General features: G+C 32.1%; 2 protein-coding genes across 5 annotated transcripts; both read left to right on the forward strand.

Annotated features, from left to right (window-relative positions):
* The first annotated feature begins 1,044 nt into the window (after positions 1-1,044).
* LOC140670070 (sodium-coupled monocarboxylate transporter 1) lies at positions 1,045-36,214 on the forward strand. Of its 2 annotated transcripts, none has more exons than XM_072900656.1 (6): positions 1,045-1,542; positions 25,313-25,716; positions 26,327-26,501; positions 27,174-27,328; positions 27,855-27,995; positions 32,199-36,214. In XM_072900656.1, the coding sequence occupies exons 2-6, from the start codon at positions 25,361-25,363 to the stop codon at positions 33,349-33,351; spliced, it is 1,980 nt and encodes a 659-aa protein (XP_072756757.1). In that variant the 5' UTR covers positions 1,045-1,542; positions 25,313-25,360; the 3' UTR covers positions 33,352-36,214. The 2 variants fall into 2 exon arrangements, with proteins under 2 accessions (XP_072756757.1, XP_072756669.1); XM_072900568.1 differs by lacking the exon at positions 1,045-1,542 and adding an exon at positions 24,350-24,976.
* A 1,316-nt stretch (positions 36,215-37,530) lies between these two features.
* Dip-b (Dipeptidase B) lies at positions 37,531-60,315 on the forward strand. Of its 3 annotated transcripts, none has more exons than XM_072910979.1 (9): positions 37,531-37,734; positions 37,948-38,221; positions 44,889-45,170; positions 49,209-49,317; positions 55,348-55,495; positions 56,988-57,334; positions 57,692-57,970; positions 58,448-58,687; positions 58,773-60,315. In XM_072910979.1, exons 2-9 carry the CDS (start codon positions 38,205-38,207, stop codon positions 58,929-58,931), a joined length of 1,581 nt encoding a protein of 526 aa, XP_072767080.1. In that variant the 5' UTR covers positions 37,531-37,734; positions 37,948-38,204; the 3' UTR covers positions 58,932-60,315. The 3 variants fall into 3 exon arrangements, with proteins under 3 accessions (XP_072767080.1, XP_072767088.1, XP_072767096.1); XM_072910987.1 differs by having other exon boundaries at positions 37,677-37,764; XM_072910995.1 differs by having other exon boundaries at positions 37,702-37,752.
* Positions 60,316-72,089: the final 11,774 nt, after the last annotated feature.

Here is a 72,089-nt window from a genome sequence, read left to right on the forward strand (position 1 = left end):
CTCTTTCTTGTGAAATTCCATCAATTATGAGATTTATCTTCCCAAATACAGGCCTGTTCAATAATTGTCCTCAAACAGAATTAAATCTTTCTTAGGGGAGTGGTTGATTGGATATTATGAATTTTATATTAATTGTTAATAGTACTGAAAGCAAATAAAATTACATAGACTTGCATGAGTTATGAATTTCTCAAATAAGAAAAGTAATATAACTATAATCAAAGAATAAAATAAGTTATTTAAATTATTTTCAAGAAATTCTTAATCAACACACACAAAAAAACTTTGATTAAACATTGTGTAAAAAATAAAAATTTTAAATCTTATTTTTAAAATTGACCGATCAAACAAAATTGACTAAAGGTACCGCAATTTTTTAAGCCCGGAGTCTTGGATAAAATATACATGTATGAATGTACAATCTGTCTAAAGATGCATTGGTCAATCTAACAGCGTGAAAAATAAAATTCTGTTAATTTATAAACAAGTGAAATAAAAAGATATTGAGAAGCAGTTATACGTGGCTGCGAGAAATTATTATTGACAAAAGCTATTTTAAAATCCCACCCTATATTTATAGTCTCTAATTCTGTTCCCGTACAAACGCAGGGTATAATTTACTGAAGAAAAATTGTTTGTCGAACATTTCTGCATTTTTCTGTGTGATTGTCGTTGTTTGGTAAATTGTAAAAATATATGTGTGATAATTAATTCATGTGTCACAATTAAATAAATTTCATAATTCAAATTTAAAAAAAAGTAAAGGTAAATGAGGAAGTAAGGTACTAGGATATAGTTAAAAGTAGATTATCGATCTCTTTAAAACCGATTATTACAGATGAATCATTATAGATACGTGGTCTATACAAGTAACGACACATGACCGATAAGTATCAATGACGCGATACAGTTTCTGAAAGCAAAGATATCTGTTATACATTCTCCGATACTCGCGATTATTGATAATCTGTCAATCCGTTTTGCATCGTCACGAATGACGACGAACGAGCGCTAGGCTGCTGTTACTTTTTAAATGTAGCAGCTGTAGTGTGTGGACTTGCCAGTATTACGTTGGCGGCTGACCACGTCGCATGGTCTGTAATTCACTCGGAATCGGATTTAACTGTGCTGCGAAACGGAACGAATCGAGCTCCTCGAGTGCTGTGAATGAAATCGTGAACGTCGTATGGTGATTGACTGACGACCATAGATTTTCCTCGACATCTTATCCTCCATCTCGATCGGGAAATTGATCGGATTCACTTATTCGAAACGTCGAAACCCTACGTAATTTTAGACAATCTATCGTGAAGCTGACATCTGCATATATCCATAAGTGTTGCTGAATCACCCGAAATTTATCATCGTCGTGACAAAATAATAAAACGCTGTACGAAATAATGCTTACGTAATATAGTAGTATTATTATCAGACGGCGTGAAAGGAGCGCGTACCGACCTTGACGGACTTGGCATACATCGTTCAGAATGTGGATAACGCGGATGTGCCGTTCGATATTATTGAACATGTGACACATTACAGGTAATGAAGTATTCAATAAAAATGAATTTCTTATAACAAATGCAAAAAAAAAATCTGGAATATCTCCCACGTTATTTTGTAAAAATTTTAAAGAAATTCATTGCGTATTAAAGCGAGGTTTTAACGATTTAATCCAAATGGGTAACTACTTATGAAATAACATCTAAGTTTAAACACTTTTTGACGAGAAGTTTTCGTGTAAAAGGTGAAAGATAAAACTTATAATTTTACACTTGTGGAAAAGTTTCACTATTTCATTACAATATTAGGCGCGCATTTCGCGCTAGAGAACGTATATAATCTTTTATATCTTTTTATATATCTTTTATATATATATATATATATATATAATAACAAAAATTGAATTTATATATTCCTTCTTCAAACTATTTCTACCACACTTTTCCAGTTGATTCATCGAACAAGTCTCACGGCAAGTTTCAATAGTGGTACTCAGCAATGTAATAACTTTAGTAGTAGAATTTATACTTTACAATATCCTTCATCTTTTCATGATAGAATAAGCGAGAAGAATATTCATTCATTTCTTCCTTTTGATTTATGAATAAATGTTAGACAATGTTGAAAATCAACTTCTCTGTTAGCAAATTTTAAATATTGGAGACAATTTACTAATTCTCAAAATATTCTCTCTGATAATTCTCTCGAATAACTAAAAATCCTATATTGTTATTTATCTATACAATAATATATTGTATATAGATTATCACATTTTTCAAAACGTATTTCAAAACGTATTCGACCTTATCTAATAAGGTTAATAGATTAGTTCCTTATGCAACTGCTATAAGTGTACATACGTAATGTACTGCAATTATTTTACAATTTTTTACGCAAATTCGAAATCGTAACATTTAAAATTTAAAGCGACGATATTGCTAATTTACTTTAAAAAATTCATATTTAACAAAAATTGGCAATATACATCCTTATGTATCTTTAGTAATAATTTCAACATTAATAAATAAAAATTAATTTCATTGATAAAAAAATATTTTTTTAACATAATGTAAAATTTTTGCGAATAGTACATAAGCATTTAATCGAGATATCTTTTACATATTGCCAATATGTATATTTAAAAATAATTATATTATATATTTTTATTATATTATTTTTCATCACTGATGGACTTGCATAAGAGTTTTGCAGTATAGTTATATATTCTGATTATTATTATATCAATGCATTATATTTTATGCAATAAGCTGCACTAGCTGAACCAAAATGTACGAGTTGCATTATAATTGCAAATTCGTTCGATCGCTGGATATGAATTCATTCAAGGAAACGCTCGGATATTACCCATTAGCATCAGAAACGCGATCGGACTACGGCTGTATTTGAAGACGCTGTGATTATTCATATCACGATCCTGCACTTTTCTCCGGGATATATCCGCGAGCAACATCAAGACACTCCGTGCAACGTGTCCATTGATTTAACTGTGCTTTATAATATACATATAAGAACTAATTAAATGAGAATTATATAAATCGCTGTAATATAAAACATCATCAGAATATCGAGTAATCTTCTTCATAAAACTCTTTTTGTAAATTAAATTGTACTTACATTATAGCTTTTGATATTTTATTTTAAATATCGCACGTATGCAACCAAGTTATATGTACGACAGCTTGAAGGACTAAACCAAATACAAAAATATTAACTAAAAATTATTTGTTGATGGAATGGTTTTATTTTTTGCTGACATAAATTTACGTATAAATGTGTAATAATCATTAGGCAAATAGATACAACAGATCCGTTAAAAAAATAACGAACACGAGATAAAGTTAAACTTTGATAAACATCGACTTTGCCTCTAATAAGCAATGATTCAGCCGTGTTTACGTCATGTAAGGTAGATATGTTACTTGTTTTTGCGCTGCGAGATTGGTTCGCTAGATGATAAATATAGTCTCCCAGCCGCCAGAGCGAGGTCCAAATTCGAATAAAGACTTAAGTGTGCTCTCGCACACTAGCATACTAGCTTTTAATAACCGGGTCTGCCTTCTGTTTTTTTTTTCCGAGCGCGACTGTACATGTTTGAACTAACAATAAGGATACACAATAAGAGAAGAAGAAAAAAAGAAAGCAAACTAGTCTCTTCGCGAAACTTTCCGCAATAATCCGGCGCAAAAAAAAAAAAAAAAAAAAAAAAAAGAAGCGAGACAGCATCTGACGCTGTCAAAAAGTCCCTAATAGGAATCCGGACGGAGAGAAGGGGAAGGGAGGCGGGCTGTAATATGACAGACGCGACCCATGCCAGTCAGGTTTTTTGCTACAGCAACGGTTCCACCGCCGTCATCAGCAACTACCGCCACGAGCGACACGGAGAACAGTCCAGGTCGTGGTAGCTGGATTTGCATTGTAAAGTTTCCCGTCTCTCGCGTCCTACGTGCGCAATTTCGCTCAATTGCGCCGTCGCTGCTACCAGGTCTTCGGAACGGGTAAAGCTAGTTACAAAAGCTCCTTCGCATCTTCCCACCCTCGTCTTCCATCGTCTTCCGCGATCTGATAAAGGTTCATGCATTCCACTCCCAGAGGGCCTTTGTCCCGATTCAGAGGAACGCGCACAAGAATTTTGGTAGCGTTACAGCGGAGAAACGTAATGTCGACTTTAGTTACGGAAAAGACACTTCGGACACTTTATTTTCACTATAAATTCTCTGGTAAATTTCGAGTCCCAATTTCTTATTGGAGGAGATTTCATAAAATGTCTTGCGTCACGATTTCTTGATTTTTAACATTAACTATTTATTTCCTTATCCCTTTTATCAAGTTTTAAACTTAATTTTGTTAAAATTGTATATTTAAAATAAAATTTAATTTAAAATTGGATAAAAGAATAATATATTTGTGAAAAAAGTTGATTATATGTCGATAACAAAATCCATGAATGAATCAAGATGCAACAACTTTGAAATACATGATACCGTGATCAATCACGATAAATTTTACTTTATCTTGTATTAGAACGAATGTTATCACTGAACTCGATTTACGCGACGAGATTTAAGAAGAATACAACGAGATAAATCTAGATTAAAATCTTGTGTTAGGAACAACTTCCACGTTAATTAAATATTTCCATTTAAGTTACTAATCGATATCAAGTAGAAGCGACGGTTACACTGTCATTGTTCATTTCATTCCTCAATATAACAAGAGTAAGATAGATAGTCCAAAAGGTTTTTTTTATCAAAGAGAATAAGAGTTTTGCTCTTATTATGTCATCTACAAGAACGCATAGATGACATTAATTTGTTGTAACAGTTACGTATAACATGTGTTAACTTTTCCCATCTTTCTAGAATTACATCAACTAAAAAATTCAATGCTCAATTTTGTCGCATTCTTATTCTTTTAAAATAATACGATAAAATATACTCTTTTACGAACATTATATAATGTTTATATTTTATATACAAAATTTAATATATATAATTTTGTTTAATTATATTTCCATTATATACATATATTACTCATTTTAAAATCTAATTAATAAATAGCTGTTTGCACTTTTGTAGCGCACTTGATTGTAAAATATGACTAACCAATTCTTGTCTTTTTACATAACATTCTTTACATAATGTTGCATGTATTTTACACAAAACTTTAATTATTAATGAGAAATTATTTTTAATTTAAATAAGAGAATTCATTTAAATATATAAAACATTATTAATCATTATCTCTCATTTGTTTAGATAATAAAGTTATTATAAGTTAATATCACTTTATTATATTTAATTAAATAATATAAAAAAAATAAAAATTATATATATTATGTCATTCTGGAACAGAAGTTTGTTAAATGTAGTACAAATGTCTATTATAAGGATTCATTAATTATCCGTTAATTATCTATTGTATAACTGCCGCACATGCAATAAAAAGTGTAATATATAATCAAGTAATAATAATAAACTTATATACTCAAATAATGATAAACTTCGTGGTAAACATTTTTATCTTACCAATTATTTTGTATGATCATCCAATTATTATGGACTTGTTGACGGATACACGAACAGGAAGAAGCGCCACGATTAGGTCAATTATCTCATGTCTGACGAAACATACATTGCACAATGCGACACAATGCGATATGTCAAATATACACGAATGCGCGCATATATTTATGGCTAATTTGTGCAAATCGGTAATTAAAGGAAATTGTATTTATGTCGAACGCACAGAAAGGAACACCGCAACTACATTTGCATTGTGGAATTGCATCTCTGGTACCAGGCAGCAGTAAATTGTACTATTATGTTGTCCACAGTAATTCGGATTATTAAAATTGTTGTTGAGAGAGAGAAAGAGAGAGAGAGAGAGAGAGAGTCCTGTTCTTCTCTATCTCTCTCTATCTCTCTCTTTCTCTCTCTCTCTCTCTCTTTCTCTCTCTCTCTCTCTCTCTCTCTCTCACTCTCTCTCTGTTTTTCTCGTATAATATCATATTATACATTTCTTATATACATTTAATTAAAACACGACTGTAATAATAAAAACTATAAAATTTTTGTCAAAAAATAATTTGTACACATTTAATTTAAATTACACATAAAAATCGGTACAATATAATAAATAATAGAGATTTTATAAATTGCACAAATAGTTGTTTTTACTAGTTTGATATTGATGAAATCATATAATTTATATGTAAACTACCAGATTTAAAAAAAATCTACAAAATATATATTAATAAACAGTAAAATTTGAAATTTATTCAATCTTATACAATTTTTCCTTTTTAATAATATTAAAGATGACTTTATTCAAAATATCTGAAAGTCAATAAAGTAACAAATCTAATTTAGAACAGATATAAATGTAAAATAAAATAATATCGAAATATTTGCTAATCAACAAGATAATAAAAAAAAGTTATCGAAGTTTATTTACTTTTTTATTAATGTTGTCATCTTATCCCTCGTATCGATTACAAAGAGTAAAAGTAAAGCTTTTTTTGTATGAGCTGAAAAAGGGCGTGGAGGTTCCGGCAAGTTGGTTCGCGAGTTAGTTCATTGATCGAAACGTGATGTTAGAAACTTTGTTAATTCCGAAACTTTACAATTAAACCGCTGACAGACTGTCTTTGCGCAGTATTAGTATGAAAAATATGCTAAAATGTGGTACAAGACATCTTCATGATATAAGTTGACAATAAAAAAACAAAGCCATATATATAGATAGATTATAATAATTTAGATAAAATAATTAAAGATAAAATTACAGAAATGGTGGTTTACATATAAAAACAACCTATTAATTCGTCAAATATTCACAATTTCAAATATATCGCAATTATCTGATGTAAGTCTGATTCGATATCATGACATGTATAAAGTTACATCTATTTATACATCTGCATATATATGCTATCTCTCATACGTATACACACAATAAGATATTTGTAGCTGCTTGACAAATATCTGTCGAGTATATTTGGAACTGCCGTAATGGTCAGTTAACACGAACCCGGAGGCAAGTCAAGTGGACAAATTACTTGCTGGAAACTACCTGTCGTGTGCAAAACATCTGCCCGCCTAAAATTAACGACGGGACAAGTAGAGTTGCATGTCAAACCAAATAGATAGGTCTTCATTTGCAAAGTATAAACGCAGAAAGATCTATTCTGTTTTCATACAGACGAAACATATAATATAAAAATTCTTCCGCTACGCTATATTTAAAATATAAATAGAATTTTGTTTTACATCGTTTCTATCTGTTTGTTAATGAAAGAAGAAAAATTATTTTATCCATCGTAGTTTTATATATTGAATATAAGCCGAAATAATCATAATTAAATTATAATTATATTTAAATAAAAATTTAATTTTAATCTTTTTCCCAGATATAAAATATTTTTATTTCTTCAAAATTTCTTTTAGCATTAAAATAAATTTTTCTATAACTCTTGAATCTAAATTTATTTCAAAGAGGAATAAATAAAACTTGTAATGGAGATAATATTGTATTGCTACGAAAGACATGCATAAATGTTTTCATTCTAGTATAAATTGCAAAATATTTCAATATCTATGGAAAAAGCCACGTGAATATATGAGATATTTCAAGGGGCATGGTCACACGTAGAATTCATCAACGAGTTTGAACGTTCTCTAACAGCTAGTATTTTTTTTTTTGGACACGAAATCAATCTACTATGTGGACCGATGAAGCGTACACGTCAGCGGACCAAAATGGCAATCGATTCTCAGAACGAAATGTAAATCGTCAGATAGTGCCGTCGAACAGAGAACACTCTTCGTGTCGGTTGAAAGTCTAGCACAATACTTCTCTCGTGTTCCGTTATTCAGCGATATACAATGTGTTCGCCATACGCTGCGCGAATACTATATTCAACCGATTGACTTTCATGAACACGTCAATCAATGGTGTGTGACTCATGTAACATCGCGGCGCGGAAACTCGCGCGGGATCACTGCAATAAAAATCAGCAGAAAATTGTGGTTATTGTATTTAATCGTATATTTTTCTGAGAAACTTCCAGTGTCGGTCGTGCTAATTAATAAGATGGCATATATTATTGACGACAAGAACAAGGAAATATTTATGTAACTCAGGCTATAAACACTTTGCGACAATTTATCCTCTTATCCTCGAACGATCTTTTCAAAGATGTAATTTGGAAAAACCAGCGTTAGCGCGTGATTCTTCGTGGAAATGCACATATAAAGTGTTATAAAAACATCCGGTTTTTTATTTTAATTAATTATTATGCTAGGAATAAAAAAACTAACTTATTTCTTGCTATTAAATTTTACGCTAATTTGATAGTTACGTCAGATTTGTTTTAATACGTACAATTTAAAATAATAAATAATTATGTAAACTTATGTATCAGTATTATGTTGTAAAGACAAAGAGAGAGAGAGAGAGAGAAGTATACTATTATATTTAAAATAAAATATATATATATATTTAGATTTTTTTATTTTATATATCCTGATACATATGCCATATATCATAACATTAAAGTAGATAATATAATAAAACTACGGCATCTTTTCCCGACGTAATTTTTCATTCTTAAATTAATTTCATAATTATAATAAATTATTTAATTAATATTATTTGATAATATTTTATTATTATTTAATAATTATAATTGTACATATATATATATATATATATATGTGTGTGTGTGTGTGTGTGTACACAATATATATCTAACGATTAAATATACATTGTACACTTGTGCACATACACTTTTTATCATTATATAAATATATTGATCGGTATTTGTTATTACGTTTAATTTGTTATTTAAACTTTTTTCTTTTCAAAAAATTACATTCGTATCTTATATATAAATTTATATACTCATAAAATTATTATATTGTAATTAAAATATCTACATGGCGTCACTTTTTCTCTTTCATAATATACATATATGCATAAAATTTAGTAGAAAGTACGACGGCAGCCGGTAATCATTTCGTGAATGAATAGAAATTAGAATGTATTGAAGTTTTAGAGATTAGGTTGAGAACACTTATCTGTTCCGCCACAAAGTTGTTTATTTACGTTACAATGTCACACGTGAGACGCGCATTCAAAACTACTCACTGTAAGCCTTCGAAACAATCGCGATGCTTTAATAGAAGCGTATATATATGTATATAATACTAAACATTAAAACTTCAGATTTTTATCTTTTCTAGTTTATATTTCATCTTCTTCAATTTATATTTTTTCTTCTGCAATTAAAAAACTACTGAACTTTTTTAATCATACAAAAATATGATTTTACAAAAAATATGAGTTTTAACTCTATAAAACTCCAGATTAGAACATAAAATAAACATTATCAAATAAATGATTATTTTCGAAAAAATGTAAAAGTATCAAAAAAAAAAGAAGCAAAGTAAAAATTTCCATTAGATGTGTTTTAAAATTTAAAAATGTTAGAGAAGCTCAAGTTACGCCATCGCTAATATTATATTTAAAAAAATGAATAATGTATTACATAGGAACACGTAATCATATTTATGTAAGTATCGTGACAATCTCTGACTATTTAAATTTCTTTATAGGAAAAGGAAAAGGAAGTAAATAAAAATATAAAGATTATAATATAAGACGATATAAGATTTATAGTCTCCATTACCAATAAGTATTCAAATCTCGATCTCAAAAGGATTTATTTATGTATGCAAATTCACTTTAAATTATATAAATTTGCATAGATAAATACGTTTCATCATTGAATAAAATGAGCATAACTACTGAGAATCTTAAAGGCCGGAACTATATTGGCAGCAATTTATTTGACATCGCATTCGCGTATTACAAATACTGTGAAAACCTAGGAAGGAAAATGACAGTTGAAAAATTACAGTGTAAAATACGAGAATATGCGATCACACCGCGATGATGCATCGCACTAAAAGATTTATTATCTAAACGTGTCTAAAAAAAATTAATTTACACACAGTGTAAATTTTTTTTTTTTATTTTAGGAATCGAAACAGTCAGTTCAATATCTATCCTCTTAAAGACATTTCTTAAGTCGCTTAAATAACTCACCGGGGATCAAATTAACATACTAATCGAAAGAGTAAAGCTGAAGGACGAATCGTGCAGATTTTGAATAATCTCAGATCGCGAGAGAAAGGTCAAATGGACGGCTATTCGGTCAGGTTTCATAACGCGCCTCCTCTACTACATTAGAAGGTAAATTATCTCAATTTAAGAAAAGTGGTATATGAGAGAAGAACGAGCTATATCATGATTACATCGCGACTTGCTAGGCCGTTGAAATCCCGATATGAGCTTCACGAAAGAGTAAAATGACACATTGCACCGCGGTATCTCATACGTCCTCTCATATCGACGTAATCATTGTTAGTGGTAGAAACATATATCACATCCGCAATTTCATTCTACTTTCTTGTATATACGCTGTATATTCCCTTTTACATTCGCAGATAGTGTGCGAGGAAAGAGAGCTATTACATACGCTCCATTTTTATCAATCCAAGCGATTTACCACTGAAAGAACTATAATGTGGAAAAATGCCCGGAGCGAAATTTTCAACGATTCCAACGAGACAAGCTATACTAAAACTGCAAGGACTGAAAACGATTGCCTCTTCTTCTTTATCTTTTTTTTTTTTTTTTTTTTTTAAGATTAAAGAACATTGTCGGGATTTTCTTCATGGGCGAGATCTCAGTCGGAATTGTTACAATCCTTGGTTTAACATCGATATCTACATCGAACCGGTGATTCGATCATGGATTACCAAGTTTAGTGGTCTAGTCTAGTCAACTCTAGTCAAGTTCAGTTTATATTCGATGAAGTGCGGGGAAACTTGCTTCGCAAACCGGTTACTAATGCTAAATTTACTTTAGCAACTGTGCAAACTCGCTGCTGGAACATCAGCACAGTCCACCAATCTCATTCATTCAATAATTTTAGGAGGTCCGTAGTTAAACTAATATCTGTGTAAGTAGTCAAATATTCTAATTATATGTATTAGATGAATAACGATTATTATCAATAAAAATATGTTATAGGTTTATATATTCAATATCCTAATAAATTGATTATTAGTATTCTTCATACATTAAAGTATTTTATTACGGCTTGTAACTTTAATTGGTTAAAATTAAAATTAAAATTTAACTTTTTTTGGTTTATTTTTAAAAATGTGCACATATACGATGTACATAGATAAATGTCACGCATTGTTTGTTGAAAAAAAATATAGATATTATATTATATTAAAATATAGATATATATTAATTTCATTTATCTTCTTGCATTTCCTTATTTAGTCTCACAAGTATATATCAATTTATTGACTCAAATATTATCAGTACCAACAAGTATTATTCATTGACAGACATTTTCATTATCCACCTTGTTACCTAATTGTAAATTAGTCAAACATTCACAATCGTTATCCTATGCAATCCATCAAATATATGCATTAGGATTTAGTAGTGAGGATTTCTAAAGAGAACTGTAATTTTCCACATTTCTATTTACATTTCTAGTAAAACGCAATCATGAAATTAAAAAGCAAAGCATTACATCTATTATTACAAATGAAACCTTTACGAATCGCTATAATACAATAACGTATACACACGCATATTATAAGACACATAATAATAACTGTATACATTAAATAGTAATCTACATATTATAAATATTAATTCATGATTACATTTTTTTTTTAGATCAGTCGATCAAGTGTATTTATATTCCTATTTTTCTGAAAAAAAAGGACGCATCGAGCTGACTCATTGATACTCTATCGTTAACGTTTTATCTTATAATTAACTATCTTACAATAGTTTAAAATACTTTATTAATTTAAATTCCATTTAATAAAAGTTATACATTTTGAGATATAACAAATATGACATAATTGATCAAAAAATCATTTTTGTTATAATATATCAAATGTAAACACCAATATTATAAATTATGATGAAATTTTTTGTTGGATATATATACTTGTCATCATAGTTTTCAGAGTCATTTAAAGTGAAAGCATCGAAAAATTACTACCAAATTATGCTAATTTATGTATACATATGTAGCAATTCATAAAAGTATAATATAACATGTAAAAACAACATTAAATATTCAAGAGCGGAATTTTACTGACTCGATTTTTAAAGATTGAAGATGCTGTGATAATTACGATTAACGGTATATTAATACAGGGACATGCGTGTTGAGACTAATCATTATTGGTATTATGGACGCGATATGATACGCACGAGAGAATGCATCAAAATCGCAACCATGACCAGTGGCTAGCCTTCCGGCATTGCGTTCTGTAATCCGTGTAATGAGAAAGCCGCCAATGTTCTCGGTGAAGTGCAATGCACCGAATACGTGAAGTAGTTACGTCATTTCAATAACTATTACGGTGCCTTGCCGTCCTTCGTGAATTGTAAAATATACACAGCGGTGCAGCCTTCGATGTTTGCAGTCAGTCAGGACTGGACAATGAGAAGGATGTGACGCATCGAGTGAATATTGTTGACCTTTAAACAGGATCTGAGATTTAACAGTAATATAGTCTTCCAATCAAAGCGTTTAGTGAAACGAGCGTGAAATAAATATTTTGTATAATTCGAAAAAATCAATTTTATAAAATTTAATTAAAACCTTTAATTTAAAAATATTTAATTATTTTAATTTGTACTTAAATTTATAATTAAGTTAAATAAATTTAATTAATTTATAATAAATTTATTTATAATTTAATTTGACAAACGTATTTTTCTTAAAAGAAAGAATTGTGTGGTACAATTTTGTGTGCATATGTATGTATGCGTGCCTTAAAATTTTTCAATTATACGATAAATTAATTTTTGTAGATTATATAACTATTACGTCACAAATTTCAAAGAGTAAAAGCATACAGAAAAGATTTCAGAGAGACAGTTTCAGTAAACACTTTCTGATTGTTTACGAATTAGATATCGTTGAACTTCTTCCAAAGACGGCGCCGCGATTCGTTATCAATCACGTGATTATCAAGAGAAACGCAACATAAAAGCAGATTCATAAAACCACACCTGTTATACCGCTATTACACGATAGCGTGATATTCGTCACGCATAATGTTTCAAGTCGCTTCGTGATTTTGCACAATGAAGCATTCGCCGTGGAAATTTGCATACACTATATGATAAACGCAGTCGAGAATCATTTGTTAATGAACGATTATCACTGGAGCGCATGACGTTCATTACTCAGCATTTATTTTCAGTTTTTACATCATTATTATTGTCCATAATCTTTAGTAAATTAACATGCAATATTTTTTCAATATAATGAGTTATACGCTTCCGGGTCTCCCATCTTTACGCAAATCACGTCTGCAATCTGGCGTCGATTAGACCGCAAAGAAGTACGTAACATAATTAACTAAATTGCGTGTCATTCTGTCAACCGCAATTTTACCGTAAAGAAGTCTTTAATAAGTTCCATTATGAATAAATTGTACAATAGTGTGTGGAAAAAATATCAATTAAAAAAAGTATATTGCGATTCTCATCTTCAGTGCCACGAATTTTTACATTAATTTTTTCCTTAGCAATATTGTATCAGGCAGAAAGAGAATATAAGTATTTCATACTTTTATAAATAAAATGTGTGTTAACAATATGTGCTTCAATGTGCAATCTTTTGATAAAATATGATAATCTTAAATAGAATCATATAGATTATACGTAATCTTTCACACGAGATTGCACGTAAGTACATAGTATTTATCAACGATCACGTTTTGCTAATAATGATTATCACGTGAGAATACTTTATCTAAATGAAAGAGAGAATTAGACGTATATTCTTACTATCGTTGCAAGTACGTATAAATAAAGTATTGATGCACATCATTGCGTCTCTATTCTTCGATTAATTTTTCTTAAAGAGACAAAAAAATTTTTTGATTGATAAAAGAATTAATTAAATTAATATTCCACATAATAATATTGAAAAAAAATAGAATCTTTTTGTCGTACCTTCTATATAACAAGATATATTTTTTTCATTACACTTAAAGCAAAACTGAGAAAAACGATGATTCATGAGATAAATTTTATCTTTTTTCTAGCATGCAGCAACAATCAATTAGATACTAAAATAAAGTGTTCTATGATGATTATATGAATATACGTAACAACAATTACCAGCATATATTTCCATGAATTTAATGATCAAAGATTCTATCGCAAAATGGATAATGCACATATTGTAATATTTATGGTTATAATATTTTTAGAAATGTTACTCTTTTCTGAGAAGAAAAAAATCATCTTTATGTGATGCAATAATGAATCTGAGTATACTTTATTCTTCCGAGTAAAACAACCAAATTATAAAAAAATTAATTGTAGCGACATAATCAATTTCATTACATGTCAATAAACAATAATCGATATCGTTATCGATTCCATGAACTTAAAAGAAAAAAAAAAAAAAGAGAAAAAGCAGAAATGTGAGAAGTTGTATATCTCTTCTTGTGTGACACAGGGATCGACACAATGATAAAAGCGACAATTCGTTTATCACCAGCGAGTTTAAGTAGTTGAAACGAGATGGCACAATCCACGTGACAAGACACCGTAATCTCGAGCACGTAGACGACTTTTTAACGTCTTCGCTTTTTCAAGTACCATTGTCTCGTAAATAACAAGAAGTCATTTCGTTAGTTTTATTTTATTGACGCGTGACATTGATTCATCGCATTATCTCAATTAGATCAAAACATGAAAATAAATTAAAAATTACGTAAAAATAACGTAAACTTAAAAATTCGTCAGAACATCAGCTTATTTTCACCTGCTACATCTTTTGTAATGTATTAGAACGAAAAAATGCACATACTGTCTCTCTTTCGTCATGTGAGATATGGAAAAATAAGAAAAAAAGAAAAAAACAAATTAACAAAAAAAAGAGACTATTAAATAATTATTGAAAAAAACCTTTATAAAATATTCAAAACTTGATAACTGATTAACATATTTTTCATTACATTTAAAAGATCAAGACTGAGAAAAACGATGATTCATGAGATAAATTTTATCTTTTTTCTAGCATGCAGCAACAATCAAATAGATACTAAAATAAAATGTTCTAAGATGAGAATATACATAACAATAATTACAAAGTTAGTACGATCATGACAAATATTGACATTACAGTAATGTTTTAAAAAAGAAAAAACTAACCATACATATTACTATACTATAAAGGCATTAAATATAAATCTTTACATTAATTGAATCGTTACAAATACAAATGCGAATTAATCATAAATAATAATAATATGAAAATTGCTTTTCTACTAAACTCTGATAAGCTACGATTATTTTGCAATAGCAGCTGGGGATAGCTGTACTAATTCGGAGAATATGCACGTAAATATAACGATAAATCTGAAAGTAACGGAAATGAGAATTTACATGTGGGAACGCAATATAATTTAAATTCACAGGAGCCAAGTGAATTAGACTAATGGTGCGAGTGTGTTTTATACTCTTCTCTCTCTCTCTCTCTCTCTCTCTCTCTCTCTCTCTCTCTCTCTCTCTCTCTCTCTCTTTCTTTCCATTCTTCCGCATTATAATAAATTCGATAAAATCAATAAAATCTGCGGTAGCGTAGAACAAATTTTCTTCAAAAGAAAAGAGATGATGTAATGTACTAAAAATTGCTCGTTGCACATAATTTAGCGAACATTGCGTTAAAATGCCACTACGAATGTACTAACTATCGGCGGTATAAGAAAAAATTCTTGGCACGCGCGCGTTTCGTGCTGTAGCTAATGTTCGTTGCAACGGTAACCGGATATTCGGTTGTAAAGAAGCTGTTTCGTACTCGCCTCACGGATCCGAAACAACCGTGTAATCCGGACCTATAATCGGCAGAGGCAATTATCATCCATTCAATTCATCTCCGTATATATATATATATTTTATCAGCGATTAGAATAAGTAAATTTACAGAAATTTTATAATCGCGAAGCGAACACCCCGATCGACATTTCACAAACTCGATTATACAATTCTCTCTTTCTATATCCTTTTCCTTCCTTCTTTCCATTTATTTTGCGCTATTTAATAATGTATTTTACAAACTTGTTTGATTACATGGATTATAGGTATAAATTCTTCTATGGTGGTTTCAAAATTGTATAAAAAATTAAAAAATCTAGCAAAGATTTCATAAAAATCATATAGTTTCAAATTAAACAATTAACTAATACTTTTTATTCATGTATAACATATGCTGTTATATATTATAATATATATCGGCATGTGTTATATATTGAAGTTCCAATTAGATTTCCGTATTTTTTAATTATCTATTTAATTATCTTAAATGTGTTTAAATTTACCCCTCTAATTCTTTCTTTTCCTACGTAAAAAATTCGTCCACTCATGGAGATAAAACTAACGGGATTCGGTTATTTATATTCATGAATTAGCGTGTAGCTTTACAGCTTTAGCAATAAATCCCACAATTTAAAAGGTTTTATTGTAAAATGATAACGAATAAATTAAATTTGCAAGCCGACTGAGTATTTACTGAATGTTTCCGTATAACCGAGTTCTAACACATGTATTCATAAAAGTCCTTTATAATTTATGTTCCCATGTTGATAGTAACAATTCAGATAAACGATACATGATACAACAAATGATTAAGTGCCTTTTTATGACAACAGTAATGTTATAATGTCACTTTGCTCCGAAATATAAAAATTAATGTACGACTTAATGTGATGACTTTGAGATTTTATCGAGAACAATAGCAACTAAGAAAGTATGAAATGTATCTGGTATATATAACTTATTTTTTTTTTTCTTTTTAAGTTTTGTCTATATTTTACACATTAGCAAAATGAGTTATTACTGATGATTTATTGCCGGCGTTTTTTGACAAATAAATGAGCGTTTGGTTTTGTTGACTCTTAAAACACATATGGTCTGTGACAACAGTATGTTAAGCTAAGAGAATTTTGCCTTAAGTCTCAACACTTGTGTGATAAGTCAATGGAAAATTTGGTATCATTCGCAGTAGTCATGATCACTGTTAGGTTACTTAAATTGGGTTAAGGTCATACATAATGTTTAGAAAGGTTAAATGGTTTACAATTTCTTAAGTACAAAACTTTAGTAGAGGTCAATATATCCTAATTTCAAACTCATTGATCAACAATAAACCATAAAATAAAGTTATCAGAATTGATAAACAAAAATAAAAGTTATAAACTTATCAAAGCTACAACTAACAAAATAAACTGTAATACAAAACATCTGTATTTAAGAAATATTTTATCTTGTTTTTTTCAATAAATTTCTTTTCTTTCTCTTCATTGATGTTCTTTGCTAAATCATATATAATAAAAGATTGTCCACTTTATTATGAAGATTTTTCCTCTCTGTCTCTTTCCTTTTCATTAAAAAACTTTTATCGTTCGCTCTATTACATAACATGAGCGGTAATTAAAATTACTTATTTTTCTCTTATGATATGCTTACGAACGATATATGAAAGCATATAAACAGAGTAAAAAAATTGAACTTTTATCATCAGAATATTATAAACAACTGAAAGTTATTCCATATGTTTTTGTATACAACTTGCTTTATAATATATAATAATTAATTATACTTTCTGCCGGGATGTGACGAGAAAATTATATTTTATCATGAACAATATAAAATCTCTAAATATATATACATACTGCATTTCGATGATGTTATTATTCAGCATTGATGCATCGTTCATGTTTGCAGATTTGTGAATATACTACGCGGAAAAAATAATATTTTACCGGCGCCAGTACGAGCCTCCTAACGAGTTTTATCGTTTGTTCTATCAATGGAATATTAAATGGCAACGTAAATCTTATATATGACAATTTTATTTCTCTTTGTTATTTATACCAAAGATGTCAAACGGGTTCCTTGTCTGATTGTGAGTCATAAAATAATTACAACGCCGGAAGCCTATTCCACTTATGTTAGTTTCGTCATTACGACATATCATTATTAACATAGATAAAGTCAAGTTTGTTGTTTTAAACCTAACCAACATTGATTTGTTGTCGACAATACAAAAAGACTGACTTCACCGTCATTAACACTCGTTTACGTGTGCATGAAGCGCTTAAATTAAAAATGTCACATAAGAATAAGACTTATTATAAACAAAAATCTTACGTAAGTGTGAGATTCTTATTAAATTATAATTGTTATTAAAAGAATTAGCGTTAGTCAATAATAAGTAAAAGTAATTACTAAATTGGGCAATAATTTTAGTTACATATTTTTGGAGAAGATTAAATAAGTCTCTCGTTGATACCACAAATATTATTAGATTTCGATGTGGTAAAAGTTAAACGCATTGCCTTAAACAATGCCACTACTCGGAATAATAATCCAAGTTGCATCTCTCATGACCTGTGATCTGAGAAAGTCGTGAAATAATGGTACATCTCCGGAACTCGTTTCGCTCGAGTTGGCCGCAACCTCGTCGGGTGCGCCGTTTACAGAACATTTAGCTGCGATTTTCACACTTGACTAGCTTGCGATTCCTCTTTCATGCACACGTGATTTCGTACATTGGTGACACGAACATTTTACCAATTTTTTGCTACATGCTAAATGCGTCCTGTCATTTTTACCGATGATAACGAATGTTAAAAATAGTTTTCAATTCTGTAAGAGAAATGTGAAAATTCAAAGAAAAAAGGGAATGAATACTATGAATCCGCAAGTCAACGCAAAAAAGGAGATCGGATATGAAATAAAAATAGACCTGTGTAAGAGCAGCAAAAGCGAGGCCTGCCATGAACGCGGACAATTATGTGGACGGAACTGTCACATTCTCTCGGAGAAAACTAAAGAAGGAAAATGAGCTGAAAGCGAAACGGAAAATAGAACCCTAGTAAAAGGGAGGTGGATGAAGAGAGTTTGAGAGAGAGAGAAAGAGAAGGAAGAATCGCACACCATTGTCTTCAAGTGCGATACAATGGATTCTTGGTTGTGTTAGCTCTACCGAGGCTAGCACCTCATTGGCCACTCGAGTTAACGCGTATATACCATCCGGTCGAGTCCTCGTTGTCATTTTGTACACCAAACGCATATCGCGTAAATGTGCATTGTGTACTTAGCATTGTTCCACGCTGAGCGGACCATGGCATTGCACGGGATAAGGAACGAAGTTGGATGGTGGAAAATGGAAAGTGGTCTAGACGACTACGGAAAAGTTGCTACGAAGGAGTGCCAAGCACAATTCGCTGCTTTCTCGTCTCAATTTTGTGAATCCTTATAGTAGCTCGGAAATGAGGGAATAGCATTGTTCGTCCGTGAGTTAAAGACGGTGCTTCCATAAGACTTAATTGTGATTTCCATTCCTAAGGATTTACATATAACATATCCATTTATCACTAGAACAGCGAAGAATCGTAAATCTTTTGGTATCAGAATAACTCTCTTCATTATTCACTAATAATAATTAATTAAACAGTTAATTTATAAGGACACAAATTTCACGACAGATGAAAAGTTTTTTTTAGGTCAAGATAACTGCTCGATCATTCTAGTGTTAAGAAACCCAAGGTTTTAGAGATGATTAGATAGCGAATGATGTACACGTTCGCAGATCTGTAATTGCGTAATTGTTAACATCTGAAGGAAATCGTAGCAATGATTAAGCATTATAAAATCCTTATTCATTATCTGCGTTAATTAACGTTTTTTTAGTAAACAGTTTTATCAAAATGTCGAGAAACTACGGAGAATAATACCGTAACGAAAGAAAAGTACTATATCTCGTTTTTCTTTAGTGTCTGCCTACATATGTATAACACGCACCAGGAAGAATTTAGATACTCGTCATGAAAAGCGCTTACTATATACAATCTAATTATGCTTTAGAAGAGTATCCTTTGTTCAAGGAAATTTTCAGATTAATTCTCACACAAGAATTATGAAACGGTTCCTCTGTAATAACCGTTGACTCGATATAATAAAAAGTTTAGCATATTAAAATAATTACGTTTATAAATAATCTTAAAACTTTTTTTTGAATTATAATCACAATTTTTAACCTTTCTCGTTTTAAAAAAAAGATGTTTTCTTGAATATCATTACATATTAAAATATACTAATTATTTATAATATATATATATATAACAAGTTTTATCTTTTTTTACCCAAAATTATATCAGTTTTAATTATATACAAAAACATTACAAACACGCATTTATCGTGTGCGTGCGTGCATGCGTGTGCATGTATGTGTGTGTGTGTGTGTGTGTAGAAAAATTTTTTTATATATACATATATCGTGTGTATGTGTGTAATTATACTAATTCAGAGGATATCTGAGATAATTCCTGAGACTGAATGGTAGGATTTCGATCGATTTTTATAAATAACACTGAATTTTGGTATAAACTTTTTAATAATAATCAGTAACTCAAACAGTTGATTACTTATTTGGTAAATTTCGATATGCTCCTCATTAATAGCATATGTCTAAACAGGAATTTCAACACTCTTTAATTTCTATACTCGATCCAGAACATTTTTTTTTATTCCTATAATTATTTCTATGATTCCATCTTTAAGATGAATTAAATATCTGATTAACACACTGTACAACAATGTAATCCTTATAAGAAAACTTGCCTGAATTATTGTTGGACAAGGATCACAAACTTGTTGGCTCAGCCAGCCATAAGAATAACGCAATTCATCTAATGACGATTTAGACGAATTTATTGGAGCACGTAAAAATGTGTAAAAATCAGAGGTAGATGATGTATGAAAATTAGAGATTTATGCCGTCTCAGAGATAGAATTATAGAAATAATTTGTTGGAGTTCCACCCTTAATGTTCTTGATTGAGTATAAAAATTAAATGAGCGCGTGTGCGTGTGTGTTGTGTATATGTGTGTGTAGTTTTAAATATATTTTTAATATGTGTTTGATATGATTTAATGTGTTTTTAATATATATATATATATATATATATATATATGCGTAATAAAATTACATATAAATATAAACTAGTAAAAGCAATACAGTCAATTAAAAATTTTAAAAATTTAATTTTTTCTCTCTCTCTCTCTCTCTCTTTCTTTTATCTATTCTTTGTCTTCTTTAACTTTAAATAAAGAAATAAGAAAAATGGATGTATTAAATAATTAATATTATTAATATTAATATACAAAGCTAAAGGAGAGATGAAGAAAATAAAAGAGAAAGAAAAAAAGAGCTTTAAATAAATTTGTTTAGCTTTATATTATATATTACATTATATTATATATAACATTATATAATATTAATTACTTAATATTATATATCTCTTCCTGCTTTTTTCCTTCTTTCCTTCTCTCTCTCTCAATATAAATTTGAATTACCCATTAAATATACAATATAATGGGAGAACATACGTACGTCTATATACGATATATGGTATACGTATGTAATATATTTATTTATTTTCTTTATTAGTTACTTTTGTCAGATTTCTTTTCTCTATTTTTCTGTCTCTTTCTCCCTTCTTCATCGTCTTTAATTTCTTTTAATTTTTTTCATAAACTGTTATACAAACTGTCAAAAAATTTGGGTGATAATTTTATAGCCGTAAATGACACAAGTGAAGCAAGTTACAAAACACAAATATGACAACCAACAATCAATTATTCAACAACCGGAAAACCAAAATTATCAATAATATACTTTTTTTAAAAAGGGAAATATAATAAATTAAATAAATATTAATTTATTCCTTTGTATCATTCGTACGTTTGTATTATTCGTATATTATTTCGCAAGATTTCATTAAACAAAAATAACACATTTTCTTTTTTCTTTAATTGATAAACTTGTAAACAGTATTTGTGAGATAATTTATTTAAAAATATTTAAACTTATTATATTATATTGTTATGATACACGCAGATATATATATAATATAACAAAGTATACAAGGGCTTTAAGAAGACCGTTACGGTTCATCTCTCTTCAATTTATATGTAGTCTTATTATTAACAAATGTTTCGCTAGAGTTAACAATTGATGGCATTTAAAGAAGGTGGAATATGATTTTTCCTAACAGTAAAATTCTGCTTAATAAATTTATCATAGACTTGAACTTAGTCTTCAAATCTACATATTTTATCTTTAATGACATTAATTTTAAGCAAACATTTGATATGTCTATAGGTTCGCCGTTGTTTCCGATAATTGCTGATATAGTTATGTAGAATCTTAAATCCAAATTCTTTCGAAATTATTTTACGTAAGATATGTTGATAATATAGCTTTGGCGATTCCTTTCTCTTATTTTTCAAATCAGTTTTAGATACTTTTAATTCTTTCCATCAATGCTTACGAGTTACAATGGAGATAGGAATAAATAAAAAACTTAATTTTTGGAGCATGATCCGTGATAATTATTTCTTGTTTGTCTGGTTTCACAAACCCACTTTTTCAGATACTTGAATTATTTTTCTCAACACTCTAAATGTACAAAAAGAAGTACCATAATTGGTCTTACCGATAGGGTTTTTCGTCTTTCTCACCCTAGCTTCCATCAAAAAATTTTATATTTATTATTAATATCTTAATAGAAAACGGATGTCCCTTAAAGTTTATTTTTGACACGATTAATTCTCGTTTAAGATATTTTTTTTATCATAAAGAAATTAATTTAAAAAAGTTTTTGGACTCAAATACCGATTCTTTTTTTTTTCCTTACGTAAAATTGATTATTGAAAAGCTTATTCCAATTATTAAGAACATAAATTTTCATACATGGTCTTCATATATGGGACTTGACAGTCTTAAGTCATTTATTAAAATACACAAAGATCTTATACATTTTATTTAACTGCAATAATGTTGTGTGCAGAATCAACTGTGTGGGCTGTGAAACGTGGGCCAGACAAAAAGACTTAAAAAATTAATGAACATCGCAAACATACTAATAGGTCTGGTTCCCAAAGTTCCGTAATTACGAACCATAGAAACGATGATGAGACTCATAATTTTGATTGGGACGGAGCACAAATTATAAACAGTGAGCCCTGCTGTCAGAAGATTAACATCCGAGATGACTTTTATTAAAAGACACAGATCTGCAAGATGACACCGAACTTCTTAATCCATATTCCCATTATTGAGGGTTTAAAAAATTTTTAAAAGATCTTTTTTGTTTATTATTTTTATTGGATTTGTTTAGCCTCATTGATCTCGTACTTTATTATTTGGTCTCGCGGCAGTCTAAGCAAGGCTGTACAACAGGACGGATTTGTGAGTCTCTTAAGCGTTTTTGTGATTATCTTTATGTCGGATCCTTCATTGATGAGTCAATTAATTAAATTCGATTTTCATCACAAATAATTATTATAAAATAAAACATAAATAACTTCCTTCTTTTCTTTAATTCTTTTGTTCTTTCGCAAGTTTTTACCAACTTTGTTGGTGGATATTTGAATATTGAACTAATGTGACGTGCCAATGGAGGAATTCAACATTAATAACGATAACTAACATCTTAAACGACATCAGGTTCCCCAATTTTTTTATATCTTTATTTAATTTTTGTTATTCATATAATGTACTATTATTATTTATTATCACTATATAATTTGGCACTGAAGAGATTCCAGTCAAGAACTGAAACGTTTGCACTTTTATTTTTTATTACATGTTTCTTATATGTTTCTTTTGTATTTTTGTATTTTTATTTTTTAAATCTGCATTTCTTGTCCGCTCTTTTCATTTTATTTCTATTTATATTTACTTTAATATTCTTCGCGTATTTATAACTTGTTTGTAATATTTTTATAAATTCCTAATATTTCAACATATTAAATTTCACGTTTGTTTTAGTTTTTAAATTTTGACTTTTTTACTTATTTATACTTAAGTCATTTGCTCCTATTTGCTCTTGTATACTCCATTTTATTATATTTAGAGCCTTTTGTTTATATATACAATATATATATATATATATATAAACTGAAATTTTCAAAAATATTATTTATTTATTTATCTACTCATTAGGAATATACAATGGCAAAATCCAAATTATAAATAAACTTTAACGTGACGCCAATTAATTCAAATTGCACTGATAATTAAGCTTTGTGAAAAAGCTTTATAATTATTTATGTAAAAATTTACTTTTTTCCAGTATATGTAAAACAAGTTCAAAACATTTCATGTACAATAAAATCGTTTTACGTCTTCAAATGAATGCTTATTCATAGAACATTTTTAACAAGGTAAGCTTGTGTGCAGGAGAACAGTAGCTTAAATAGTTTTAATAGCTTCTGCAAAATGTGAGTGCACAGAACATATATTTTTTTTTTAGGGTTGAATATATTTACAATGCAAGAATTGACGTAAATCGTCACCATTAAAATTCATAAGTGTCGTTACAGCTTGTTGCATAAATTCGTTCCACAATAGATCACTCATCAACAATTATGCTCTCAGAGAATCATATGATGTCTTTCGCGGGAGAGGTAGGCGGGATATAAATTCAATGAAAAGATCTTACAGGAGCGTCGACATGACGCCGATAAACAATAGCGACAGAAGATAAGAAGACCACGTTCTTCCGGACTCCCTCTCCTTTCGTCAACTTCACTATCCCACCAATGTTATTCCTTCGTCTGCCTCTTGTCCGCGTGGGGCGATATCGTCTCTTCCCTGCCAGGTCGTTAGCATAATAGCGTCAAGTACTTCGCTGGTAGTCAATACGTGCCGTCGCTCCGATCACGCCGCATTGATCATATTGAGTCATATTAGTGTCTCTCGTGAAATTGTGTAACAAGGCCTACGTGCGAAGGCAGCATCACAATATATAAGGGTACGTTAGAGACGAGCTTTTGCTACTTTACCTCTTACCGAAACTTCTCGCGCATGTATTCTCCACTTTCGTAGTGGAAGTGAGCATCTCTTCGCGATACTCGCTTTCTCCAATCGAACGAAAGTCAAACAAGAATCGCGTTTAAAGGTAACATCGTTCGCACTGACACTTCTCAATAGAAACAATCGTCGCGATGACACTTGACAAGCACTCAGGTGTCTTTTTAAAAGCCACTTCTTGCTTAGTAATCGAAAATATCATCTGGTATATCGAGTGACACGCTCTCTCGATACGAATCGCCATTAAACTCATCACCCTCGTAATCTCGATACACAGACCAATCTCGATCACGGAAGGGCGTTACGAAACAGCCGTGGATACGGGATGACGACCAACGTCACGTCGATGGTGGTGGATTATCTGGTTTTCATCGGGTTTATCGTGATTTCTTTCGTTATACCACTATGGGGAAACTTCAGGACGAAGAAAAAGGAGACCAAGGCGAATTACGTGTTTGCCACCGGCAGCGTATCGATGGGCGCGATGATGCTGTCAATCGCGCGGGGAACTCTCGGCGTCAGGTCCTTCCTAGGTTATCCTTCGGAACTGTATTATCGAGGTAGCGCCATGTGGGAGACTCTGTATGGAATGTTACTTGCCTATCCCATCGTCTGCTTTATCTTCGTACCTGTTTACTACAGTCTCGGTATCACATCGGTCTACCAATATCTGGACATGAGGTAATTTCACGGTTCTTGTTTCTTCTTGAAAACATAGTATGTAATATTATTTCTTGAATTTTATATGAAAATGACACTGTATATCATTGTTACCAATTACATTATTGATACACCAAATAAATTGGATGATAATCAAATTAACTGTCAATAATTAACGTACAAAATCAAATTATCGATAACTAATGTATAAAATTAAATTAAAATGCCGACGATAACAATATAATAGGTATAATTTTAAAATTACAGAGAGAAAAAGAAGAAAGTAAAGTATTTAATTAGTGTACAATCAAATATTTTGATCGAACAGTAAATTAATTTTGAATAAGCACATTATATGCAAATGTTTACATGACATATGTAGCAGCTAAAATAAAGATGCCATATAATATAAAAACATAAGCTGACATAACTAAGTTCAAAGAAAAAGAAAAAGTTATTCTTATACGTGTTATGATGATTAATAATTTGTAAGCGGACTTTGGATTTTGATAATTTTAGCTATGACGTAGAAAGAACGTATCCTCGTAATACGTAACTGTCCGGTTAGTACGAAGGTAATCTGAAAGATCTTCGAATCATTTTAGTTATCTTCATTATGTAAATTTCCCAGGTTCAAGTCGAAACTAGTCAGGTGTCTGGCGAGCTTCTCGTACGTCATACGGAGTCTCTTAAATTTGGCGGTCACGGTGTTTACTCCTTGCGTCGCATTGAAAACAGTGATAGGACTTCCATACTGGGCTAGTATCGTAGGGATAACAACTATTTCTGTGGCTTTCACAATCATGGTAAGTACAACATTGTGTATTATATTATTATCCATATGTTTCATAAATGTCGACGTTCATTTGTTAAACAAATATTCTAAATTAAAATAATCCAAGTTGTGTTGAATATTTCGTTTTGAATAATGAGCGCTTTTCATGCAAATTATATAGATTGAAATTATGGAAAGTTCGATGCAATATGCAAAAAATTACACGAAAATATTTATTGTATTTAGCCATTACGATAAAAAATAATTTTGTTATTTTAAGATATTAAATTGTTCAATTGTAACATGTATTAATTAATTTCATTAAATATAAAATATATTTCTTCTTATTTGTAACGATGGTGTAAAAATGTTTAATATTTGTTCAAAATTAAAATTATATCGATTTCCATTTCTGCGAAAAAAAAAAATTATTTATGACGATTCGTAGAAGAGCGGTAATATTTTCAGAAAGTCTGATATTTCAGGTTAAACGTTAAAATTATGATCTAATTTTAATAAAATTTTTAAACCTTTGAAATAATCCGACATTTTCATGTATTTTTATATTATTATATAATATTATATAAGCGTTAAAATTACTGTATTATTTTATATTAATTAAGCTACTTATCAATTCATCAATATCGTGCTATGTTACGATTGCGAATATTTGTTGATTTTTATGTACGTTTATTTTTTTTAGGGAGGTCTGAAAGCTGCCATTCTGTCAGATGTTATACAAGGTTTGACGATGATCGGTGTATCCGTGGTAATCATCATACAGGGAACTGTTAATATTGGCGGGATAGTTAACGTCTTTAATGTGACTGCCGAACGCGGACGTTTGAATTTTTTTAAGTATGTCTATTAATAATTATTCAAACACATGTATATAATTTTCATTTCAATATAAATTAACGATAATCACATGCAGAATCCTTGTTGCACATTTTCGCATCTCATTTCTGAACTTTACAATTATTAATCACGCTGAAAATATATAATTCCAACTACCTGTCAGAGTAAATTGAATAATGTTAAAATGTGATTTCATATTAAAATTCCTCACTACGCATTTCACGATCTAAAATTATTAAATTCCACAGCAGCAAAATTATTTCACGTGCTGTGCATTTTTTACATCCTTGAAAAATTTTGTAAAGACAATAAAACAATTTTTTTCAAAAATTTCAAAATAATTTATAAAAATAATGTAATATTCCTAAACCTTCTCTTTCTCTCTCTCTCTTTTTACAATATATATATATATATATATATATATATATACCCACACATATATACATACATATATATGTATATGTATGTATGTATATATGTGTGTAAAAATGCAACACTCATTTAATAACTCATATCTTTTTTTCAGCTTTGATATGGATCCAACTCTTCGAGTGACGACAGTGTCGGCGACACTAGGTCAGCTCTTCATGAGTTTATCCATTTTCGGTTGTCAACAAAATTTTGTCCAGAGATATTGCAGTATGTCCAGCCAAAGAAAGGTTGTCCAGTAAGTAAACTTTTTATCTGAGCAAAACTTTGAACAATTCCCTTAATCGCTCTTCTGCCTCTTCTGTACAACGGTAAATGACAGACTTGTATGACATAAATCGTCGAACGATTTAAAGGATAATGTGATTTATGCAAAGTGTTCCGTGAATTATCACTTTATGCGTACAAGATGTAGATAGAAATTACGAGCATAAACGCGTACACGTGCACGAAGGAGTCAATAAAGGAAACGTTACAGTTAACAAAAAATTCTTTTCGTCAATTGTACAAAATTGTATTTTAAAAATTCAATCGTTTAAAATTTGATAGTTGATGCATGCTAAATAAAAATTTTATTCTAAAAATTGGTGTAAATTTCTATCATATAATTGACGAAATTTCTACAGATTTTTGAACAAAATATCTCGCTATGTGTGAAATATTTTTTTCAAATGCATGCATTATAAAAATATTATCTTATAATCAATAAAATAAAAACGTTAAGAAAAAATATCATGAACTGATCTACTACAGTGAATTAAAGTGTAACATTTAATTTTCCAATAAGATTTTGCATTTTTTGATATTAATGAAAAAAATATGCGTTTGCGCTCGTAATTTCCATTTATATCTTGTATGCATAAAGTGATAATTCACGGAACACTTTAAACTTTGCAACTTTAAATTTTACAAAAGAGAGTGTATTAAAGCAAACGTATGATATTTTTTATCCATAAGATATAAGATATCTCATATCTATACGATATATAATAAAACACTTTCTTTAACTATATAATTCCGAATTTTATTTCGAACATGTCGAAATATTCTACACAAAAGGTGTTTCCGGATACACTCTCAACCTTTTTTCTCAATTTCTGGCACATATGTCAATTATGATTCTCTGAATTGTGTACACATACACATATTTACTCGGGACTTGTCAAAATTCTTTCTACAGCCGTTTGAGTTTGGTTAATGATTCATCAACAAGAATCATATGACTTATGATTCACATTAAATCATCAGTAAATAACTTTTATCTTAATGTAATGATTTTTGGATTAAAACGACGCCAGAGAGAAAAAAAAACAAAAGAATAAGTACAGTATAAAACGAATAATCATGAAATGCATGTAGAATTATGACAAACACACATTTTATGATTAAAAATTATAAGAAGTTGACAAATATTATAATAAGAAATAATTATACATAATTTTATAAAGCCATATTTCTCTTATACATTTCATCTATAAAAGATTTTTATCTTAATCAAATAACATAACTTATCATACACTTGCATTGGACACTTTTTTAAAATTATGACGAAAATATGTAAATAATAATACATCGTTTTGACATGTTAGCTACTACTACTAACTGATATTTTCTTGCGGTCTCAATGTAATTTCCACACCATACATGCCTTTCTCGCATTAAATTATCCTCTTGCGATATCATAAGTAAAGTATTAATTACAAACTTGTGTAAAACACACAGAAATTAGATAACAGATCTTATTGATTTAATAAAGTATAATTTTTTGATAATATTTAAAAAAATAGTCATATAAATAAATAGCAATTTTTTCCTAAAAGATTTAAAAACATGTTTTTTTGTAAAATATCATATTGCTTGAATAATGTACGCGATCACATCTCCGATCGAAAAATTCGGGAATTCTCGCTCGTGTAATATTATATTTAAGTCTTGAAAAAATGTTTCTTTTATTAACGAACAATTTTATTTATTAATCTTTTATTATTTGACATACGTATTTTTTTTGTACGTATAAATATTGTAATTTGCACAATTGAGGTAGCGCATAGAATTGTAACCGTGATGAAATTTTACGAATTATTGACACGCACTACAATTGTATATACAGCAATCAACGTAAAACCGAGCATTTTTCAGTCTGTTGTCCGGTGGTAATCAAAAGAGTAAAAGCGCTCACATGTGCGCGACCACAAATTTGTTGCGTTACCAAGTTGAGATATCACGTGGAATGTATGCATTACGTTGGTTCGTAAAATTTTACTGCTCGCAAATGTATCGTCGGAAGAACCCAAGTAAATACTTTCGTAAGAAAAATAAAGTTTACATACACATGTACACATTTAATCTAGAGACGTGGTCATGAAACGCACTCCAGATCTCAGCAGAAATTTATCTTCAAAATTTCAGCAAATTTTTTTCATCACTCGCACATTCTTCTCCTGCTGCGTTCTGTATAATAAACTCCGAAATATAGTTTATAAAATTATTCATGTAAAAATAATTTTCGTACATACGGTATGCGTAAAAATAATATAAGTTTTCACTTTCATATGGCATTATCTTGGTATTAAATATACTTTATCAGATGCTTTAAATTAAATTTTAATTACTCAATAACGAGTTAATGATTTTACGGCACGATTTCTCGCGTCGGTGACAAAAAGATTTTTTAGAAGTGCTACCGATCGAGTCGATTTAGCAAATTGTACCCACAGTTACTATTACCACATAATCAATGAGAGTCCCGTGGGGAACCAAATGGCGCCGCGCCAAACTTTTAGTACAGAGATCTTCATTCAGTAAGGTTTATAATATCAATTCAAACAAAGAGACGACATATGTAGGGTGAGGTCGCACTCTTATACGCACTCTTATCGTTTAATATGACTTAATAAATGTCTTGCAGAGAATAAAGAGAATAAGCTATTCAGAAAGTTAATGAAAAATTAAAGCCGCTTAACTTTTACATTTACATTTCTTACTGTCATCTGTAGGCAAGATATACCTAGAGACATCACAAAATTATATTAAACGACTACGTCGTCATTTTGTTGGCTAGTTAAAAATTTACGCTCCCGCGAGGTTCATTCGCGCTAATGTATATTAATGTTACGGATTTAATACGTAAGCTAGTTATATTCCACATTTTTTCAAACTTTTACAGTGAACATTTAAATTAACATCAAAATGGATTAGAATAAATTGAATTGTTTTGTTTGGTGCGTTAATGCAAAATTGCAGATAAAAAATATTTATGTATCAAGAGAAGAAAAATTCTAAGAAATAAACAACTTGCTTAAATCATCTTCCAAACATGTAATTCGCACAAACAGACAGATACATTTTTTTTAATATTAAAAATCAGAAGTGACGAGCAAACTTCGGTGTTATACTTAGTTATCACCGTTGAGAAATGAATTCTCATTCAATGTATTGATATATCCGTATAAACATTGCATTCCAAAAGAGACAAAGACGGCGTTATTGTATCTCCTTATCACGTAGTGCTACCAACACGATCTTTTAGCTGCACCTTAGATACAGATTTGCTATATTTGTAGTCTGCATACTACATCTCGAAAAACTTATATTTTTTCACTTGTTTTGACGTATTTATTACATTTTGTTAGAATTTTCGTTACAGAGCTAGATTTTGCAATTTGATATCTAAAAATTTATAAATGCAACACGAAGTCGAGAGCAATTACGTCTGAACCGCGGCTCTAGCTATACGTTGTCAGTTTAAAAATTTTTATTTTAACTATTTTTTTTTTCAATCGCTCTGTAGAATATTATGCTATTTTTAATCATAAATATCTTATAGTTAAAATGCGATTTTCTCTTTATTTTGGCTATAGTATCCAGAAAACGAGTCTAGTAGTTTACATATGTCCACGGTCTTTCCTGCCGATTTGTAAAAATATTATTTTTTATTTTTATTTTATTTCGGTATTATCTTCTTTTTGTAATTTTTAGTTTTCAATTATTTTTGCCGTTAAGTTGCAGTATCATTCTTCTTATTATCTTAAGAAGTTTAAAAAAAACAATTATAAGAATAAATGTTATATAATTGTTATCTACTTTCGCGTCCGTTTGCTTCACACATTCTTTCATCATTATTCATTTCTTTCTTTTTTTAATCTTTATTTACGTTTTTTCTTCACATAACAGATTTTTTCTATACAAAAAATATTGTTGCTAAATTTTGTGTAGTACATAAGGGAAAGAGAAAATTTATTTAACAAATATTATATACATACACAAAACAAATTTACATGCAAATAATAATTATAGCATTAATTCATACAAGAATTGGGTGTGTATCATAATTTTAAACGATCTTCAATCGTCAATCTTTCTTAAATCCTTCTATAAAGTAGTTTAATATTTCAAGCTGTTTTCGAATTTGGTTGTGATTAAAAAATATTTTTCTTTTCAGTACGATGATGGCCAACATGCCTATGATAATAATTCTGTTTTCGTTATCTTGGATCGTCGGAATGGTTATATTCGCTAATTATGCCAACTGCGATCCACTCTCTCTGGGATATATATCTAAGATCGACGAGATCGTGCCATTCTACGTTGAAGATAAATTCCTCAATCTACCCGGTATGCTCGGTCTAGTGATGGCAACTCTATTTAACAGCGCTTTGACTTTGGCGGTATCGAATCTTAATTCTCTCGCGACGGTGACATTCGAGGATTTTCTGAGTCACATACCGGCACTGAAAGATCTTAAAGATACACAGCAGCTTAATGCGATCAAAATCGTCGGTGTTATCTACGGTCTGTTAATAATCGGTGTTAGTTTCCTAGTAGCTATGCTATCAGGCGTAATAGAATCATCTATGCTGATGACATCGGCGACATCCGGACCTCTTCTTGGTGTATTTCTCCTTGCCATGTTGGTACCTTGCGCCAATTGGAAAGGTGCCGTTGCTGGAATGATCTTCAGCCACATAACAACATTATGGATCACTTTCGGTCATCTCAGTTTAAATACCAAAACGAAGATGCTACCATTATCGACAGAGGATTGTCACAACGAAACGTTTTCGTCGTGGGTCACAAAACCAATCAGTTTGGATTATTCCATGCCAAACGTCTCCAGTTGGACAAAAATTCATGAGAATAACACGTCTGTCGACGAGTCTGATAAATCCAATCCTCTCAATGTCCTTTACGGGATCACGTACATGTATTATGCTTTTATTGGCAGCGTGACAACGGTCGTCATCGGTATCCTTGTCAGCTTGATTACGGCCGATGTCGAATCAGACAAGTATGAGGAGCACTTGTTACATCCTATGGCGCGGAAAATAGCGAGTCTATTTCCCGGAAAACGAAGACTTTACGCCAGTAGTACCCGACTTGGAAATAAAAACGATACTACAAACGCCACTCTTTCTTCGGTAGCATCCATTTCCAGCAGTACCGAGAAAGAGATAGAAAGGGTTCCTTCCTTTCAAGGATTCGTTGATGACACAGGCAGGTTGCAACTAGACAATAGCTATGTGGACAAACTCAACGCGCTGAAGAACGTTTCTATCGACGTGACCAATGAGATCGGCAAACACACCAGATTATGATTCGACTTGAAGAGGACTTTTGCTCGTATATTACTCGCAACAATATCGTTGAAAATTTTGACATATTTTCAAAAGTGACGATATATCGTGATAAACTCGACCAGCGAGCAATTGCGTGTGTTGGTGTGTTAGTTTAAATTTTATAATATTATTTTCAACATGGGACTTGTTAGTGGTGGATGTGATCCATGTGCGTGGAACGTAATTACATGTAAACACAGTTTTCCTCGATTATACTGCTCGAGTTACACTCACATTCAGCTCAAAATATCGCTCAAATGAAGGCAATTCAAAGGTGCAATTCGCTAGGAAAACTTTTAACTTGTGCCAATTAAAGTTAACTACGATGTGTGACGATAAGTGACACGATGTATAAGCTATATTTTGACATGTAACTGTAATTTACTGGTGAAGATTGTCAAACACATGCATACATTGAATAGATGCACCATTCGCAATGAACAAGTTCTATGATATATTGAAGTGAAGGAAACTCAGCAGGAGAAACCAGTCAGAGTCGCCTTTAGTCAATAATAATTGTAAACTAGTTCTATAATCTAACTTAATGACGCGAAATTAATAATTTAGTTGTCGACCAACAAGACAAATCTTTTCGTCTTTATAGCTATACCAATTCGCTTACACAATAATATATCAATTGTATTTTCATTATACTACAATAAGAAGAATTTTTAATTTTTTGAATTTATTTACATTCATAATTAATCTTAGAATATGTTTTAAAAAAAAAAATATAAATGTGTACAAAATTTTGAAAATTAGGTGTTGGAATATGATAAAGGATAATTTTATAAAAAATATGTGTAATATATAAAAAGAATAATAATACTGTTCGACAAAATTTAAGTTTTTTTATAACACAAGTAGCAATAATCATTTCCGATGTATTTGCCTATTGAACACGAATTCGTTGAGAAAATTTGACTATTATGTCACATTTTGAGAAAAATGGCAAAAGAAATTAAAAAACGAATATTTTGAAAATTTTTATGATATTGTAGTAACGGCACAAAACTTTTTTTCTAAATTTTATTAATGCCGTGCAAAAGTATCAATTTTTAGCTGTAAAGTGCAATAGTGCAACTATACCATAAAAACCCAAAACAAAATGATTGGTTTTGATCTCTTTGATGTCATTTTTCTCAAAAATTGTGACGTGATAGCCAAATTTTCTCAACGGATTCATGTTCAAGAGATAAAAATACATCGGAAATGACTGTTCACACTCGTATTAAAAAAAAGGTCAAATTTTGTCGGACAGTGCTATATGGAAAAAAAACTATTTTCAAATTGTCATATCTCGAAAACGAAAAATTATATCAAAACTTAACCAAATGTATTTTACAGCTTTGTTTTCAGCAAGCAAAAATATATCAAAAATGACTATTTATACTCGTATTACAAAAATGATGTTAGACAGTGTAATTATAAAGAATAATATTTTATAAAAATTCTAAAATAAAAATTATAGAATATAAAAAAATTTGATATCGCATATTGTATGAGTCATGTAGAATCGTTTCTTTCAATTTATGTGATTACTGTATTTTGTAAGCACTCAGTATGTATACGTATGTACATATGTAGTACATATATATATATATATGTATATATATATATATATATATATATATATATATATATATATATGTATATATATATATGTATATATATATGTATATGTATATATATATATATATGTATATATATATATATATATATATATAATATACACAATATATACAGTGTCCCCAATTTAAATGGCAAAACTTCGGGAGCGTGTAGGAGACCGAGAAACTAAGACAAAAAGTCTTTGAGAGATATATTCGGTTTTGCTCCATTTTGAAGAAAATTGGAAAAAAAGAAACAAAATAAGTTTTCGTTTTTTTACTTATTTATTTACATTTTATTCATGTTATCATCTATTTAATGTAGATATTGTTCAAAATGCTGCCCTCTTGCAGCAATGCAAGCATTACATCTAGCATTGATCGCATTAATTGCAGCTAGAATTGTTTTGGTACAACTGACTAAAGACTGATTAAAGAAAAAGCAATAATATAAACAAAAGAATGTAAAGGGTAACATCAAGTGTTTACATATGTAAGGCACCTTGAAGCAGAAAGTTTATTCCTCTACATGCTCCCGAAGTTTTGCCATTTAAATTGGGGACGCCCTGAATAATATATATAATATACATATATATATATATATATATATATATATATATATAATCATATATATTACACACATATATACGTATATACATGTAAAATCATCTTTCCTCACGTCAGTAAAAATACAAATAAAAAAAAAATAAAAATAATTTCCATTAATTCATTAAAAGCTTTAAATAAAAGAAAAAGGATTATAGTATAATAGAATTATTACGCAACGAAAAATGTGTAACATTTTTCATAACTTACTGCTAGTGTAGTTTATATTTATTGTCAATTACACTCGATAGGGCACTATTGATAATACAATAGTGATCCAAGTATACAAGCGTTCCTCTAGCATAATGTTTAAATCTTAACCAAACTTCTCAAATTTTACGTAGTAATATACAAAGTCTAGTGTTATATTTTAACAAAAGATATATCACTTATTATATATAATTTAATGTATAGTATCTAAGATGTCGTATAAAGTATTGTATTATATTAAAATTTATTTTTGTACTTTATAGAATGTAAGCTACTTTATAAATAGGAAATGTCTTAAAATATATATATGTAATGAGCACGATGCTAATGAGCGACTGTGATCGTTGATTTTATTTGTATCTCATTGCACTTATATGTATATTTATTGCTTCAATAATACGAATAATTATTTTTTATCTGTCTTGTAATTACTTGCAATCCTTAAAACAATTTCTTCATCGTACAAAGCTAGTCAATATCTTTAATATGATATACTTCCAATACGATTTGTTTTAATTAATAAATTAATAAATATTACAAATTATTGGTAAATATTATAAAACTGTTGAGACCATAAAATAAAAAAATTAATCGCGCGTTTGAAATGACTAGAGAACATATCTGCATAATTTTATTGATATTTTTTATATTTATATTTTTTGATAACTTTTTCAATACTTTTTAATGTATATATTTTTTGAGATTATATATTTTCGAGAGATCTTGCAATATATTTTTCACTGATTCTATATTTCATTTAAACATGGTTTATTAGTTTCCTGTATTGGTATTATATATATATATATATTGTTTCCTTTTTTTGGGTTTTTTTTTATATAAAGATAACTGCTTAAAAGTCGATGATATTTATAAATGTAGTATAAATAAATCAAGCATTTCGATAACACAATCTATATAAAGAATAAAAAAAAAATACGATAATTATTAATAAGGATAATTATTATAAGATATACTCATTATGCGTAATTATTATAAAGATTGTATAATGAAGAGATATAATTATAAGAGGATTCATCTTTCTCTAATTCTAAAAAACAGTAACTAGATAAGAAGCGTACTAAATGCATACACGCATGCAAGTGCAAATGAGAGAGAAAATACTATAAAATGTTATTTCTTTTTTTGTATTTATATTAAAATATTGCAAAGATATAGAAAATGTTCCTGGTTTATACAATGTATAAATATTTATACAAGTTATAGTAAACCTATAAAAATAATACCTATAATAAATGTTCAATTTTTTTAATTAAAAATGTCTAATTTGTTTTTAACAAATGTATTGAGATTATTGATGTTCAGTTCGCGTATGTCCACGTATCTAAGAGATAACTCGATTTTTTCATTGTCCAATGTCAAATATGCTTTAAATGACGCCCACTTGCGATATATAATCTACACAACAGAGATAAGTACATCCGTCTCATTTTATTGTAAATAATTTAATGTAATAACTTATATAATTATAAAATCGCTACTTTTTTTTTCATTGCTGTTCCACTTTTTTTATTATGTATAAAATAATCGTTGCATATAAACACACATATATAACAAAAAAATTATAAATAAATATAATAAATATTAAAGAAGATGACGTTATAAATATATTTGTTGTGTACACACTTGACCATCGATCATCGACTATAGACCATCGCTATTTTCCTCTTCTGAACTGGAAATTCAAGTTCGGGATGATCCGGTATGCAGCTGCACAAACACTGGCAACGTTGCAACGATTTAACGGTAGTAGTATCGGTAGTGTACAGTATATACCCTACTCTGGCAAAATGGTTTTGTAGTAGTGAAGTAGTAGCAAGATGGTCGGTTAGAAAACACGAGCCACTCTTTAGTACTGCGCGGGTTCTCGAGCTGGCCACTCGCAAATCTCTTTGCACAAGAAATGATAATATCGCTGGCACGTCGAGTGATAACAGCACGACTTTCCGTTCTTATTACTTTTCTTTCTTTCTCTCATTATTCTTTCTCTCTTTCTCCATTTATTCTTTCTTTCTTTCTCTATTTATTCTCTCTTTCTCTTTTTCTCTTTATCTCTATTTTTCTCTTTTTTTTTTTTTTCAACTTCTCAATTATTTCCGCTGCTGTTACAGTGAATATTACCGGCTTTCAGGTTTGAAGCGTGCCGCGAATACAGTTTCGATCCTGCGCTCTTCGCTTTTTCGAGGCGTTCGATCAAGCCACAAGAACACCTCCATTTTGACAGTACGCCGGCAAGACCGCGTGGGACACGCGGAACAGCTGTGCTTATTTTCATCGGTTATACGAAAGACATACTGATCTCGTACGGGCGTGCAGAAAATATAACGTGTCTGTGTGCTATCTTACACGCAGAGTTCCCTTACGAGTACAGCGTGAGTGCAACGCATCATGGCGGAAGAAATGAGGTATGTAAATGCGCAGAGACTCCGCACATACGTGCTCCAGTCTGATGTCTGATGTGCGCCGGTAGCACTCTTTACAAAACGCGCACGATCCTCTCGTTTGAGAGCGCGTTTTATTATAATCACTCATGGCAAAATCGGAACATGACGCAAATGATTCGAGTTCAATCATTAACCGTCTGAGTCTTTTTAATAATGATAAAAAAATATGATACATATTTTATTATGCGTCTAAAAAAAAAAAAAAAACAAAAAAAAAAAACAAATTTATCTCACAAATGTCCACGTACAAAACGCTTTTTAATATATTTAAAATAATAATATAGAAACATAAGTTTATTTTAGATTCAGAATTTTTACATTTTTCTTTCCTAAAAAATCAAATCCATACGTCATGGTGCTTCCGCTTTATTTTGGAAACGCGAATAATATCATTCTTTTTATTTTTAATACTTATATAAGTCGTATTTATATAAATCGTAATATTTATATATATTGTATATTCTGAGTAATATTAAATATCAAAATATTATTTATAATATATGTTGCGAAATGCATTGTATTGCATATTATAATTGCCGAGTAATTCGGAATTCCACTATAAATTGTAAGTTCTCGGTGATTAGATAGTCCGTATCGAAAATTCGACGTAAACATATTCGCTTGCAGTCACGTGAACCCGTGAGAAATACCAGTTTCTCCAATACCAGTTCGTTTCATACTGTTACGAGACAGTGGTGCCCAACTGTTTCGAAAGTGCAAAGTTTCCGACATCATTAGCTTGCAACTTAAAACATGCCCCTGATTGATTGCACATTGTGCATGTTTGCAGAGAGTGCGCGATAGAAGTTAGTTTCATTCATCAAAAGTAAATCGAACTGATATCGAACTCCAATATAATGTAGTTTCCGCGATGTTATTTTTAATTTTTTCTCGCACAAACTTGACAACGTTGCTTTAAAGCTTATCAAATAGATATTCGTTACCTTTGTAAATCATATTATATATTTTTTATGTCGTACATTGATAACGATAAAAAACAATCTACCAAAACATGTTTGCAGCTTTAATAATTTTACAATCCGAGAAAGAAGAAGCCTTTTCGTATAAACTCATACTTAAACGTCAGTTTATATATTAAATCTATATTTGCATTTCTATTTTAATTTAATAATTAAAAAAATATTGTTTATGCAAAAATTTAATTATTAATAAACTTAGCAATATCATCTTGTTAATATATATCTACATTACACTGTTCCATTTAAATATTTAAACACATATAAATTTGTACTTTTAATTTGATGAAACTACATTAAGAAGGAAAGACGAACAATATTTTTAATGTGTAACAAGTATTATAATATTATAATGTTTTATTGTATAAATATAATATTTCAATATATAACTGCACATATTATGAAATCATAAAAGCACCTATATCTTGTCAACTTTAAATCGACTTCATTTGTGGTTGCAAAAGTTACTTGTTTGGACATGATATTACACTGTACAGATTACCTGTAATTAACCTGTTACATACTTGTTAAACTTGTTATGCATCTCGTTAAAATTAATTGTAGTGATATATATCAACATGATTGATGTTCATAGAAAATACTCTTCATCATTTAACTGCAGTTTGTCAAAATATATATATATATATACGGAATACTGATTATACAAAAACTATAAAACATAAGTTCAAAAAGATTTCAATAAGATATTTAGAAATATATAGAAAATATATTTGTTAATTGATATATTGTTAAAAACAAAGTAGATTGTTCTAAAATATTTTTTATATAAATAGATGAGAAGAAACAGATTCTTTAGATTACATTTCTATTCTATAATAAATAAAAGCATTTGATAATAATTTGGTGACGTTAGAGATTTCATTACAAAAAATTTATTTTAAAAATCAGATGATTCCAATCGACAATTCCGAAGAATATTAAAGCAAAAAAAAGCGCAATATTATGTTAACAATAAGAAGAAATTTCTGAATTTTTATGTTTTATTTGGACGATAATTAAGGTGTTACTCGAACGCTTAGCGAGATGTTATATTTTATAAAATCTTTGAGAATTCACACTTGTATACAGGGTGTTAAGATTTAATGAATAAATTCCGGGAGCATTTTCTACGAATGGAAATAAAAAAAAATATTATATGAAGTTTGGCTAGAAATTCTTTACTACAAATATTGAAACGTATATGAACATGATAGGTATATAAAAGTGAGAAACAACGGATTTTCCATTGCACTAAAAGTTTTGTACATTTCGTGTACAAAAAAATCGAACGTGTTTACCTCATGTGTATATTCATGAAAATCCCAACGGCTATTCTTTTTGAGCATAGCCATGTCTCACAAGTAACACTACCCAACTGACACTCACCGATTCGAATGAAACTAAACATACTTATTAAACACCGAAAAATATTGAACACATCTTTTCTTGTTTTTGCTAAATACGCATTTTAAGGGTAGAAATTACTTCTCAATTTCTTATGGGGATAGGAACAGCTACGGCTAATTATTTCCAATACGATAAATTTTCTGAAAAAAGTGCTCAGAACCAAAGTTGTAGGATTTAAAGTGATGCACTTGATGGTGACCTTGAGGTGGATTTGCAAGGTCAATTAAATTTGAAGATAATTAGCCGTTAGCGGATTTTTCTACCCTTAAAATGCGTATTTAGCAAAAACAAAAAAACACGTGTTCAATATTTTTCGGTGTTTAATAAGTATGTTAAGTTTCATTCGAATCGGTGAGTGCCAGTTGGGTAGTGTTACTTGTCAGTGCTGAACGAGTGTCATATTTACGCACAGGTCAAAATAATACCGAATCATTTAAAGATAATAAATCTAATGTGAATAAACACGTTCGATCTTTAAAATGTACACTTTCATATTCTGCGCAATGAAATATCCGCTGTTTTTCACTTCGTGTTCCGTTTCAATACTTATTGCTTACAATTTTGTGATTAAGCATTTCCAATCAAACTTCATATAACATTTCTTTTTTATTGTTATATTTTCTTATTTTTTCTACTTGTAAAAAAAAACTTTCGCAGTTTGTTTGTTAAATCCTGAGACACCCTATGTATATATATATATATATATGGAGAGACGCCTAATTTTTACAAAACAAATTCGCGTTTTCCATGTTCGTGAAAGTTATCCGCCACGAATAAGGAGCCTTGACTATATATAGATGTATATATGTGTATAAAGAGTGCACAAATATAGGTGATAACATTGTGCCGATAAAAACTAGCGTTACATTATTCATCGAGATATTTTGGCCCGCACGAAACAGCAGTCATAATTTCTAAAGGCTGCTCGCGCGCCTTTCCTGACTTCTTCGCTCTTTAAAGCTATCGTCGGATTCGATGTGTGCCAGACACAGATATAGATAGCAGTAAATTATTAGCGCGTCATGCATAAACCGCACGAAGCAAGCCTGTAGAAACACCTGATGCAGCAATGGTCGTAGATCTACAAAGACTTCATTATCACCGCGTGATATATATACAAGCGCGCTTGGGATCGCGTGGGGAGGCATTATTGTTCGCTGGATTATGTTCGCGATCGATCGACGTTCGATTTATCACGCTCGCGCGCGATATCATGTGTACTCTTGAGATTTATTATCTTCCATAGAATTCGACGTTATTGTGCCCGAATTGTGACAAGTCAGCGTTAACTGGGTTGATTTCGTGAGAAAAAGAACTCGTTAACGCACATGTTAAAAATCGGTACATGAATAAGCTAGCGTGAAATTATATTTAATTGCTAGCATTGAAAACAAAGAAATAAATTCAAATTTAATATAAAATTCTCTAATTAAGTCGCGTGTCTTTCGATTGTGATATCGAATCTGTTATAAATCTCTTATCAACGATTGCAGATTTCAGTCAATAAAACACTTCATAATCGTAAAAATTGTCAGATATATATATATATATATATATATACTACAGTCATGATAAACATTACTGACATAACTGATTCTATGTCCCAGCTCATTCTATGTCAAATTGATACAAGATATTTTGAAAGCAGCTATCGTTAAACGATGGTAACAAATGAGTGGAACTATTCTGGGAATTACCCTCAATATTTTCATTTCTGCATATTTCCTATAATATGCGCATCTGTAATATTTTCTTTTGAATATAAAAAAGATTTTTGAAATATTATATTTTACGTCTTTTTATATAGTTATTTTATACTTACAATTTATATGTTATTATATTATAATTATAACATAATTTTATACATATTATTATTATTATTATTATTTATTAATTATATCATATATTTTATATATTTGTTTACTATTATATGAAATATCTTATTCGCACAAAACGAACGCTCACAAAATATTGACAAACATATAAAATTATACTATCTTCATTTCCACATGTTTATACGTTCATACATTATTCAGAAGTATGTATATTTACGTAGACATAGCAGGAATCAAACAAAAGCAGAAAACGCTATTTTTTTTATCGCATCGTATGGATATTATTTATGTAAATGCTATTTTAATATTTTGAACAGCAGTTTAGGAATATTTATGTTCTAGAAATTTAATAGTGACGACTTTCACGACTGTGTGATAAGCGATGCTGTATAGATACGTATTGTTAATATAATGCAAATGTATTCCACGTAGATAGTACCGCGGACGGTCTTATCTAATGGTTATGCGCTGTCTGACTGAAGTATTCTGTTTTCCAAGACCCACATTTAACGATTCACTTTTAATTTAACGCTAAATGTAAAAGCTGAAGATAACAACCACTATTTATGAGTGTTGTTGACGATAAGAATACCATATTTTTATGAAATAATTACAGCATGATGTAAATCTATTTTCTAATAAAATGTTGCCGTGTCTAATGGGAAAATCAAACAAACTATAACAAATTAGGCTCAAATTGAAAAATAATTAAGTAACTCTTCGCACATGTTTAATTTAACACATTATAATTTTTTATATATAACAATAAATTAAGAACAAAATAAAAAAATAATTTTTAACCTTGGATAATTATTATAAAATAAAAATAATTATTATAAAAAAGTTTTTTTAAATCTTTTTTTAACCAGATGGATGTGTTATAAATTTTTTCTTGAAAATTTGTTATTAAAATAAGTAAATAATCAAAAAATAAAAATTGATAAGACTACTTGGGCTAAACATAAAAAAAGAAGTTTTTTTTTACTCTATTTTCTTATGAAGTGCTATTGTATAATGCATAAAAAAGAAGAATCTTATCATTCGTAAAACAGAAAAGATTTTCAGAAGCTACTGACGTCAGAGCTACTGAAATCCTATTGTGCCATGTTATATAGATGATAGTATCGATCGTTTGAAAATACCGTAATATAATCGGCAAAGATTATCTACACCTATACGTGAAACGAGTAGTGATCGTTCCTTTAGTTATCGATTTAGGTTTATTGGCTAAATAATGATTTTACATAAAAATAAGATAAAAATGTCTAAAGAACAAAATAAAATAAAGAGAAGTGAAATAAATTTTTAGATTAGATGTTTGGATCATGATTGTATACTGCGGCGCTTAATAACAGCAACAGTTTTAAATTGCATATTTATCTCTGTTTTATCTCAGTTTGAGTACGTTTTCATCCATTAGTTCGTTATGAAGCATATGTTACGTTGCGCGCACGATTTTACTTCTTTTTCAATATGCGAATATACGATCCATCTTCCTATTCAATTTTACTGCGAGAATAATGTAAAATTGCAATATGCGAAGAGATGAACTTACATAAACATTCCCGCAGCGAGAATCAAACTTTGGACAAGTGTTCCGTAGATACTGCAACACATATCGAAATAAAAATAAAAAATGAAAATTTTATGCCTTCCTCTATTTGTGATTCATAGATATTTTACAGATGATTTTTGTAAAAAATGAAAAATATACAGAATATATAATAAATATAAAAATAACTTACGATTAATCGTTTTTATATCAACAATTCGAAACGTATCCAGTTTTTATTAAATTGCTATTGAAAAAACGGATTATTCTTATATGTTAATTACTATAGCGAAGCAAAATTGCTATTCCAATTCGTATATTCTAATTTATTTTATTGCCACATTATCGATAATACTTTCTTCCTTGTTTTCTACTCTAGTAAAAAAGATTATATGTATCATGTTTTAGGTGTGTACCACCTTTTTAAAATGCAAATAAATAAAAAATAAAATACTATGATTTTATTTTTTAATATAACTGTTTAATTAAAATTAAACACGAGAAAATCGTCGCGTGTATAATTTCAATTAGACATTTATATTAAAAAATAAAATTAAAATATTTACATTTTTGCTTTATACAAAAATTCATTATCGTTTCAAACAGTGCACCATCATTTTGACAAATGAATAATAATCAGCTTATAACATAAATTATGATTATTAAATAAATATCTTAAATAATTTTTTTCTGACAAGGATCTTTATTTCCCTGCACTGATTTCAATTCTGTTGTAATTATGCTAATCTGAATGGATATTATATTTTCGTTAATGAGTAATTATTTTGCTTTCGTTTAATCAGATTAACCAATAATTAGCGGCGTGTCCGGATAATAAGCATAATGATTCATTTCAGATGGATGTCGTGTCAGCCGAAAGTTGAAACGAATTTGTGCAGCGGCGATTACGATGGCATTATTCTGGTGTCAGGAAATGCTCCTGGATCCAACGAGCCGGAACCCTTCAAAACCGTCCTTTACGCCGCTACCCAGATCGATGCCGCACTGGGCGTGATCGGTGCGGTTTTGCCCATCAATTTGCCCGCAAAAAGGTTCATTTACAGTCCAACGGGTCCGCTTAACATGGATTATCACGATGTGCGGAGCTTTGCAGAGGCTGCCACGAAGGGAATAAAGCGGTAATTCCTTTGTGTGACCCCCACACGCTTTTCTTTCTCTATATTCTTCCTTTTTAACGCAATAACAAAAGCATCACAGTCGTAGGAATGCACTTTATGTATGTGTTATTGGCATATCCTCTTTCATGTTTCAAATACGGCTTCGCATGATATATCGAATGGAAATATATAAATAAGCAATAAACGGTGAAATTTTCTGAATGTATGAACAGAAAAAAAAGAATTTAATGTCGTAGCAAAATCATTATTGTTGCATATAAAAGTGATTAAATTTTGTTATGCAACAATTATTTAATGTTACAAACAAAGTTTATTATAAAACTTATTATAAAATAGAAAATTTTTACATATTTTTATAGAAATATAAATATGTAAAAATACAAATTTGTTGCTGCAATAAATTTAATTTAATTTTACAAAGTAGTCTATTTGTAATCAATCAAATGCATTTTGTTTTTGTATTGTATTGAAACAATTAGTTTTGATTGAAATAAATATCAATTCGTTATTGTGTAACGAAGTAATGTATAGGTTCAACAAAACTATTTTCAACAAATAAAATTAGTATTTTTATGACAAGTTTTTTGACGTTTATATATAAAAATTAACAATATTTGCTACGACAATATAATATATGTTATTCCAAAAAAATAAAAGAAAATTTGTCGAGAGAATTTTCAGGGATTTATATATACTCTTCGTAAAAAATTCTATTAAATTATAAAAATTGACGATGCAAGATTGCATGTCTGGTGATTGCGTTTTTTTTTTATTTAGTATACGAAGTATTGTGTTGTTATGAATAACTAAACTTTAGACTTTGCAAGTCTCTAGCGGTTCTTGGTAACCGCCATTATAAAACTGAGAATTGCCATTAATTCAGCGCTTTATATGCTGTCGGCAAATTAAATCGCGGCTGTCGACGCCACTGGATAAATCTCGGTTATCTGTCGTTTTACGGAAAAAAAAATATTATACAGCAGCAGACAAAGGAAATGGCGACGATACAAACACGATACAGACGATACAGACACGAAGCTATTAAACCAATGCCGCCCATCTATTTCTGCTGCAAAAATGTCTGTTTTTCATCTCGGCGATTTCAACGAGATCTCTATGTTTAAAGTATCATTATCGATGCATATATTAATATTTACTGACGACAAGTAATAATTTTCCACGTCACGTTTTCTTATTTTCATAATGCTTTAATATTGATCACCACAACTCTCTTAAATAAGATCAGTGTATTTTCGCTAAAAAAATAGTGATCACTGGTCATCTCAATTGTAAGTAAAAATGTAAATCAGTAAAATCTCATAAAAGGTAGTTGTTTCAATTAATATGTATTTTAAAATGCGTTTTATATTTTAATATCTTATACATGAGATAAATGTATAGTAATATATTTTAAAATTTAAGTTTGATCAGAAATCTTGATCCTTTTTATGGCTTTATCACATTTAAAAAATAAAAAAGATGTAACACATAATTCCGAATTTGAATAAATACTAACTATATATATTTTATTCCAAACGTATATACATAAGAGCTTCTTCCAAAAAATAACAATTAAAAAAAAAACTATATTTTATATTTTATATGTTTTAAATATATACGATTACTGGTTTTTCAGTGAAATATTATTGTCATAATCAGTTGAACATAAAACGGAGCAAAGTGTGTTTTTATTGAAGATTGAATTCAATGAAATTTCCATGAATTCTTCTTTCACTACTTTAATCATTGACATATTTACAGATTCATTTTAAGAAAGAGAATATTTTTTAATATCTGCAATATATTTCTCGTAAACATTCTTCAGCTCGGGGACATTTTGTGAAATTCCTCAACGTGTAGATTCCAATGTTTTTTTACGTATGAGTATATTTAGATTCAGCGAGCACGTTCAGGAAATATAATATTATACATTCTCGATATAATTTACAAAGATCTGAAAAAGTTGCCACATTTTTCTCCACGTTCGTTTTAATTAATCGCAACTAATTAATTGATAAAGTAATTAATCAAAGGCCCTTGATTGCGTGTTTACAATTTTGAACATCTTCATACCCGCATACCGATCCACTCACGCACGAGTATTTGTTTCACTATCGCGATATGATGGTCTTGCAACGAACGGGCAAAACGAGTCACGAACTGACAGTGTTTTGTGTACTCGAATAGCTGCGTAGAAAAAACGCAATGATGCGCGAACGAAATTCCGCGCGAGCTTGTACGTTCTCTGAAATTCGATTGAAAAATGGAATTCTCGTCTGTTTGCCACAACTGTTTTTTGCACACAGGCAGTAGCAAACATCAACGGGAGATTTGCGTAGAGAAAGTTCCATTTTAGATGAGAAAAATCGGAGATTGTACTCGCTTTACAATGTTGAACTATATTTCGTCTTATTGATAGTGACAAAAAGTGTTCCATCGGAATATACTGGATTCAGCGCAGGTGATAAAAATAGTATTAGAAATATCTGATTAAAAAAAAAACCACTTTAGATATATATATATATATATATAATTAATGATAATAATATAATATAAATGATAAAATTTATATACGTATATATTATAGCATTAAAAATAAATAAGGAAAAATGTAAAAAAAAATTCTATTAAAAAATTAAATTAAATATAGGTATAACGATTCAATATATATATATATATATATATATATATATATATATATAGTTATTTTACGTTTTATTAAAATTGTATTGTATTAAAAAACATAAAATAACTGTTTGATTCAACATTATTTAAAAGTACAATTTGCTTGTTTTTCATAAAATTTATTTTTCTCTCTTTTCAAGCAAGCTTATTAATATTCTGCAAAGAAAGACGGTTACGGTCTACGACTTGTATCGTCTGTGTCTTAATTGTTACCAATGTTCTCTGCAAGCAAAATTGTTATCACGCCCCGTTACGCACCCGAGCAATAATGCGGTATTTGTAATCCTTTTGGAATCCTGGAATAATAATGACCCGACGATTCTACGCGACATTAATACCAAACTCAAATCAGAAGTGCTCTGTTAAATCGAGAACATAACGAGAGATTCGAGAACCGCAATGAAACGACAGTTTCTTGAAATTCTAAAGTACGAGCAACACGCGCATTGAGAATATAACGAAGTTTAAATACGATAAAGCGATGCTTCAGGGATAGTTTAATAGTTCGTGATACGCAGAAGCGGGGGATGTTCAGTTACGTGGCTACATTTGTGTTACAAACAGATAAAATAAAAATTGGACACAAAGTGAGCAAAAATGGCCATTCGTGTCTCGGGATACTCAATAAGAACCGCACCTATCCTCGGGGAAAACCCATTTCTCTTTTCCCTTTTTGCATGGACATTCATCCCCCGGGATGTAGCTCCTCCACTGTAGGTTTTATGATATCAATATTATTGTGTACATTCCGCTGACAATGTCTGCTGACGATCGCTGAACATTGACGATATGTTCATGACATCATAATGGGAAAGACCCTAGAGAGAGAAAGAGAATTCTACCTTTGTTGCCACTAAATGTTGAAAAAAGATACAATGATTGTGTCCACTTGTGTTGCTAAATGAAAAGCATCCAATTAAGGTCAGATTTCTTTCAAGTGTGTGAATGCCTTTCAATCTCCAAATCCCGTCTCTAGGGTCTCTCTCTCTCTCTCTCTCTCTCTCTCTCTCTCTCTCTCTCTCTTGATCCTTTACTGGATTCTTATATTGGTATCCTTCCGTCTATCTTGTCTGACAGGAAAAGCCTCTTGACTGTTAGATCCTTCCATCGACATCCCTTCTTTTAATGATTGATAGGACTATCAAATCCATGACAAATAATAAAGAATTCTTATATGTCATATCATTAAATCTCTTATATCCTATAATATTTTAGATTATTAAATTGGACTGAAATTAATAACTTTAATCTAAATTAAATTCCATTTTTTACGTAATCGAGTATTTTTATTAATAAGACATTAATATAGTTTATCAGTTTGACTGATTTAATGATTTCTTTTGCATTTATCAGAGCTTTACAAGCTGGTGTGAAGAGTCCTTTATTAGTGCTGTTGCCAGATGACCGTTTTGAAAACGTTGAGCTGGTCACGCTTCTTGGTGCATTCGAGGCTCTCTACGTGGTAAGTTTCAAACCACGAATTATTCATCATAATATTAACGCGTTGAGATAATATTATGAGAAATAAATCATCACATTTTACGAGCGTTCTATATCCATGACATAATATTTTAAATATCTTCAAATTAGATAGAGCGGAAATAAAAATACAATTACGCAAATGCGTGCAAAAATTTATGATAATCGCTAAATAAACTGAATTTTTATTTAAAATATTATTGCACGTGGAGAAACATATTTATACAAAAGATCTTAATTATTTCATTTTATTTAATTTAGCTAAAAATAGTAACTACAGATTTCTACAAGATTTGCTGAATACCGAAAAGTTTGGTAGAGAAATTTCTAATTGTCATGTACATGTATAAGTTATTACAGACATGAAAAAAAAAAGAAAAATAAAAAAAATTACTGATCAAAATCGAGAGAATCGATAGCGAATGTTACTCGATTGTACCAATATATCTGCTTAAGGCATTTCGCAGATAGTTGATACAGTTGTGGTTACACAAGAGCCGTTTAAACCAATCAAACAGATACAGTACAGCTTTGTGCGCACTTACGTCGACGGAATAGGAAACCTGTAGTTGTATTTGGAAGGAATTCACCTCCGTGTTTCAGCCGAGTTTGGTGCGCTGTGGTCTGATTGGTTTTGGGAAGGGGAAGGGAAGAGTTGCTCACCATACTCTAACTCTAGTCAATCTATAAGCCTTGTCTCTATAAACTAAATTGCTACTGTGATCTTAATCCATAACTAATGATATAGATGTACGGGCCGCGTGACACAGTTCAACTAATCCGCGATATTTTGTGGAAACGTGAATTAATTCTACCCCATTAATGTCCGATCATTCCAATAAGACTTTGTTCGCAAATGGCTGCGTCATTACTCGAGAACCCTTATTCGAATATTCATTATTTAACAATTACGAGATACCGGGATATACATATATCCCGAGTGATTAGCAAACGTGTTCCACGAAAAGGATTAATACAAGTACATCGTAATCTGCCCATCGAACGATCGCAATCATTACGATCGAGCGAGCGTTCAAATCTCCGGCTGATTAAGCGAGTAAAATCGCTCGGTGAATTCTCGATCGATTGAATTCAAGTTTTCGCGGCTCATTTTTCACGAATACGAAGCTATGTACGTGACGGCGACAGAGAGCCATCACGATAATACGCGCCAAACAACTACGGCTTCTACAGCACCGATCGAAAAGAAGACCATAGACCTCCGATAGAGCTTCGATCCTAAACGGGACTCGTTCAACGACATCTTGAATAAACGATCGCCCGATGATAGATACCGACGGCGAAGAGCGCGGTCAACACGGCCATCAAACAACACCTGTCACCGACAGCCATCGGGCACAAGCTGTGCTTGATAGATAAGTGTGCGGGGTGTCTTACGAAGGATATCAGATTGCTCAACTCGATTGCAAGCTCCATTGTTCATTAACCTCAGCGCCACCATGGTTAATTACAGTCGGACGATAGTATCCGCGTTATTATGCGAACTTCGAAGTCGAAAGTTATCCGACACAGATATATATATATACGTAGCGCTATCGATTTACGGATTCTATTAGCCGCTTTACTAGCGCGAACTGTCCGATCGACCGCATACGCTCGGCTGAGTATACTTAATTAGATATAGTCACTGAAAGAGTCTCTCCATTAAAGATATTGCAAGTGTTAAATTCACATATTTCATACATACTACATGAAATAATTTATAACGTGTAGAGAAACAATGATTAATTCGAGTTTTGTTTTGCAGCAAAAATATTATTATTAATCAACCACGTTTTTTACAAAATTTGTAAATTTTATTATTCCAAAAAAAAATTGTTTTCTTTGCGATAATGACGACTAAAGCAATTCTGATAATACGTATTACAATACAGCATTTTCGTATTTTACGAAATAGATTAATAGAATTATAGCGTAAGGGGATTAAAGAATAACGCATTGTGTGTGCAATTGATGACAAGTCTCTCTTTTACTCGAACTTTATTATATATTCCTTTATTGAAACTGTAATTTCTAATGGCGCGCAACACAATAAGCGTTAATGTAATATTGATTTATTCGACAAAACACAGAAACGAGTACCAAAATAAAGATAAGGTTTCTGGATACATTTATCCCTTCTTGTTCAAGATCAAAGACATTGAAGGGGCGGTAACTTTAAACAATAAAGTAAAGATCGAAAAAGAAAGACCTTGCTTGTAATGTTTAGATTATACACTAAGTGCAATAAGAAATTGCTCTTTTCTCTGTTTTCTCTCCCATTTTACATTGTCGAAAAAAAAGACAAGTATTATATTTTTAAAGTTACGCTAGAGAAAAAAGAAATAACGAATTTATTATATTATAATCGTTTAAATATAATTACTTTTCTTTTATGTTAATTAAATAATAATATTATATACATAATTCATTTTTATATGAATATTATTAAATGTTTATACGCATTTTTAACTTTATTCCATCAATTCTTTATACGTATTTCGTAGTCAGATTACAAACTCTATTTTTTTACAAAACATCTAGGCATTTCATAAAATGTGACCACATTCTCATGATTAAAAATGAAATGTTTTACAATTTTTATAAAACACTAATAAACGACATTGTGAAATATAATGATTTGTATATTGTTTTAAGTGCTAACTGGTTCATTTTAGTCAATTTACAAACTAAATTAAATAAATTAGAGACTCTAGCTATTACTAACAATAAATAATACAAATATAGAAACAAGTAGGCAATAAAGGGCCGACGCGGGATATAGGGCGTGAAGTAATTTTCAACCATATTTTATTCAATCCATAATTTATTATAATGATCCAAACGTTTCAAACTTCTTTCGAGCCTTCTTTAGTGATTTAAAAAACTATGAATTGATAAAAGCTTGTAAGATAAAATTAAGATAAAAAATGCTAAAACCTGTATTAATATACATACACATTAATATACATATACATTTACATTAAGATGCAATTACGTAACCTAAATCATCTTCACCGATCTCCACCGTTTAGGAGGCTTCTTACATTAGACGTGGATGGAGATTGATGGAGATAAGTTACGTAATTGCATCTTAATGTATATGTATATTAATATTGTTATGAGGTTTTAGCATTTTTTATCTTAGTTTTATTTTATATGCTTGTTCTATCAATTTATAGTTTTTTTAAATCACTGAAGAAGGTTCGAAAGGAGTCCGAAACGTTTGGATCAGTATTAATATATTATGGATCAACCAATTGGTGGAAAATTACTTCAAGCACCCTACATCCGCGTTGGCTCTTTATTGCCTAATTGTCTTTATATTTATTTTGCAAAATGTCTTTATAGAATAATCACTTGTTTACAGTGAGATAAAAATTAATTAGGTAATTACGTGTATTTATAAATGAGGGATTTTTTAAACTTGTATAAACATATTTATTAAGGTTTTATAAAAAGTAACATAAATAAAATTCTCAAAAATAATAAGTACTTGAGTAAAAGCTTTATATAAAACGTGTGCTAATCAATTGTTTTAGAATATCTCATTAATCTTATTTTATCAATCTTATCTCATCACAATCTTTATAAAGTATTTCTTTAGTCTAACACCTTCCTGAGTAACCTTTATAAGATCCACAAAAGTAATTATTAATAAATAGCACAGTTACAGAAACTCAACGTAAACATAACACGAAACGTCAGTAAAAGTACGTGCCGTTTATAAAACGACTGTAATAAACCAGCTAGAATCTCAAACGATGTACAAATGGTTGCATTTGACAATGTGACGGATCGCTTGTTAGCGTTTTATTATAAAAAGACTAAAATTTTTGGCCAGATTGTAAAACATTTTATTTTTAACCATGATTTGAGAATGTGACTGCATTTTATAAAATGCCTAGAGGTTTAAAAAAGACGAATTTTGCAATCTGGCTATGACACAGGCCTCTCTCTCTCTCTCTCTCTCTCTCTCTCTCTCTCTCTCTCTCTCTCTCTCTCTCTCTCTCTCTCTCTGTCTATATATATATATATGTACATACACATACATAGAATTTACATAAAAATTATATAGTTATGTAAAATTGGAAGTACATTATTTTATACATGCTTTTTAAAATAATAATAGTTCTTCATACATGTGCCAACGTAGATTTCTTAAAGTTGGACCAATTTGATTTATTACAAATTTGATATTATGGTGTCATTCAAATTTTAAATAAAATATCTTGCAGATTAATATTAAAATATCAAAATTTGATACGATATTTATTGTTTCGAGAAATAATCATAACAATAATGTGTAGTATTATTAATATTATTGTATATGGCATATATCACTAATTGAGCGGACAAATTACAAATGAGATAATCGAAATTACCGGTAATTTAATTTTTAATACTGTATGTACGCTTAATTATTTCTATCTTCAGCTTAAAAAGTCTTCGTCTTTTTGATATCGATCTATGAGATATCTCAATACTCTAAAATCTCTTTCTTCGGAAGCACTACTTACTAAACCTTACCGAATGTGGTATAGATATTCTCCTAACTTGTTGTCCGTACATAACGGGGATTCTTGTCTTCTAAGTTCAAGGACCAAAATTCTAAGTTCGGACCAGCAAGAGAGGAACAGTCGGTCGGTAAAGGACGAGGCTTGTTTGTGGGCGGTGGCAGATTGTAGCAAAGGGGTTAGAAGGTCGCGACGGGGGTAAGCCGAGTACTCTGCCCTATCAAGAGTAGCAAATGCTTGGCGTTCCTGAATCCTGGCGAGGCGACCTAATTAGCGAAATACTCGGGGCCTCTTCCTCCTCCCGCCTGTCTCCGTCGCCTCAACCATGGACCGTTCTCTCAGCCCGCGGCACCGTAGCGTTGTCGGCACCGAGCTCCTACGCTTCTTTCCAAGATAGTTGCCTCTCCTCTGTACGATCCCTTTTCCCCTCTTTCGTGTCGCTCCCTTTTCCATCCGCAAATACGGGACATCGTTTTCCAAATATCGAAAACATTCTCGGAATTTCTGTGCCGTGTAATCGGAACCGCGAACGTTGCGTGTGTCTCCCTCTCTCTCTTTCTCTCTCTCTCTCTCTCTCTTTTTTTCTCTCTTTTTTTTCTCGCTGCTCTCATATAGCTCGCAATTTTTTGACTTTTTCGATTCTTTCCGCTTGCTCGCAAGCCGCACGAACGCGCGTCAATGACAACGCAAAAAGTCGCTCGCGATAGAACGCCAAGCACGTGTCAGGTCACAGATTCTTTTTATTGAAAAAAATTTGAGAAATAATCGCAAGTAAAAAGAACTAGCCTAGTTTATTCCGAGTTTTATTAGGTGAAAAAATTATGAAAATGTTCTCTCTAATTTGTAAAATTACGCATAAATTGTAATTTAAAAAATTACAAGCTGCGATTTTTTCACAATACTTTCAGTATAAACTAAAAAGCATATTTGAAAAATTTTTAAAAGAGAAATGTATTATATTTACTTTGAATTGTTGAATTTTTGAAGCAAAGGCGACTATTTACGTCTTTGCAAGACGTATAAATCGGCTAGAAATCTTTCAGTCGGTTTATATGTAAGTCCATAAGAGCTTCATTATCAAAGTGCTTATCTGATAAGAAGATTATCGTACTTAACATTTCATGCGAACAAATACACTTTTCATCCTTTATTATGCTCTATGAAAAAAAATTAACTAATGATATAAACAAGTTGCAAATATAACATACTTCAAAGTTAAGTCGTTTTAATACATATTGAAAAAAAATAGATTAACACATTTTCTTAGAACATATTTTACACAGAAGGCCGCGAGCGCGAATTTTCTGTAAACCTAGAAACCTTAGTAATCATTTCTTAAACTAAAATTTCAATATATAATAAAAAATTTCTATTATTCTTTTTAAAAATGAAACCCCCTTTTTTGTTTCTGGTATCGTTTTTATTCCTATTTTTATTCATTATATTGTATTGTTTTCTATGATTTATTAATTCCCAACCCGCAATGATTTTCATAGCCTCTGGAGGTGCGAGAGATAAATCCGGATCGGCGTTACAAAGCGCGTCAGCTTGGAGTATGGAGTCCGATTTGTCCTAAGAAGCTTCAGAATATCGTGACACTCGGCTTGGCACTCGAGAGTGGCAGATACGTCGCAAGGGACATTGGTAAATTCTATCCCGTTCTGTTTCAAACACATATGATATATATACACACACACACACACACAATTCGCAGTACTTTATCGAGTGAGCAAAACAGGTTTTCCTGTTCGAATGAAGAAAGAGGTGCACGAGTTCCCGTCGCTCCTCCGTGAAAGAAAATAAGCTTGAGAAAGGAAAATCGCCTGCGGCTTTCCACTTGTCCGAGAAAGGTCTTTTGGCTCCCGATTAATCGAGCACAACCCGCCGCTCCTCGTGTTCCGGTGCTTTAAGTTCAGTTGAAATAGCCCCCAGGAATTATCGAGTTTAAAGTTTAAATAGCCGGCGATTTGGAGAGTTTAAGTGTTCATTTTTAACATTACACCGGAGCAATGTATTAAAGGAAAATAGAAAGCTCTTATTTCCAATGGGCAGTCAATATTAAATGACGTTTCTACAATTGCTTTACTATTTCAAGAATGTATTCTATATATAGTATTTTCGCGAGAATTATATATGATTACCATACACTTTTATATATATTTCTGTTGAGTTATGTTGAATACAGAACGTATATTCGCTTACTTTTCCAGTAAAACCAGGAAACTGGATAATGTAATTTTGTAAAGTAAACTCTGATGACCTGGTCGTTACCCGCAGGCTCAGTCGAGTCCGAATCATTCACCAAAGTGAAGAATAAATAATACACTGAGTGCAAATTTTGCAACATTATCACCATGAAGGATCGAAAAAATATTCGCAATTGTTAATTTGAAACACATAATACGTTTTTTATATAATTTTATCACAAAATCCGTAAATTTCAACATATTGAAATTTCTTTATTTGCAATAATTGCAATATCAATAGTAGTGTTTGATGTCTAACAAGTCAATAGTAATGTTTACTCATTATATTTCTCTATAAAACAACAATAACAAAAGACAAATAATTAAATAACAGCTTTGTGGTTTCAGCTTGTAACGGTAAAAATAATTATAATATGCAGTTGATGAAAGAAATATTGTTTAAAAAATAATTAAATAAAGTGCATTGCTTGTAAGAAAAAAAAGAATTCAATGTTCCATATTTTATTCTCCATATAAAATGAATAGATGTAAAGTTTATTCGTAACTATGATTTTATAAATTAGTCATAATATATAAAAAATTTATATAAAATTTTAAAAGCAGGGAAAATTATTAATTATTACAAAAAATTACCTGATTCGTATTCAATTAAAGAGAGTTACACAATTACAAAAATATATTATATATATATATATATAAACATATATTTCCGTTTTCACATCGAATAAATTAAGCGAAAAATATATAAGAATAATAGAAATAACTATACAAACAAAATTCTTCCCTTGCATAATTATTTTGTCAAATTCAAATACTTTATTTTCTTTTAATATTTAGATCCGCATGATATTCATTCACATTTTTATTAAATCAACATCCATTCATATTCTATTAATATTTAGCGATGTTTTTATTCCATGTTAAATTAGGAGGCGCAGATCCCGAAAGAATGACACCTCTACGAGTGGAAGAGTACCTGGCGGAACTGTTTTGCGGATCAAATATCACGATGCAAGTGATATCCGATCAGGACACACTGCTTCAGGAATATCCGTTGTTCGCCTGTGTAAATCGCGCCGCTTCGGTGATATCCCGTCACGCGGGTAGGATTATATTTTTGACCTACGAGCCACCCTCCTGCGTCTTGGAGACGATCATGCTCGTAGGAAAGGGTGTCACTTACGATACCGGTGGTGCCGACATCAAGTGCCAGGGTGTCATGGCAGGGATGTCAAGGGACAAATGCGGCGCGGCCGCCTGCGCCGGATTCATGCAGGTGCCACGTAATATATTGTCAAGGATGGCGTAATATATCACGCCGGAAATGATCGTGTTTCCTTCCGCTTCCATAATTGCGTTTTAATAAATTCTCTGCCCAGCTCTACAAGCTGGAAGATTCTTGAAATTATTATCGTATAATTCTATTCCTTACGCCACGTAGATTGCATTAATAATTTTATTTTCTTACACATATATATATAGTTTGTCATTTTAATAAAAAATCAAGAATTTAAAAAATAATTTTTGATAAATTTTTTTTGCGAAATCGGGAATTAGAAAAAAATTTAATTAATAAATATAATTTCATATATGCATGTTAAAAAAAAAAGATAATTTTTAAAAAATGTTCTAGATAGTAAATTTATTGGAACCACCAACGGTGAAAGTCGTCGCCGCTTTATGCCTGGTAAGAAATAGCATAGGCGAGAACTGTTACGTTGCCGATGAAGTGATAACGGCAAAATCCGGCGCGAGGGTACGCGTGGGCAACACGGACGCCGAAGGTAGGATGGCTATGGCCGATGCTCTATATCATCTCAAAGAAATGGCCCTGTGTTCCGTGAACCCGCATCTCTTCACAGTAGCCACTTTAACAGGCCACGCAGTGTTATCTGCGGGCCCAGGATATTCCGTAAGTTGCATTTTTGCTCGTTACGCTTTTAGCTGCATTTCAATAAATGTTAAGATAACACGCGCAGCTGCTGAAATTCCTACCGGTTGGATGACGACGTAGCCTGCCATGAAATAACGAACAGAGCGAATAATCTCGTTATGCTACCATGGCGCGCAGCAATAACAAAGCTAGTTCCATGCACAAAGTGGCAGGAATGTACACAGACAGTTACATATTTGTTGATTCATTGAAGAGAGCTTAATTGGACAGGGTTATAAATGACTTAGATGCAATTTACCCGTGCCTAGCGTTATATCGAATCCCGGACATGATATAAAATGACGTGTGATATGAAAACATACGACCTCATCGTAAAAATTGCTCGTGTATATGCTAACCATAACTCATCCCTTGGTTACTTTAACGTCACTAAAAAAGCATTTTACCGATATTTTCGATAATTCATGCATATAATATGTATATTCATTATTATAGATTGCAATGGATAATGCCGTGGCACGACTGTCTAGTAATGCGGAAAAGCTTCAAGCTTCCGGTGAAACTATGGGCGATCCATTTGAAATATCGCGAATACGTAGAGAGGATTTTTGCACTCATGAAGGAACCATGGAAGGTGACGATATTCGTCAAGCGCTGAATCAACCTAGTTCCAAAACTCCGCGAGGTCACCAAGGTCCGGCTGCATTCCTAATTAAAGCGTCTGGATTAGACAAGGTATCTTATTTTTATCTTCTTTTTTTTATTTGAGATTGTAACGTGTTTTCAAATATAACATTTTTTAACAATTTATGACTTTTAGCACGGTATTGGATCAGAGAAGCCTCTAAAATACTGCCATCTGGACGTGGCCGGTAGTGCTGGTGATTTACCTTCACAACCGACCGGTTCTCCGATTATAGCATTAGCCAAAGCGTTTCTTTTTGACAAAATAGATACTACGGACACCAAAAATCCGTGATGCATTAATATCACTGCCCTATATACAGCCGCATCTAAAATTATTAAGCATTCTTAATTTTTTCTTGTTTCTTTGCATGTATGTCAAAATAAATACTAATTTTTTTTTATTTTAATTATTGATAGCCCATTAAAGTTAAAACCTTAAGCTTTAAAGTGTTTCTTTAATTTTTTTTTGTCTGAAATGATGATTTCATTTGTTATCGACATTATTTCTAAAAAAGTACAGGTTTATAGTTTTAAAATCGTGTAACTCGGCCAAAAAAAGTAGAAAAATTTTTAAAACAGCATTTTGTAGATAAAATGTTTTAATTTATGACTTGACTTAAATTTTCTGACACTATATTCTTTTTAAAATTTTTTTTTAATTACCGATAATGCATTAAAGTTGCTGCCTGATAATATCCCGGCAATCCTCTCCTAGCAATATCCTATTGTTACCAAATCCAAGCAAAATGTTTGACACTACGAAACAAATTTCCCTACGAGTACGTCTGCAAACTCGATTGTAAACTTAATAGTTTTTAAATTTTTTCATCTTCCTTGTTCTATGTTATAAAAAAAACACATTGTTTTGTGTTATCAATGGTTTTTATTTTTTTTTATCAATATTTATTTTGATGTACATACTGAGAAAGGAGAGAAGAATTAAAGATTTCTAATAATTTTTGGCTGTATATCTATATTAACAATATATTTAAAATATATTTAAAATATAATATTTGAAAAAACTCGTGCATAAAGAATTTGGAATATGAATTGAATGAAAATAATGATTATCCATAAATCCTTAATTCTCACGCTTCTGTAAACTGTACATAATAAGTTTATTTCAAGCGTAAACAATTATACTAGGATCATTTGCAGTGTCGGATTTATCAATAAATGTTACAGACACGTGTTTAGATGGCGAATTTTTAAAATAACAAATTTTTCCAACCTTTTTTTTTATAAACAATAATAGTAAAAATAAATTTACATTATTGTATTTCAGAAATAGAACAAAATTAATATTTAATCATTTAATAAGTTATACTTTTTTAAAACTTTTCTCGTGATCGCAGCAATAAATATATTTGCCTATAAACGGCTCCGATTATTTGATAGGTAAACATTTCTCTTACATGTCAGACGTTGTAAATATTATATGTAAAATGTTCTATATTGCGATAAGTTGTTTACAAATATTTTCACATCTGTTGTAAAAATTTTTACTTTACGTTATATCACGTTTATCAATCAAAAACACCTATATGATTCTCCCGAATTAAGTTCAATGAATCTTTTAATAACAATCAATTTAACGCAGGTACCGTGAGCAGATAATAATGACAGAAGCTTTTCCATTACAACGCAGTTAAAGATTTATTTATTCTCCCTTGCCCTCTTCCTTTTCATAGTTTTCTCTCTTTTACACACATTTTTGTCCTCTTTCTCTATATCTCGTTTTGTTCTCATTCATTTCATATCTATTACAGCACGGAGTTTGTAGTTGTACTCCCTTAAAGTACACGCACATCGATTTATACGGACATCTACGTCAGCCTGATAACATCCCGTACAGCGGAAATCCTGTCCTAGCAATGTCCTATTGTTACCTGATCCAAGGAAAATGTTTGACACTGCGAAACGAGTTTCCCTACGAATACGTCTGCGAACTCGATTGTAAACCTGTCTGCACATTGCCATGCGAAGTTCCGTGCGATCCCTGTGGAACGCCTTGTCCACCAATCGCCAAGTGCCTTTCTTCGGTCGCGAAGCCCTGCGAACGTTGTATCAAGCCTCCCCATTTAATTCAGAAACCATGTATCACGGAGCAATAAGTCAATCAAAAAAAAAAAAAAAAAAAAACGAATTGAAATAGTCTCGCGCTTGACAAGTTATGAGATATGATATCATGTATAATATGAGAATTTACAAGGACCACTCCTACGTATGACGAATCGTTAATCTCGCCATCGATTTTAATCGCCTTGATTTTTTACCGCCGTTTTATTCATTTTATATAATTGTTCTTTCGACATGTAATGTATACATTTGTATGAATAAAAAATATATTGTGCATAAAAATCATTTTTCATATTTTTTACTAAAAATATTTTATTCGACAATATTTTAATTTTTTTAAGGAAAACCATGAAATTATTTAAAAGATGTATCGCGATTATCAAGCGAGTAAAATCTGGTATCCGAGCATAAACACATCTGCTATCTATAGTCAATAAGATCGGTGATGTACCAGATATCTGAAGTCAGTGAAATATATCTACAGTTGGTATATCTCGCAGTATCTTCTATTTACTAAAGAACGGTCATTATAATAAAGCATTACTAACAGTCAGTATATCGATTTAACATTCATCACAAATAAATGTGTATTAATCCCAAAAAATGTGTTATAGTCATAGTGCTTCTAATTAGTTTTCAAATTATAGCTACATAATTATAAGTATAGTTGAACTCGATATAATTTTTATGCATTATGATAATTTCATCCAATAACAGCACATAAAAGGGACTAAATGTATATAATTATTATAAATTACTAAAAATGTTTACGTTATCAATTAAACTGTACATAAATGATTATGTTGCACAAATTTATAACATCCATGTAAACATGAAAAATTTATTATGCATCAAATAATTTTTTTTAGAAATATATCATGTTGCTATAACTTTTCTTTATTTTAAGAGTTATATAATATTCTTCCGTCACAAAAAACATTAAACTCCAACATTAAAAAAAATTATAGTATACATGTCTAAAATAATATTCTTTCCATATTACTAACTGTAGTATTTTTTAAAATTAAATACGTGTTATATTACAATTATAAAGTTATCGCTAAATACAAAAATATTTTAAAAATATTTAAAAAAATTGATAAATACGTTAGAAATATTTTTAATTTTATCATTATATGTATCAATGAATTAAACCGCATTCGACAATCACCGTATGTTTTATAAGCTTGACTCGAGGAAGAGAATGCCGTGGAAGGGAAACTTAATTACGCTACGTCCTTTCTTAATTAAGAGAAAATGTTTGGCGTATCTCGTAGAGATTACTGCGAGCAAGGCAAACTTCCGTTTGCGTTTACCATCGCGTTGGCTTTCTCACGATCGAAAGCACGATCCAAAACACTAATGCTGGCATCATTTTGCAAGAATGCTGATGTTATGCCAATTGAACGGATTAGTAAAATATAAATATATAATCTTCATTATCTTGTTAATTAAAGTTCCAATTTAACATTACAAAGTTAAATTTAGTAATCTATATATTAATGCTAAATAAAAATTGCCTAATAAAAAAGGTTCAAAAGAGAAAAATCATTTTAAGCTTTTAGAATTTCTAAAAACACTACATAAGCTTGATCAATTTAACGCTTATTCCGAAATATTGCATCTAATGTATAAATTTACGATCAAAAATTTTGAAATTATTTTTACTATCTACAGTTTTCACATGCTATTGATTTTAGTATCGATTGTTTCGCAAGTATGCACGTAAAATGCGTGTATTCGTCGTAAGCAAAGTCGATTCGCAAAAACGTGCTACCCTCGAGGGCAATGTGGGGGCAGAAGGGAAGAGGAACAACACCCAGCTCACAGACAGTAAACATAGTTGCAGGAGGAGACAGCATTATCGGTGACGCGAGTTGACATTGTTTGAAGAACTTGAAGGCAACGCGACTCGACTCGCCGGTTGCAAGGAACGACGTGAGGTTCGCAAGGAGGTAACACATTGGACGGGGGGAATGAAGGGCGTAGAGGGGTGAAGGAAGAGAATGAGAGAGGAGGGGGCGGTAGGGGGCAGTGTGGCGGGTTCGACGGCCGGCTGGTGGCCCAGTGACCGGGACCGGTTCCCTCCGCGGTTCCTCCTTCCGCCTTCCTTGCAAACGCACAACTGCATCATCTCGACTCACCTCGCTTCGTCGTCTTCCCGCTTTCCCCCGTCTCTCTCATCCTTTCTTTTTCTTTCTTTCTCTCTCTCTCTCTCTCTCTCTCTCTCTCTCTCTCTCTTTCTCCTCTTTTTCCTCCGTCTGCCAACTCTCCGCTCACCTCTCTTTACGATCCGACCCGGTGTGCGCCTTCGCGCGCTTGCTTCTCTCTCATCTTCTGGTTCGACCAGTCGACCGACCGCTTCTCTATCTCTCTCTTTCCTTCTCTATTTGCCGTCATACACTTGGTCTCCTCTCTTCTTTCGCACGAAAGCGTTGCCACACGCGCGAAACGGCCCACCACCTCCTTCGTTCCCCACTGCTTCACTGCACGGCGTCGATGCGATGATGCTCTTTTCTCGCTCGTACCATTCTGCCACTCGCGCTCATCGGTTGTCTCTCTCTCTCTCTCTCTCTCTCTCTCTCTCTCTCTCTCTCTCTCTCTCTCTCTCTCTCTCTCTCTCTCTCTCTCTCTTTTCCTCTTCTTCTCATCTCGCGAAGCGAGAGGTCATGCCGCGGATTCGCTTCTTCATTCTTCCTCCACTGCCCCGCCGCCGTTGTTTTGTCCTTCCTTCTCTTTTTTTTATATCTCATAGTTCGTTCAGTGATAAAGCCGACGATATTTACAGAAGGACACGTAACTATTTATCCCATATGGCATGAGCAATCCGTGGGTGAGAAGGACAGAACCTGAAGATGAACGAATGCCGGTTCCGGAGGGAAGCGGCGATTCATACTTGGCGACATTAAGAAAAATTTTTTAATTCAAGATGGACCCCCCCTGGTCGAACATCTCAGTCAAGGACTTGAAAGGAAAAGTAGTTCTATGCAGAAGAAAGAGAAGGCGGGAGTGAGACAGGGAGAAAGAGCCGGAGGGAGCGACCGCGAGGAAAAGAGGAAGAGACGGTGAAAGAGGAGGGGATGGGAGGAAAGGAAGTGAAAGTACGACGAGGCCTGTGTTACCGGCGCATCCGAGATTTCGTGCTACCGTCTTTCTTCCGTCTTTCGCGTCTCTTTGCCACTGCTTCCTCTCCCCCTTCCCCCCCCCTCCCACCCTCCTCCCCAACCCCTCTTATCTAACCGACAACGTCGTTGTCGTCATCGTCGTCGCCGGCCTCTCTTCCCCTGTTTGCGTTTCACACCTACGGTTTACGAGCGGACTTGCCGATAGTTTGTAGGTTCGCATGTAACGAGCACGCATTCGTATGCGCGTACGGAAGGACGCGCCGTGGAATGGAGATGTAACTGGCTGTTACGCTCGCGGAAGGAAAGTGATTTTCCCAAGGGCGTACTGGTGGTATCTCTTCACCTAAATGAGAAACTGCGCCTTTTTTTTCCGACACACACACTACTATTCAGATCGGTTTTCAGAGATTACTCGCGCGCGGCGTTACATGACGTGCATTTACATTTTTTTCCTCCGCGATCGCGAAATGGGTGCGTTACAATGCAGATCACAGGAATGTCTGAAAATAATATATACAGACGGCTCGCGTACATATATAAGAAATTTTAATATTAATTATATATTAAAGATATTATTTAATTTTTTTTTTAAATTTGTGTTTTAGTTAACGAGTACCATATCTAAATTTATGTCAAAAGTGTAATCGTAAATTTTAATAAAAATAAAAAAAAAATGTTCAATTTAAGGTGCCATATAATATAAATAAATACTTTATTTGTAATACATGTAAGCCTGAAATCTGTACGTTGACATTACTTAAGGTTTCTTCTGTCCGAGAGAAATATATATGTCCCCGTTCATTATTAATTACGGTAGATAATACTACTGGCATATCGGTCGTCTTTTTGCCACCGATTAACCGTACCGATCGTGATCGTCCATTACGCGTCTCTCGATCCCGTTCCTTTGGCCTGCTTCCTCGAATGAAAAAGGTAATCAACGACTACGAGCAACGCGGGTCCGCAAAGGAGGACGCCCGTTAGAAGGAAGATGTCGAAAATCCGTTGGAGGTGGCCGGAGGACGGAGGACAAAGCGACGAAACGGAAGGTGAGGCTCGGGTGAGATGTAGGTGAGAAGGAGAGGTCCTGAAAAAGGAAAAAAATGGGCCGTGGTCATTCGCGCCAAACTATTCTTGGGCCGTCGTAACGGTACATACGATGAGACCCACGAATATACTTTGGGCAGGAGGCCCTTGTCCGCTTGTCTCCAAACAGCTCCATCCAGCGATTCGCCGAGGCTCACTTCTCTGATACGGTTCGTTGGCTCATACTTCTGACCTCTGTCTCTCTTTCTTTCCTTTTCTCTCTCTCTCTCTCTCTCTCTCTCTCTCTCTCTCTTCTCTCTCCTCCTTCGTCAAAATCAACATACGGCGAATTGGGCTGCTTCTCAGGACAGTCACGAGACCTCTCAAACATTCTCGGGCCAAATGGAACGTGACGCGAATGGAACGTGTCTTGTGTCACGTATATGTACACTGTACTGGCGCTTGCGGAAATTTGCTTGCTGATAATTGAATGCTGCTGCAGAGAAGTATGTGTAAGTCGATAACGAGGATCGAGATGGACACCATTGATCTTGCACAAGGCTTTGATCAAAGTTTCGAATGAGTTGTTGCGATTATTGACGCGGAAATCTATCAATGTTTCTTTAAAGTTTCTTTTTTTACGTAAAGCCAATCATACGCGCCTCTTACGCATATTTGTGTGAAATTTATGTTATTCCAACACTTATCTTCGCGTTTGTCTAACACTGTTTAAAATTAAAATTAGATTTTAAATGCATTCGACATATTTTATTATATATAATATATTGCAGATAGTTTTTGCCAGAAACCCGCCGGGTATCATTAAGAATCTCTAAATGTCTCTTCCAAATAAAAATATTAGAGAAGAAGCTGCAAAAAAATTTATATATTGCATTATTGCTGTGTTTACGTGTGTTTGGATGACTTGTGCTTACTTAGACTTAGAATTATATGCTATTGACCTTTAACCACTCAATGATTCGCCATAAGCTTGTATGAGGTGTCGGCTGTAAAGTAAGTGAATAAATTATTGTGATCCGTGACAGTACAAATTGCGACATTGTCTACGTCTATTTGCATTATCCGCGCTCTTAGACGTCTAATATATATGCTATGTTTGTATGAGATTCGACAATAAATTATTCTAATGTTACAGATGATAGAAAAGCACCTTTAGTCATAAAGCTTCGCCAGTAAATACATACGAAATATTATTTTATTATTGCTATTTTTATTATCAGTGATTATAAATACATAAGACTCATACTAAATCACGATCAATATTTATTACTATGTAAAAAAATTTTCATAAGAAAATTACATATACGTCATTACGTCACAGTTGCACAAAACGGATTTAGCATATGGCAGAATCTTCGTATGTGCATCAACTGGAAATGCGCAGACGCGATATATCTTTCTCCGATCTGTCCATCAGATAAAGTCGCACTCGTCTGAATATCGGAAAGACCACCTCATCTCATCGAAATGCTATATATATTATGTGAATGAAATTTGATATAATATATTGAATTCAATGGAAATTATGCGGCATTTTATATTTTTTTATTATTTCTGCAACGCAAGTTTGTTAAGTTTTATAATTTTACGTATTATGTCGAGAAAACGACTATCTGTTCGAGTTGTACATACATTAATATTATTAGACTAGGGACTTTTTTCATCTTTTCAACACAAATATAAATTTTAGAAAAACTTTTGTTATCCGTCTCGCGATGAGTACCAATTGTCTTCGAGTTTTCCAATGACTTATCGTAATGAAATATGTATTACACAGGAAAAGATATAAATCAAAAAGAGAAACAAAACAAATTGATTCATAAAAAAATAAGGCGCATTTATTAGTCTCGGTCCAAGAGCCTCTGCATAAAACAGAATCGTAATAATCCACGCAACATCTAATTTCGAGACTGAAGATTAATAAAAAGGAAGGGAAAATCCGGTCTTGAGAGTGAGAGATACTCGTCATGATTTGACATAAAAAGCAGATATTATCAATCGAATCAAACGGACACAATCGATGCGATTCTCGTACCAAACTCGTGGCGTTCGCGAATCAAAGCAGATAGAGGGTAACGTCGCGAATCATTGCTATTGCTATGGAGTGACATTTTCAGGAAACAATAGGAGTTTCTCCGTAATCATTGTACAGAGTTCCTAGCCGACTCCCTTGCATATATTCCCCAAATACAAAGGAAATAAATAGATGGCCGAAGAAAATAGAAGAGTCGCGCGGAAAACAGAGCTCTCGCGAATTCGCGATCTCGCGCGCGCGAGAAAGGACAGGCTTTTCGCTCCGAGCACCTTAACGTACATCGCGCGTGCGCGCGCGCGCACGAACGACGAGGAACCTAACCGAAGAACACCGCTCTTCATCTCGTTTTCTCCCTTTCTGTGCCCCTTCGGTCCGTCTGCCTTCCACGTTCCTACTATCCTCTCCTCCGCGCGCGCTTCTTCCCTCTCGCGGGCCTGCCATCTCCCGCCGCCTCCCCCCTGCGCGTTTCGCTCTTCTGCTCGCTCTGTGCAAAGTAAAGAGGAGCTGCCTTGGGTCGTTGGCCGCAACTTGCCGTGACCCAGTGCGAGTGCTAGGACATTGACTCTGCCATCGCCATCGCCATCCGCGATACCAAGTTCCCCCCCCGTCTCTCTCCGCCTTCTCTTCCCTTCCTCCTGTCCCCGCCGACATACCGCCACCTCCACCTTCCCCTCCCCCGCCACTCGACCTCCCCCGCTCCCGTATCACCTACCGATTCCTCTATGCCTCGATCGGTTTACACCGACAACTCGCACCCTCTCTCCTCCCCCATCCCTTCAATCGCCTTTTTCTTCCTCCTCCTCCTCTTCCATTTTCTTCTCGTCTCCCCTTCTGCTGCTCTTTTTTCGCCTTTTTATTCATTCGCTTCCTTCTTTACTGTCCCATACCAGGACACTGGCACGATCGATTCGCACGATTCCCAGTCGAAAGAAGCGGGACGCCGATGGTAGCGTGGCACGCCGGTTGCACCGGGCTGCATGCGCGCCGGCGACAATCACGTGTGCATCCGCATACAAGTTCCGCGTATACACCGAACCGCAGGACCGCGTCGAGCAGTCCTCCGTGTAAATTGGGCTCTATTTATGGCCGAAGGTTCGCCGACGGGGTCGATTCGCGGTTACGGTACTTGGACACGAGCAGGTGACGAAGATGTAAACTTCGTAAAATTCGCCTGACGAGGATCGTCCCGATAAATCGATATAAATTTCGACGATCATTTAATATCAATATATTACCAATACGAATTAATTCTTTGAATATTTTTAACGGAACGGATTGTCACATCTGTCACAACTAGGCATTAGGGATCAATAAGAAAAAAAACTTATGGTTAAAAAAATTTTAATGAAATAATATTTTAAATTTAAAATAATATTTTTTATTAATATTTATTCTCATGTCCAAAAGATATATCATCTGTTAATTTTTTCTCAGATGCTGAGATTATAAATCTAAAAATTATATTTTAATGACGCAAAAAAATATTCCGGCAGAAAAATTTGTAGTACGCATCACAGAGAATAAAATTGAATAAAATTGAATAAAAATCACGAGAGAAGCCGCTCGATTCACAAGTGCAGTACGCAATAAATTATTTTACATCTCGCAGAGTTCCGAAGTTTCCGTCCTGCACTCTAATTATTTTTAATTAATTAGACGCGGATGGATAATACAACCGCCGTAAAACGATTTCCAGCTGTTTCTCTCGTTCGGTTGCGACCGATCAAACGGCCAAAGTTTTATCAGTAAAGGTTGCGTTAGGTGCTGAAACTTGAAATTTTCTCAAGGTGCTCGCGACTCAACAATCCAGAAGTCGAAGCATGGGTCGTGCGAGAAGCGCGAGAGGTAGGAGTGGGCAAAGAGGAGGGATTGACCCCCGCGTCGAGTACGACTTGCAGTCAGCTGACTCGGGCAATCTCTCAGCTGAGGCGGCATGTGTATGTGTGTGTGTGTGTGTGTGTGTGTGTGTATGCGTGTGTGTGTGTGTGTGTGTGTGTGTGTGTGTGTGTGTGTGTGTGTGTGTGTGTGTGTGTGTGTGTGTGTGTGTGTGTGTGTGTGTGTGTGTATCGGGGGCCTTTCGTCAGATATTTATTGACTCTGGCGTAACAGCGCGCTCGATCGCGATGATGCCTATACCAAAATATTCCTGTCATTGACCGGTAACTAATGCTCAAGCGTCGAGCCCCTGACATTGAGTATTATCATAACCGGGAATTATCTTAAAGTATTAGATCTTAAAATATTAGATTACAAAGATTTAAATAATATACAATTAATCATTAAAAATGGAGAATAAATATTTGAAAATTTGTTAAAATTATCATTTATAATATATGCACGTTTATGCAATATTAAAAAAAAAATAGAAATATTATTTTTGATATTCTTTAAATGATAAAAAATTATAAAATTGCTGATTTATTAATTGGCACATATTTATTAACAAGATTGTTCTCCTCTGTAATAGTATTAACATTTTGAAGTAACACTAATAACGCAATTCTCTCTGAAAAAATATAGATTTGCATAATAATATTTCATAGTATACACAAGAAAAGGCAAAATAAAATTTTCTACTGTAAGTAATATAATAAATTAAATACGCAGTCGATTCACATTGTAACGATCCTTATCTCATGCACTCGATAGACGCGATAAACTTGTCGGCAAACATTTACAGCGAAAGACAATAATCTCTATTCTCATCATTGCCTCCATCTTCAGAGGGAGGTTCGAAGGCTCGTCTTCAAAACCTGATTTTCTCCGTTTCACTTTCACGGATGCGCAGTGAACGCAGGCCACGTCGAGCCAGCGCTAAACTTCCTCATCGGTGTGTCGGATGAAGGAAGACGAGAGGGAAGGTCGAGAAAGGGAAGAGAAACAAAGAGCGACACGAGAAGACGTGTTTTATTGCTCTTCATTGACGAGAATTCTGCCTAGAGAATTGATGTAAGAAAAATGCAAAGAAAAAATGAGAAAAGAAAGATATTTTTTCTTTCTTTATTTTTGACCTAAGAGTAAAGAATAAGAGAGAGAGAGAGAGAGAGAGAGAGAGAGAGAGAGAGAGAGAGAGAAGCGGCTCCTCTTAATTTTTGCTTTTCAAACTAGAATTTAGAGCTTCTACATAGCTAAACAGCATAATTTCGCAGGAAGAAATAAATTAATCTGTCAAACAATGTACCTATATATTTCTTTGTTGAATATATTGTAAAATTTGAATAAAATAAAAAATTTTCTTTCTTCTTTGTCTCTTCTATATTAAATACGTTTTATATAGTAATAATTTTAAATTGTTATATATTGATAATTAATTTCATCTTATCAGAATTTGTCAGTAAAATTTTCGGACGTAGCGATTTAGGTAGACGTTTAATCTGGTAACCTTAAGCTTAACTCGTTCGAGAGAAATCGATGGCTCGGTTGAATCGTACCAGGAAGCAAAGCATCCAATTAGGCACCCGCCAACAGGAAGCCCCCTACTTCCCGATCGTAAAATATATCCATCCCGATAAGCGGTTGGGTCCTGACCGGAGTGTCTTAATGAGATGCACGGAAAAGGTCTCTGCTTTCGCGTCACGTTTCTCCATCCCCGCGCAACAACGCGTGTTCTAACGCGATACTCGGCGATACTCCCGATCTTGCCCTCCCTCCTGTTCTTCCGTATCGCTCTCGAGCAGAATCTAAATTGTGAATTCTCGACAGACGATGGTATCCTCCGCTTATCGTTTTCTCTCGCTTCGGGAGTCACGCAAGAGGGCACATCTATAAGCCTCTCGAGCTTTGATCCTCTTTTCTTTCTCTCTCAAATATATTTTCGTCGAAATGCGAAGCGCGAACGTAAAAGTGCGGTGAATCTCGGGGGCCTGATGCCACGCACGTTCCCCCCGGGGTCCGTTCCACGCGATCCACGTTCGTACCATGGCGCACCGTTATGCATTTTCGGTTGGAAAGGACAAAAAACGCAAGAGTGAAACGAAGAGAAAGAGGAAAAAGGAAGGAGAAAGAAGCGTACGCCACGCAAAAAATCGATGCATCCTGTGCTCTGACCCCTCGCGGTCCCTTTCGTGCAACGCGGTACCGTCCGGTCGAACGGTCGGTCGAGAGAGTGCCCCGTAAACGTTCTATCCGACGGCTCGTTTCTTCTTTTTTTTTTTTTTTTTTTTAAGCGTCTCTTTTTTTGCGTGTACGCCATCGTGTATGCGTTTCGTACGTTCGGTTCCGCTCGCGCGCGTATTCGATTACGAGTGTCTCGTGTTACGGCATCGGGCGCGTGCAACATTCGCGTCGCGACTGCCCTTCCGGATCAGGAGAGGCATCGACAACTTTTTCGATGCTTTTCTGTAGCATATCACGTTTCACACGTCTTAATTCAGGAGATATTAATACATATGATACCTACGCGACAAATGAAATTATTTTATATTCAATCGTATTGTTGATAAGACGGATAAGATAATTTTTTCCATATGAAGAATCAAAGGCAGAGAGATTAACGCAAGTTCAAAAAATTCATTCTGTATATTTTATATTTAAAATAAAATAAAGTCTGTGTAAAATTTTAATATTATAAATTTAGTTTACTTTATATTGCATTCTTTAGTATAATCAATATACTTAGTATTTTTTTACTTTATTTAAAGATTTTTGACAAAATAAATCATAATACAAGAGAGAGAAAGATAATCGTTTTCAATTAAAACATCGCCACGTACTTTTTGAATATAATTTTCTATGAATAATGTTGGCGTCGTTTTCTGTATACTAATAAGCGGATGGTCATTAATTTTCAGTTATTTATTAGTTTTTTATTCCGGTAGCGATTATCACGTGCTTTACAAAGACGCAAAAAATAGTTCTCAACTCGATACAACAAGTTTCCCTGATATATGATCTTTAATAATTTGTGTAGCAATAATTTATGGAAATCGCGGTACACATTTTCGACATACGGGAGTAGAAGTCTATAGATACGCGTGTATACACGCACATCGAGTACCTACCTTTTACACGTCGAAAACGAGCTCGAGCATCGGTCCTCGTAAAAGACTTTTATGTGTTTGCGAACCGCCGAAAATAGCTACACAATCAGAACCGGTTTTGGTAGAATCTTTGCGATTTCCGTAGGACTATACGCTTTGGTCAAATGAGCCAACGTCCTGTCGCG

This window comes from Anoplolepis gracilipes, chromosome 1 (assembly GCF_047496725.1).
Source record: "Anoplolepis gracilipes chromosome 1, ASM4749672v1, whole genome shotgun sequence".
NCBI classification, from domain to species: domain Eukaryota; kingdom Metazoa; phylum Arthropoda; class Insecta; order Hymenoptera; family Formicidae; genus Anoplolepis; species Anoplolepis gracilipes.

What these genes read in the sequence shown, in the direction of transcription:
- Dip-b (XM_072910979.1), top strand. An exon ending in GCCACGAAGGGAATAAAGCG is followed by an intron (nt 45,171 to 49,208) that starts GTAATTCCTTTG and finishes TGCATTTATCAG; the next exon opens with AGCTTTACAAGCTGGTGTGA. An exon ending in CTGCGGGCCCAGGATATTCC is followed by an intron (nt 57,971 to 58,447) that starts GTAAGTTGCATT and finishes TCATTATTATAG; the next exon opens with ATTGCAATGGATAATGCCGT.
- LOC140670070 (XM_072900656.1), top strand. Translation starts at nt 25,361, where the DNA reads ATGACGACCAACGTCACGTCGATGGTGGTGGATTATCTGGTTTTCATC. An exon ending in CTGTGGCTTTCACAATCATG is followed by an intron (nt 26,502 to 27,173) that starts GTAAGTACAACA and finishes TATTTTTTTTAG; the next exon opens with GGAGGTCTGAAAGCTGCCAT. An exon ending in GGACGTTTGAATTTTTTTAA is followed by an intron (nt 27,329 to 27,854) that starts GTATGTCTATTA and finishes TCTTTTTTTCAG; the next exon opens with CTTTGATATGGATCCAACTC.